A 60,948-nucleotide genomic window follows, 5' to 3' on the forward strand; every position below is an offset into this window, starting at 1 on the left:
CAAATTTTGTTTCTACTGAACCAAATAGTGTGTGTTTATGTTTATTTCTTCCACACCTTTTGGTATTTTTCGAGATTGATAATTACCTCGATTTTTTTTCCATTTTCCTTAGTTTTCTTTGCAGCTATTATTTTTTTTTTCTAAATGATCAACAAATCTTTCTGTCTTGAACTTCTCTTAGAAGTTGTATTTAATGGACTGAGCTTCTAATTTTCTCATTGTTTTTCTCTTATTTTCCCTCTTTCCGGCTTTTTTGTTCTACTCTCTGGGAGATTTCCTCAACCTTAGCATCCATTTCTTCTATGGAAAGATTCTGGGCTCACCTTTCAGTCATCAGTATTCCTCTCTGCAGACACTGGTCAAAACTTCCTCCTCCTGTTAAGTCAGTTAGTACTTCCCCTTCTGTCTCTGTCTGCCAAAAGTTTGCTGAAATCTCTGCACTGCTAATGTCTCCCTCCTGTTCTATCCACATTATGGGCTGCTACATTTTTTATTTCTTACTGTCATATAAGCAGGATTCAAGGAGAAAAAAATAAATACATGTCATGTATTCCAGGCCAATCAATACACCATGTTTAACTAGATGTCTTTATTACTTTAAATTTTAAAAAACAGGTACATAAAGGGGTATAAACAGCTAGTTCAGATAAAGGGTATAGAAAACATGGCTTTTAAACATATGAAAAGATGCTCTACTCACTCATATTAAAGGAAATGAAAATTGAAATAACGTTGAAATTTTTTTCACTTATCAGGAAGAAAAAAACTTTTATAAGGCACTGTTGATGAGAGTCTGGTCTTGATTCTGTCCTTAGTAAGCTGTATAAAACTGTATAGATTAGTAGTAGTAGTGTAGATTTAGTAGAAGTGTAGGGCGATCAATTCATCCTTGTTTGCACAGAACTTTCCCTATTTTCGAATCAGTCAGAAGTCCCATCTCCCAAGAAAACCTTAGCTGGGCAAACCAGGATGGCTGGTCATCCTAGTATGGGAGGGTAACACTTTGATATATTAACCAGTATTTTTCCATTTTCCACCCAACTTAGACATTGAAGCATTTATTTCTCAAGGAAGAGTTGTTTCAGGAGAAAGATAGGGAAAGGACTTTCTGAGTTCCAAAATCCTGAAGAGGGGACTCAGGACATGGAGGAAGTCTTGACAAGTCAGAGCAGGGCTTCCAACCTCCAATTCTGGAGATTTGCTCATTTGAGTGAGAAGAGATATGGTGAGAATGCAACAGCGGGGAAAGAGGCCAGTGGGGCTGGGACAAGGGGTCCTGATATGGAGAGATCATGTGAACCACAGCAGAGACCCCTTCCCCCAGAGCAAACTCCAGCCTAGAAATGATCTGATCTAATTCCCATGAGCGCCATTGTGTCGCTTCATTATAAGTAACAGTAAACAACCCTGGCTGATGATAGCAGAAACAATTTATTAAATGAGAAGTTCAAAAATCATCAGGAAATTTCTAGAAGTGTCCAGGAATGACAAGGCCAGGTCATGTGAGACCACATACTACTGAGCTAGTCTGGTGAGGACATCGGATGCCCAGTTTTCACCACAGACATCTGGCCTTGAGCACTGTCTCAGCATCATTCTCACCCACCCTCCCCATGAGGATTCCCTGCAGTCCCAGCTTCTTTGTAACCCAAGCTTTGATTGGTCAAGTCTGACTCATATGTCCATCTCATACCTGCAGTGGAAGCTATAAAGGCAAACATCTGGCTTTTTGGCTTCTATGGTGGGAGAAGACCCTGCCTTCATTTACAAAGTGAGAATTCCTTGAACGTAAGAAAAAGGGGTTCTGTTGTTAGGCAAGAAAAAAATCCTATTATAACCAGACATCCCTTTGCCAAGGAGCTCCGTCCATCCTCCTTCTCCTCATTGTCACTCAGTGAGGACACCTCTCCTCAGCAGCAACCATGTCACCCAGTGGCCACCCAGCTGGAATGAAGCCCACTGTGTCGTGAAATTTTGCTCAGTCCCCATCTGATTTATCCTGTGAAGGCATCCATTTTAATGGCCAGGAGCATCACGAGTCCCCCGTGACAGAGGAGAGCACTGGATACCTGGGGGTTTGGGGCAGAAGGGGAGTGAGGAAAGGAATCTGCCGGCACCTACCATGGGTGGGACAGAGCGGAGCCAGCTTGCAGTCTCCTCCCAAACCAGGAGAAAGACAAAACGCAGCCCAGAAACCCATGGATAATTTTATTTTGATCTCACCCAGGGAAGATAACTTCCGATGGACTCCCTACAGGGTTGACAAACGGCAGATGGCTGGCTCCCCATGCAAGAGTAAAATCGCCAAATTTCCTTTCTTCTCTGACATCCTAGAGCAGCGCTATCCAACAGATCTTTCCACAGTGATGGAAATACTCTATATTTGATGGTGTCCAATACAGTAGCCATCAGCCATGTATGGCTATTGAGTACTTGAGATGTGGCTGGTACTACCAAGGAATTGAATTTTATTTATTCAATTTGAATTCATTTAAGTTTACATGGCCACGAGTGGCTAGTGGCTACCATGTTGGACAGCACAGCTCTGGGATGTGAAAATGACAAGCATGACTGTGGGGTCCAGATGATTTTGGGTTTGCATCCCAGCTCCGTCCCTCACCAGATAGCTGAGTGACCCAGTGCAAGTCACATTATCTCTCTGGGACTCAGTTTCCTCATCAGCGAAATGGGGCTATTAATGCTACTGCTCAGGTTTATGGTGAGGATTAATGGAGATACAGAGTGGGACAGTGGTTGGCACTTAGTAGGTGCTCCAATAATGGTGAATCTCTTTCCCTCTTTTATTGGGTGAGGACCATGGTGTCCTCCAGGAAAACAATAGTTGCAGTGTAAAGAGTCATACTGTTTAGGAGAGTTTGGTCTTGGAAATTTAATACCTATTGGGGAAGAGCCTTGGAAAGGGGTCGTGTAAAAAGACAGCAAAGGTAAGTGAAACGAGTCAGACAGAAAAAGACAAATACCATATAACCTCACTTATATGTGGATTCTAAAACAAACAAACAAACAGCAAAACAAAACAAGATCCAAGCTCTGGATATAGAGAAAGGATTGGTGGCTGCCTGAGGCAGGGGGTGGGGAGGTGGATGAAATGGGTGAAGGGAGTTGAAAGGTACAAATTTCTAATTATACAATGAATAAGTCATGGTGATGTAATGTAGAGCATGGCGACTATAGTTACTAGTTCTGTGTTGCATATTAGAAAGTGGCCAGGAGAGTGGATCTTGAAAGTACTCATCACAAGAAAAACAATTTTGTAACTATACATGGTGGCAGATGCTAACTGGACTTATTGTGGTGATCATTTTGTAATATATATAAATAGAGAATCATTACATTGCACATCTGAAATTCATATAATGTTATGTCAAGTATACCTCAGTGGAAAAAACAAAAAGAGAGACTGCAAAGGGAATGATTTATTACAGTGCAAGGAGGTGGCATCCCAGAGCCCGTGTCAGGAAGAAACGAGATACTGGGTTTGGACTGAGGCCAAGCACCTGAGACACACTTGATGGTCCTTGCTTGGCTGAGTGCCCAGGTTCAGTATGGATGAGATGCTGGGATCCGAGAGAGGCTCTAAGGGCTGAGAACCAAGCTAGTGCCTTCTAAATTCACATCTTGATGTTTTCTGAAGAAAGACAGACAGACGCTGGCTGCTAATTGCTTCCTCCTCAGGTACTGAACTGGCTGGACAACCTCAGTGAACCTAGTTCACTCTTCTGGACCTCATTTCCCTACTTGCCTCCTGCAGGGCTGCTATGAGAATTCCCCCAGAGGATGGGTGGGAATCTGCTTTCCCAACTGTAAAGCACAGTAAATGGTGGGGGATGAAGAACCAACAATGATGATTAAAATCTCAGAGCCAGAAGGAGGTCGTAGAAGCCTGATGACAGAACCAATACTAGAATCGACGTCCCAGGATGGAGTTTTGTCTTGTATCTGTCCTCTGTGTTTAGCACAGTGGCTGGCACATGGCAGCACACAACACATGTATTTAAAAACATATATTATCACCATTCACCTTTCAAATTGGCAGATTTTTTTTTTTTTTTTGCGGTACGCGGGCCTCTCGCTGTTGTGGCGTCTCCCGTTGCGGAGCACAGGCTCCGGACGCGCAGGCTCAGCGGCCATGGCTCACGGGCCCAGCAGCTCTGCGGCATGCGGGATCTTCCCGGACCGGGGTACGAACCCGTGTCCGCTGCATCGGCAGGCGGACTCTCAACCACTGCGCCACCAGGGAAGCCCCAAACTGGCAGATTTTTAAAGCATAATACTAAGTGTTGGCAAGAAAGGAAAGAAGAGCACTTTATCCCACTGCTGATGGGATGAAATTGGCACAAATTGTAAGGAAAATTAACATGATGACTAAGAGCCATTTGAGTCAGCCCATACCACCTCTAGAAATCAATTCCGAGAAAATAATGAGAGATGCTCCTAAAGAAGTTCATCCCAGCTTCACTTACAACTGGGGACTATTATATCCAACATTAGGGGAATGGATAGATAAACTAAGATATGTCAATAAGAGGGAATATTATGTTGCCATTGAAAATGTTTTTTGAAGAGCATCGAATGATATGTGGGAATGCTCCAGAAAATATAATGAGGGGAAAAGTAGAATATCTATATGCATTAGGAAAACTTCTAATGCTCCATGGTGGTCATCAAGGCAATCAACAGAATGAAAAAGAAAACTTACAGAAAATATTTGCAAGCCATATATCTGATAAGGGGTTAATGTCCAGAACATATAAAGAACTCCTACAACTCAACAATAAAAGACAAATAACCCAATTAAAAATTGGGCAGGGACTTCCCTGGTGGCACAGTGGTTAAGAATCCGCCTGCCAATTCAGGGGACACGGGTTCAATCCCTGGTCTGGGAAGATCCCACTGCCACGGAGCAACTAAGCCCGTGCACTCTACTACTGAGCCTTCGCTCTGGAGCCCATGTGCCGCAACTACTGAGCCACGCGCCGCAACTACTGAAGTCCGTGTGCCTACAACCTGTGCTCTGCAACAAGAGAAGCCACTGCAATGAGAAGCCCGTGCACCGAAACAAAGAGTAGCCCCTGCTCACCACACCTAGAGAAAGCCTGCACACAGCAATGAACACCCAACACAGTAAAAAATAGATAATAAAAAAAATAATAAAAAATTGTTTTAATTGGGCAAAGGACTTGAATAGACATTTCCTCAAAGAAGGTATACGAATGACCAACAGACACATGAAAAGATGCTCAATGTCACTAATCATTAGTGAAATGCAAATCAAGACCACAAAGAATATAACAAGTGTTGGTCAAGATGTGGAGAAATTAGAATCCTTATGCATTGTTGGTGGAAATGTAAAATTGTACAGCCTTTCTGGAAAACAGTATTGGATTCCTCAAAAAATTAAAAATAGAATTAACATATGATCCAGCAATTTCACTTCTGGATACTTACCCAAAAGAACTGAAAGCAGGGTCGCAAAGAGGTATTTGTACACCCACGTACATAGCAGCATTATTCACGATAGCCAAAAGGTGGAAGCACCCCAGGTGTCCATGGATGAATGAATGGATAAACAAAATACAGTATAAACATACAATAGAGGGGCTTCCCTGGTGGTGCAGTGGTTGAGAGTCCTCCTGCCAATACAGGAGACACGGGGTTGAGCTCTGGTCCAGGAAGATCCCACGTGCCGCGGAGCGACTAAGCCCATCCGCCGCAACTAATGAGCCCACGTGCCACAACCACTGATGCCCACGCCTAGAGCCCGTGCTCTGCAACAAGAGAAGCCACCACAATAAGAAGCCCACATAACGCAAGGAAGAGTAGCCCCCACTCACCACAACTAGAGAAAGCCCACACGCGGCAACAAAGACCCAACACAGCCAAAAATAGTAAATAAATAAATTAATTTAAAAAAAACATACAATGGATTATTATTTAGCCTTAAAAAAGGAAGGAAATTCTGATACATGCTACAACACGGATGAACCTTGAGAACATTATGCTAAGTGAAGTAAGCCAGTGCAAAAAGATAAGTACTGTATGATTCCACTTACACAAAGTAGTCAAAAATCATAGAACGGTGGTTGTCAGGGGCTGGTGAGAGGGGAGAATGGGGAGTTGTTTAATGGGCACAGAGTTTCAGTTTCGCAAGATGAAGAGTTCTGGAGACTGGTTGCATGATAACATGAATGTACTTAACACTACTGAACTGTATATTTAAAAGGGTTAAGATGGTAAATTTTATGTTATGTATATTTTAACCACAATGTTTTTAAAAAAGAAAAAAATAGTGGCCTTTGGCTCTTTCCATCCTACTCCACCCTTCCACGCAAGTTGTTTTCTTGTCCTTGCACTTGTCACCTTGTTGCAAGATGTCTGCTCCAGGCATCACACGCTTACGCCAGCATCTTGCGTGAGAAGAAGCAGGGGCAGAGGCTTCATCCCAGTGAGACTCTGTCTTTCCATCCAGGCGGGGTGAGGCAGCAAACTCACCACTCATGTTTCCTGGCCAGGAGTGGGCCAAGCACACACTTCCAGCTGTGTCCAATAAAACTTTCTGCAGTGATGGAAATGTTCTATGTCTGTGCTGTCCAATACTGTAGCCACAGTCACGTGTGGCTTTTGAGGACTTGAAACGTGGCTAGTGCAGCTGAGGAACTACATGTTAGATTTTATTTTAAAAATTAAATAAATTAATTTGAATTTTAAAAGCCACATGTGGGCAATAGTAACCAAATTAGACAGTGCAGCAATACAAGCTAGAAGGGGGATAAGATGAGCATGAGTGGCCCAGAGCAGTCATGATTCCTCTCCCTGGACAGGCTGAACCTTCTCTGAGATTAAGGCAACTCCATCACTACCTAAAAACAAAACTGGGGCTTCCCTGGTGGCGCAGTGGTTGGGAGTCTGCCTGCCAATGCAGGGGACGTGGGTTCGAGCCCTGGTCCGGGAAGATCCCACATGCCACGGAACAGTTGAGTCGCTGCGCCACAGCTGCTGAGCCTGTGCTCTGGAGCCAGCACTCCGCAACAGGGGAGGCCACCGCAATGAGAGGCCAGTGCACTGCAGCAGGGAGTGGCCCCTGCTCGCCTCAACTAGAGAAAGCCTGGGTGCAGCAGCGGAGACCCAGTGCAGCCAAAAATAAATTAAAAAAAAAAAACCAGAGCCTTTAAAAAAAATAAAACAAAACTGAAGTTCTGTGAACAAGGGAGAAGGGTGTGTGTATTGAGCAGAAGACCAACAGTATCTGCTACAGGTATGCAACTCTGTCTGATCACACATTTGGTTTAGAAATACGTGTGTGTGTGTGTGTGTGTGTGTGTGTGTGTGTGTGTGTGTGTGTGTGTGTAGGCATAGAAAAAGCTGGAGGGATACCCATCAAATATTTACAATGGTCATTACCTTTGGGTATTGGCATTATAGTTGATTCTTATTTTCTTTTTAACACCTTTTCATATTTTCTAAATTTTATGTAGCAAGCAGGAATTATATTTATTGTGAAAACTAAGTAGCTGCCATTACACACTTATTAGAATGGCCAAAATCCAGAACACTGACAACACCAAGTGCTGGTGAAGACAGGAAGCAGTGGGAGCTCTCACTCATTGCTGGTGGGAATGCAAAATGAATGGTGCAGCCACTTTGGAAGACAGTTTGGCAATTTTTTACAAAACTAAACATACTCTTACCATATGATCCAGCAATCATGCTCCTTGGTATTTATCCAAAGGAGCCGAAAAATTATATCCACACAAACACCTGCACACGGATGTTTAAAGCAGCTTTATTAATAATTGCCCAAACTTGGAAGCCACCAAAATGTCCTTCAGTAGGTGAATGAATAAATAAACTGTGGAATATCCAAACAGTGGAATATTATTCAGTGCTAAAAAGAAATGCTCGGGACTTCCCTGGTGGTCCAATGGTTAAGAATCCGCCTACCAATGCAGGGGATGCAAGTTCGATCCCTGGTCAGAGAACTAAGATCCCACATGCCATGGAGCAACTAAGCCCGTGCACTCTGGAGCCTGCATGCCACAACTAGAGAGCCCGCACGCTGCAGCTACTAAGCCTGTGCACTGCAACAAACGATCCTGCCTGCTTCAACTAAGACCCCATGCAGCCAAATAAGTAAATATATATATATATTTTTTTTTAATAAATAAATTTATTTATTTATTTTTGGCTGCATTGGGTCTTCGCTTCTGTGCGCGGGCTTTCTCTAGTTGCGGCGAGCAGGGGCTACTCTTTGTTGCAATGCGCGGGCTTCTCATTGCGGTGGCTTCTCTTGTTGCGGAGCATGGGTTCTAGGTGCGTGGGTTTCAGTAGTTGTGTTGCATGGGCTCAGTAGTTGTGGCTCATGGGCTCTAGAGCGCAGGCTCAGTAGTTGTGGTGCACGGGCTTAGTTGCTCCGCGGCATGTGAGATCTTCCCGGACCAGGGCTCAAACTCATGTCCCCTGCATTGGCAGGCAGATTCTTAACCACTGCACCACCAGGGAAGTCCCTAAATAAATATTTTTTTAAAAAGGAAAATGAAGTGCGCTATCAAGCCATGAAAAGACATGGAGGAAACTTAAATGTGTATTACTAGGTGAAAGAAGCCAATCTGAAAAGGCTACATAATGTATGATTCTAACTATGTGACATTCTGGAAAAGGCAAAAGTATGGAGACAGTAAAAAGATCAATGGCTGCCAGAGGTTAGTGGGGAGGGATGAATACGTAGAGCACAGAGTATTTTTAAAGAAGTGAACATACTCTATTATGACACTATAATGGCAGATATATGTCATTATACATTGTCCAAAACCATAGAATGTACAAGAGAGAACCCTACTGTAAACTATGGGCTTTGGGCAATAATGATGTGTCCATGTAGTTCATCAGTTGTAACAAATGTACCACTCTGGTGAGGGATGTTGATGGGGACAGGAGACAACTTTGCTGTGAACCTAAAAGCCTGCTCTAAAAAAAAAAGTCTTAAAAAATAAACAAACTAAGTAGCTGTTGTGGTCTTAAAGGATATCATTGGCAACCCACCATCCTGGCCCTGGTGATTACAGTTCCTCGGGTGGCCACCACTAGTATGGTCGTGAAGGTCTATCACTTCCCTTTCCCTCCCCTGAGCAGCAAGGCTATCTCTGGTGCCCTGGGAACAACCAGATTCAGGCTCTGCACAAAGATAGCATCCGACACAGGGGTGGGCAACCCATTAGAAAATCATTTACTGAAATGATTGCGGGCAGGGCATCACTTTAGGAGCAACAAGACACCTGAGAATGGCTAAGATGTAGCATCTGCACTGAGCTAGGATTCTGGAAGCAGGCGGAATCTTGGCTATACCAATTCTGTGTGACCTTGGATAACTTGCTTTCCCTCTCTGAGCCTCAGTTTCTTCATCTACAAATTGGGTGTGACTCCTGCTGTATGACCTTATAGAATTCCTGTGGGAGAGTTGATAATGAAGTGCTGTAGTGAAATGCTTCATTACTTAATGGCGCTATGGGAGAAGCAGGGTGATTATTCTAAAGGGCAACTGAAGACTCCATATGAGGATTGCGGAGTGGGGGTAAGGGGGAATCACCAGGTTTGGAGCCAGGCAGATCTGGGTTTGGATCTCAGCTCTGCCATTGATGGTCATGAGGCCTTGAACAAGACACTTGATTGCTCACAGCCAGTGAGTATCGAGCCCAAGGAGCATGGTGTGATATCAAAGTTCAGGAACCTGAGAGTCAGTCAGACCTGAATGCAAGACCCAACTCTGCCATTTATCAGCTACATGTGATCTTCTGGCTTTTCCCGAGGAGAGTCAGAAGTAAAAAAATTCAAAGGCACATTCTTGACCGGTAAGGAAAGTGGGATCAGGGGATGGAAAGAGAGGGAGCACATAGGTTAAGGAGGGAGACAGATAATCCACAGGTACAAGGTGGTGGCCTAAGGTGAGGAGACCAAGGGGAAGGACACGGGAGAGCTGAAAGGACATTTATGGAGCATTTACAATGAGTCAAGTACATCAATCCTTACAGTCCCCTATTATGAAGGTACGATTATCATCCCCACCTTACAGGTAGGAAAACTGGCCAAGGTTACATTTTTGTCCCATGAACGCAGAGCCCACACTCTTTCCTCTGCCTACAGCCAGGTGGCCCCAGCTCATCCTGCACTTCTCTCAAGTTCTCTGCAAATATTGGGGATGTCTCTACAGCAGCAAGACTGAAAAATAGCCTATTTTCCTCCTCCCCCGCAACTCCCAGATTTGTGGAGAGGAGACACAAGCTCATGCTGATTTGAGATGAGGCCTGGGAAAGCACATTCAGCACATCACTGACTAGCAAACAGTGATGATTTTCGGTTATCCCTGTTCCTACATCTGCAGATCTGCCCTGCCCGTAACTCTCCGATGGCTCCCCTTCCCCCAGGCACATAGCTCCGAGGCTCCTCCCACCAACACGGACAACCTCATTGTTGGCCGTATTTCCCATGTTTCTCTGACTAGGTTGCATAAACCCACCGGCCTCTCTGTACCTTTCTTCCAGAGGTTCTTCTCCCCTGGAATGCCCTCTCCCCTGGACCCCTCTTCCCATGCACACATGACAGATCTCTCTTCATATCTGTTCATCATCCCCGATCCCGCCCCAAAATAGGATCCTGCAAACTTCCTCTTTCGGCTGGGTTTTGTCTCAACCTTGCACGAAGGAAATTGCTGTATGTGCTGGCACCTAAGAGGAAAATGTGAACTGCGCATCTAACAATTAAAACCAAAGTCCCCCTTGAAAACCTTGGAAGTTACCTCAACCACCCTTATCAAAAATTACCTTCATAGGGACTTCCCTGGTGGTGCAGTGGTTAAGAATCCTCCTGCCAATGCAAGGGACACGGGTTCGAGCCCTGGTCCGGGAAGTTCCCACATGCTGCGGAGCAACTAAGCCTGTGCGCCACAGCTACTGAGCCTGCGCTCTAGAGCCTGTGAGCCACAACTACTGAGCCTGCATGCTATAACTACTGAAGCCCGTGAGCCTAGAGCCTGTGCTCTGCAACAAGAGAGGCCACAGCAGTGAGAAGCCCATGCACTGCAACGAAGAGTAGCCCCTGCTCGCCGCAACCAGAGAAAGCCTGCGTGCAGCAACGAAGACCTAATGCAGCCAAATAAATTAAATAAATAAATAAATTTATAAAACAAACAAACAAACATAAAATTACCTTCATAGGCAGAGCTGCGAACAGTGCACGGAAGCCTGAGAGAGGCCCTCATAATAGTTTAGTTATTTATTGCATTTATTTAGCACTGCATATTTATTTATAAATATTTGTTTATTATTTATAAATTCTTTATTTATTTATAGCTCTGCATTTATTGGGTGTTTCCTTATGCCAGGCACTGTGGTAAATACTTTACAGTTTATCTTTCTCTTCACACATCTACGTCTTTAAGAGGTGGGAACTATTATTATCTCCATTTTACAGATGAGAACTGAGGCTTCAAACCATTACCCAGTAAGCGGCAGAGCCAGAGTCAGTCTGTTGTAATCCAGTTTCAAAGCCCATGACTTTGGTGTCTCTGGGCCCACAAACTGGTGAACTGTGGGAGCATCTGCCTGTAGTTGCGTTTTATCTGGCCTGCTCCATGTTTTAAAAAATAGAGAATTAACTGCCGACATTTAAAGACTAGGAGATTTCTCATATCAGTTGGGATCTTCAGCTTCTCTTGAAATATCCAGGGAATTCCCTGGCGGTCCAGTGGTTAGGACTCCATGTTCTCACTGCCGTGGCTCAGGTTCAATCCCCGGTCGGGGAACTAAGATCCCACAAGATATGCAGGGCGGCAAAAAAAAAAAAAATAAGAAGAAAGAAATATACAAAGACTGGGCTCCCCTGGTGGCACAGTGGTTGAAAGTCCACCTGCTGATGCAGGGGACACGGGTTCGTGCCCCGGTCCGGGAAGATCCTACATGCCGCTGAGCGGCTGGGCCCGTGAGCCATGGTCGCTGAGCCTGCGCATCCGGAGCCTGTGCTCTGCAATGGGAGAGGCCACAACAGTGAGCGGCCCGCGTACTGGAAAAAAAAAAAAAGAAATATACAAAGACTTGGCCACACTTGGCCTGGGTTCCCACATGGCAATAATTGGCTGGGAGGAGTAGCAACTGTCCCCCTTAATCAGGATGTGTGCATTCCACTTTGCCATATACTCGCCAGTCACCTGCAGACCTACCTCATTTATTTTCATTGCCTGCCTGGCCCTTGGAAGCATGTGAGTTTGTACTCCTGGGTCCACACTCTCTGATAGCTGTAATTTCCTTGCAATGTAATGAGCTTCCCATCACTGGAGATGTGCAAACTGAAGCTAGCTGGCTGTTCGGTATGGGTGTTGGAAAGGGATTTCAAGAGGTAGTTGGAGAACTAGATCAGATAATGTATATAATCTCCTCCAGCCTTGCAATGCCAAATATTTACTTAAGACTTTGCAGCATATATTGTTAAGAACTAACTTCCCCCTTGGTCTCAACTTACTGTTTCAAACTTCCCTTCCCTTCACCTTGGTTTCTTGATCTATTTATATATTTTAATCATATGATTACGCTATATCAATTCTAGTAAGCTTCCTCAAATCCTTTTTGGAACAAGGCATGGGGAACAAACAAATCCAGACATAAATATTTACATAAAGGGCTTGGTTCCAGATACTGAAAAGAAAAAAAAGGAAAAAGAAAGAATTAAAAGTTGTAACAGCAAGTTATCTCAGTTTCACTGAGATGTTTGGGCTCAAGGAGATAAGGACCTAGGAGTCTGGGATGCAGCAGCTATGAGCATGTGCCTAGGAGGTCCCAACCCACTATCTCAGGAAAGGCATCCTCAATGTTTTATTCTCCATTCTCTATTTAAAATAGATTTTAAAAATTTTTATTTATTTATTTTATTTTTGGCTGCATTGGGTCTTCGTTGCTGTGTGTGGGCTTTCTCTAGTTGTGGTGAGCGTGGGCTACTTTTTGCTGCGGCACGTGGGCTTCTCACTGCGGTGGCTTCTCTTGTTGCGAAGCATGCGCTCTAGACACACAGGCTTCAGTAGTTGTGGCACTTGGGCTCAGTAGTTGTGGCTCGTGAGCTCTAGAGCGCAGGATCAGTAGTTGTGGCGCACGGGCTTAGTTGTTCCGCAGCATGTGGGATCTTCCCGGACCAGGGCTCGAACCCGTGTCCCCTGCATTGGCAGGCAGATTCTTAACCACTGTACCACCAGGGAAGCTCTAAAACAGATTTTAAAATCATATAACTAATTGTGGCAGTTTAAAAAAATTACTTCAGTTTCCTTAACGTTCCTCCCATCAAGAGGGAGAATCTATGTCCTCTTTCCTTGAATCTGAGTAGGCTTGTGGATGATTTAAACAATACAGTGTGGCAAAGTGATGCTCAGTGACTTCTGAGACTGGGTCATAAAAAGACATGCAGCTTTGCCTGGTTCTCTTGGAATATCCTCTTCCAAGAGATATTTGGGACACAGCTTCCATGCTATGAGAAAGACCAAACCACAGCGAGGGCCCATTTGTAGGTGTTCCAGTCAGTGGCCCTACCTTAAGCCAACATCCCAGCCATCCAAGCCCAGGCACCACAAATGTAGTCACTCCCAGCTGTTTTCGTCCCCCAACTTAGGCCCTTAGACTCCTTGGAGCAGAGACAAACCAATTCTGCTATGCCCTGTCCACATTCCCAACCCATAGAATCTGTGAGCAGAATAAAAGGATTATTATTTTACAACACTAAATTTGGGGTGCTTTGCTACATAGCAACAGAAAATTGGAACAGCAAACCCAACAAATGATTCAAACTATAAAGTAAACTGTAGTGTAAAAATGGTAAGTTCCCTTTCACAACATTTCATTCCATCTCCCTTCCCAGAGGTAACACTTTTAACAGTGTCAAATGTATCCTTCCAGACCTTTTTCTATACATTTACATATATATATATATATATATATATATATAAAATAGGAATATGTACATTTTGTTTCTTTATTAAGTTCAATTATATGAAAAGGCAACTTGCTTTTTTTCTATTAATAATATATCTCAGTGATCTCTTTAAATTTACAAAAGAATTTGAATTGGTGATCTATTCACATACTGTGGTAGGCAGCGTGTAAGATGGTTCTCAATGACACCCACTGTATTCAAATCCTTGTGTAGTCCCTTCCTGCCCTGAACCAACGATGGCTTGTATGGTTAGAATAGGGTTAGAATAGGATATGGCAGAAATGTTGGTGTGCCACTTCTGAGGTTAATTTTTAAAAGGCACTGAAGCTTCCATCTTGATCTCTTGGATCTGGGGAAAACAGCTGTCACATCAGGAGCAGCCCTATGGAAATGCCTACGTGGGGAATAATTGAGACTTCCTGCCAATAGTCACTGGGGAACTGAGGCCTCCTGCCAATAGCCATGTGAGTGCACCACCTTGGAAGGAGACCCTTCAGCCCTAGTCAAGACTTCAGCTGACTACAGCCCAGGTTGACATCTTGACTATAACTTCATGAGAGACCCTGAGCCAGAACCACTCAGCTAAGCTGATTCCAGATTCCTGACGCTCAGAAACTGGGTGAAGTAATAAATGTTTGTTGTTTTTCAGCTGCTGAGTTTTAGGGTCATTTTTTCACACCAACAGATAACTAGTACAAGAGGTTTGAAATTTTTAAAAATAAGAAAGAGAATATAGCAAAAGCTCTTTGTCACTCCTACCTCTAAACACCTGGTCCCCTATCCTCTCCCAAATCCCCCAGCTAGCTTATAGAAAGCCCTTGGGAAGCATTAGATTTATTATCTGGGATACAGAAGCAGATATCTTCCTGGCTCCTCTTATAGATCATTTGACCCAAGAAAGGCTGCAGCAATATGGCATTCCCTTTCAGCAGCTGTAAAATCACGCCCTTCTTTCTCCACAGGAACTGGGCCTTTTCAGCCTTGATGCCACCTTTCCCTGCCAAGGCCTCAGTCTCCCACGAGCGTCCCCACATCCTATCTCAGGTCTGGGGGTGGGGGATTCCCCTCCTTGCACACCAGTGGAAAACATTACCTGGCCTTGTTCTTCAACCCATAGAAATCAGAAATCAACCACTCACTTCCCAACATGTAGTCTTAGCCTAGTCCCTGGCCTTCTTGCTGAGGGGACCCACCCTTCATCTTGCCCCAGCCTGGCATCCTCATCCCAGACAGCCCAGTCTGCTCCCAAGATATCGCCCATGCTCATCCCTCTGCCCTGAATGCTCTGCCCCCAACCCACCCTTCTGAAAACAGCCACGTAGCTTTGAGACTCAACCCAGGGGCCATCTCTGTGAAGCTTCCCCAAACATCCTCACACGCCTCCTTGCTTCCAACCTGGCCCCCATCCCCACCCCCATCAGTCCATGGTCCACTTGACAGCCAGGAGGATGGGTGCAAAACCTGAGGTAGTGCTTACTTCCAGTGAGTTGGAGAAACAGTCTCCACCCTGCCTCTGCTGCTGAATGCAGCTCCAAACCCTGGACAGAAGATACTGAGCAGCTCTTGAGGGCTCAGAAAAGTCAGCAGTAGCAGGCAGATTGGGGAAGACCAGCAATCAAAGTACCACCAAACTGGCAGTGAGTTTACACTTTTGTTTCCCCTCTGTATTCCTTGGGCTCTCTCAATGCAGTTCCAAACCTAGAAGTGGACATCAGCATGACAGAGAGAGTGTCAGGAGAAACCCTCTAGTTCTAGCTCCAGAAACAGGAAAGAGGTCTCCTAACACTCAGAAAGACTGGCGGGGGGGGGGGGGGGGGGGGGCGGGATTCCTATTTCCTTTCTTTTCTCCGTTTTCTTGTGTCCTAGTCCCCAGGCCATCCATGGCGGCGGAGATGGTGGCAGGCGCCTCCAGGAGCCTGAAACTATGAGGAAAGCGAAACTTCCTCTCTAACTGGAGGAGCTGTGTCCTGAGATGTTGGGATGAACCCCTACTGATTTTCAGTTGTTGGAAATGCACATCAGGGCCACGTAAATAAAGCCTCAGGGAGCCAGAGAGTCCCAGGGAGACAGCACTGAGGGAGGAGTTTGGGAAAGTGGCCCTGTAACGTTATCAATGGGCTTCTGGGCTCACCTGCTAGCTGCATATCAGTGGATCTAAACTAAACAGCGTACCACAGACTTTGAGAACTGAATCATGAGAGGCCGCTTCCTGAGCTCCAGACTGGCCCATGAGCGGCACGCAAACAGAGCAGATACACATAGCACCGCTGAGGGTTTGAAAACAGGATTGACACTGGAACTAAACCCACAGAAGGCAGGTGGAGCCGAACCCACTGTGCCAATTGCCTTCTAAGACAAACATATCGATATCTCCATGGGATTTTAGTGAGACCCATTGCTCGTAACATCATATTCAAAATGTCCAGGACAATTTACCTGCAATACAAAAAAGCAGGAAAGTCTCAACTCACATGGGAAAAGCCAATGAAAAGATGCCAACACCAAGATGTTGGAATGATCTGAAAAAGACCTTAAAGCAGCTGTTACAAAAATACTCCAAGGAGAGAATGGGGAGTATTTAATGGGTATGGTTTTAGTTTGGAAGGAAGAAAAAGTTCTGGAGACGGGTAAGTGGTGATGGTTGCACGACAACGTGAGTATACTTAACGCCCCTGAACTATACTTAAACGTGGTTAAAGTGGTAAATCTTATGTATGCTTTACCACAATCTTAAAAAAATACTCCATGTAGTAAGGATGAAGATTCTGGGCTTTCTCTAGCTTTTTCATAATAGACAATCTCCAATGGATATTTTAAAACTGAAACGTACAAAAACTGAAATTAAAGACTCAATGGATGGGCTAAACAGCAGAATGGAGATGGCACAGGAAAAAAAAAATCTGTGGACTTGAAGGCAGAGCAATTGAAATTACCCAATCTGAACAACAGAAAAAAAATAAACAGGGTCCATGAGACCTGTGGTACAATATCAAAAGGTCATCAGAGTAGCAGAAGGATGGGAGAAAGAGTACAGTGCATGAGTGTTTATAGCAGCTCTATTCATAATCCACACTTCCCAATTGGAAATAACCTCTTCAATGGATAAATCAATAAACAAACTGTGGTATAGCCATACAGAGCAATGCAGCTCAGCAATACAAAGAAATGAGCTATTAATACTTGCAGCAACCTAGATGAGTCTCAGCGGCATTATTCTGAGTGAAAGAAGCCAGTTTCAGAGGTTGATGTACTACTGTACGGTTCCTTTTATGACATTCTCAAAGACAAAACTACAGTGATACATCAGCGGTTACCACAGGTTAAGGGTGGGAAGAGCGTGTCACTACAAAGGGAAACAGGAGGGTTTTTTGAAAGGTGATGGAACTGTTCTGCATCCTGTTTGTGGTGGTGGTTACGCAAATCTACACGTGTTAAAATTCGTAGAACTATACACCAAAAAGAAGTACATTTTACCGTATGCTAATTAAAATAAAACAAAATAAAACTTGTGGTAGTCAGTCTCAAGCTGGCTCACAGAGATCCTCACTGCCTTGTATTTATGCCCTTGTGTAGTCCCCTCTCACATTGAATAGGGCTGGTGGGTGGGACAAATAAAAATGGCAGAAGTGACAGTGTATGACTTCTGAAGCTGGGTCATAAAAGACACTGCAGCTTCTGTCTTGGTCTCTTGAGTCACTCACTCTGAGGGAAGGCAGCAACAATGCTGTGAGGACACCCAAACAAGCCTGTGGAAAGGAGCTGAGGCGTCCCATCAACAGCCAACCCCAACTCGCCAGCAACACAAGTGGGTCACCTTGGAGATGGAGCCTCCAGCCACAGTCAAGCCTTCAGGTGAGTGCAGTCCTGGCCAATACTCACTGCAACCTCATGAGAGACCAGAACGGCTCAGCCAAGTTGCTCCCAAATTGCTGACCCACACAGAAGCTGTGAGAGAGAATATATGATTATTGATTATTGTTGCTTTAAGAGACTACATTTTGGGGGCTTTCCTGGTGGCGCAGTGGTTAAGAATCCGCCTGCCAATGCACGGGACATGGGTTCGAACCCTGGTCCCAAAAGATCCCACATGTCGCAGAGCAACTAAGCCCGTGCGCCACAACTACTGAGCCTGCACTGTAGAGCCCGCGAGCCACAACTACTGAAGCCCGTGTGTCACAACTACTGAAGCCCATGCACCTAGAGCCCATGCTCCGCAACAAGAGAAGCCACCACAATGAGAAGCCAGTGTACCGCAACAAAGAGTAGCCCCCACTCTCAGCAACTAGAGAAAACCTGCGTGCAGCAGTGAAGACCCAATGCAGCCAAAAATTAAATAAATTAATAAGTAAATAAATTTATTTAAAAAAAAGAGAGACTACGTTTTGGATTACTTGTTATATAGCAACAGGTAACTACAATCCCAAGATATAGTTCAGATCATGTCGCTCCCCTGCTCAAGATCTCCCAGTGGCTTCTCACCTCACTCACATAAAAACCAGAAGTGAGGTCCACTCTGATCTGGCCCGTGCCCCCCTCATACCTCACCCTCTTCCCCTCCTCCCTGTCCCTCAAACATGCCAGGCTTACCCCCACTCCAGGCCTTCTGCATTTGCTGTTCCTTCTGCCTGGAATGCTCTTCCCAGGTATCCACACACTCACTCACCTCCTGAGGGTTTCCGCTCAAATGCCACCTGGACACAGAGGCCTTCTCTGACCACCTCAGCCACTCTCCTTCCCTTTATCCTATTTCATTCTCCTTCATGGTCTTCATCATCTCCTCACACTTTATGTATTTTTTCCTTAGCTGTTTCTCCCCACTAGAAAGCAAGCTCCATGACAGGAGGGACTCAATTCATAATGGTTCAATGGTTTAACTTGTATTCCCATTTTACAGATGAAGACACTGAGTCCCAGTGATTACACACTAGATTAATGTTAGGGTAGGCTGTGCACCCAAGTCTTGGGACACCAAACCTAGTGCCTTTTCTATAGAATTACCCAATCCAAAGTCCTCATTTTCTAGTTGAAGTGGAAACAAGAGTTCAGAGAGGGCTGGGGACTTTCCTGCCACAAAGAAACAGTTCTCTGTACCCTCCCCTTGTATACAACTGGCCTACTCCTCAGAAGCTTAATCCCCCAGAGGCAGGAGCGGTTCTTTCCCGCCAGCCCATCTCCCAAGTGGGCTGAGTGCTCAGCTCCTGTTCGCTTACTGGCAATGGCTGGGAAAAGATGGTCTCACTGTGAGCTAACACAGCACTGAAATGCCAAGGAGACACGTAAAGGAAGTTTACAGCAGGTGGCGCCTGGCAGGGCTCCTGTAGCCCCAGTAAAGCTTAACCCCTGTATCTGGGGCCCTCGTAATAGTTGCAAAACATTTTCATGCACTTTGGAATCTCTCTGGCAGCCCCATGCCAGCTGTTCCTGGGTGAAGAAACTGAGCCTCAGAAAGATGCTTTTGCAATTTCATGAAATAACAACACTGTTATCATCAAGCATCTATGATGTGCCAGGTACTATGGCAATAGTCGTTCCTTAAATTCTCACAATGACCCTACAAAGTAGGATGAAGTTATACCACATACGGGTTTAACAAATTAGGGCACAAAGAGAGTAAATTTTGTCTTTATACTTTAGGACCTGACTTTAAAGTAAGATAGACTCAACTGAAGACATTATTTCCATTTGACAGATGCAAAAACTGAGGCTCAGATAGGCTAATAACTTGATTGAGTCATACATCAGTTAGTGGCTGAGTTGGGATTCAAACCCAAATCTCCTCGACTGTGTAGAGCCAGCACAATGCAGCACCAGGACAGAAATTAAAGTGTCTAGACCCAAGATAAGTGGCTTCTCCCTAAGCCACATGAAAAACCAGTGAAACCAGACAGTGTAGGGAACAGGCATTATGCCAGGGAGGGTGAATTGGCACAAGCTCTTTGGAGGGCAGTGTGGCCATGCCCATCAAAGTGACAAACGTACACACCCTTTTGACTCACCAATGCCACTGTCAGAAACCTATCCTACTGATGTATTTGCACATATGGGATATGGCACCTGTTCCATGTTTTTCATTGTGGCTTTGTTCCTGATGGTCGAAAACATCAAACTTAAATGTCTCACAAAGGTTAAATACCCCTCCCCCGACAGCCCCATGGGTCTCATTCTGAGGGTCTGCAGGGCCTGGCATAAAGATAAGGCTGAGTGAGGGTCTCCTAAACTTCATCTTCATCATTCACACCATATCATTTACTTAATATTTTCTCTAAATCAAATCACTTTTTGTAACCTAAATAAATTACTTAAAAGGAAACTTTAAATCACGTCTGTAATTGAAAACATACAAAATATCCAAAAAATAAATTTAGCAAAAGTGTTACTAAATTCTAGATAGCTAACTCTGACTCCAGGTCTGCTCTCTCTCTTACCAGGATGGATTGGCAGGTGGCAGAGGACTTAATGACCTGCTGGCACCAAACTGAGACTTTCTCTTCGGCATTGCTAGCAGGACTGAGAAAACGCTGAAAAGACAATTCTCTCCTTCTGCTAGTGCCCTGGGCCTCCTAAACCATCTTGTACACTGTTAAGAGGGGAAATAGCCCCCACGCTGCAGAGAATGGATGCGTCACCAGTTTTGTTTTGTTTTAACAAATTTATTTATTTTTGGCTGCGTTGGGTCTTCGTGTGCACAGGCTTTCTCTAGCTGCGGCGAGCGGGGGCTACTCTTTGTTGCGGTGCGTGGGCTTATTGCGGTGGCTTCTCTTGTTGAGCAGCACGGGTTCTAGGCGTGCTGGCTTCAGTAGTTGTGGCACGTGGGCTCAGTAGTTGTGGCTCGTGGGCTCTAGAGCACAGGCTCAGTAGTTGTGGGGCACGGGCTTAGTTGCTCCGCGGCATGTGGGATCTTCCCGGACCAGGGCTCGAACCCACGTTCCCTGCATTGGCAGGCGGATTCTTAACCACTGCACCACCAGGGAAGTCCCAACCAGTTTTTTTTAGACGTGGATCTTCAAAGAGGGATGGGGTGTCCTCCCAGGCTTCCTTCTGCCCCTTGGGTGGGCATCAGTCCCCACTTCTGCTGAGTCACTGCTTGTGGGGAAGGAGGTAGTTTCTGGGAAATGCCTTTTGTTCTTCCCTCCCGCTCTTTACCTGATTGGGCTTGGCATTCTGGGCTGATGATCCATAAAGGATTAGCTGTAAAAACAAACCAAACCTTTTCGTTCTTAAAGATGTTATTTCAGGGGCTTCCCTGGTGGCGCAGTGGTTGAGAGTCCACCTGCCGATGCAGGGGACACGGGTTCATGCTCCGGTCTGGGAGGATCCCACATGCCGCGGAGCGGCTGGGCCCGTGAGCCATGGCCGCTGAGCCTGCGCGTCCGGAGCCTGTGCTCCACAGCGGGAGAGGCCACAACAGTGAGAGGCCCGCGTACCGCAAAAAAAAAAAAAAAAAAGATGTTATTTCAAGGGAAAGTTCCCAATCCTGAAATAAACCAGGTTTCAAGTAAGAATTTGAATTACTCCTGACAACATAATCCAGAGAGCAGGATTTGCCTTCAGGCTATGGGTTTTTTCTGTCAACCTCACTAAGGATAAAGAGAAAATTGAAGCAAGTGATCTTTATTTTCAGGCCAGGGAAAGATTATTATTATTGCTATTATTACCATTAAGCTTCCTTGAAGTGAACAGAATGTGGACATGAGAGCTCAGCTTTCTTCCGTCCTCTATCCCGTCTCACCTTCCTTGCCCCCTTCCTGTCCACTCCCTTCCATACTTTTGGAGGATCTATAAGGACAGCATTTTCCCAGCTTTGGTTCCTTTGAACACCAGTTTCTCCATTTCTGCCTCATCCACAACCCACCTCTACTGGTAGTTACTTAATTTTTAAAAAATGTAATTCCCATCATTTTCCTTATGTAAGTTTGGCCCCATCCTAAAACAATGAGATCCATTAACTGAATGGCTTGACTATCTAGCTGTATATTTCCCTCAGTGCACAAAAAAGAGAAAAAAGTCAATGTTACAACACAAACTGAGCACTACTGGGCACCTTGCACAGCCACGCCGCTGACCACGCTTGGTGGAAACTTCGAGGAGTGCCAGAGAGGCACCTCAGTGAAGGCCCTCCATAAGTGCTTGCTGGCTGACCACAGTGCGCCATCCCCACAACCTTGTTATCAGTGGTGCTCAAACTTTAGCTGCTGGAGAGCTTGTTAAAAGATTCCTGGGCTGCATCCGCAGAGATTCTGATTCAGCAGGTCTGGGGTGGGGCCTAGGAGCCTGCATTTCTAGCAAGTTGCCCCAGATGATGTCGATGTTGCTGGTCCAAGGACCACAATTTAAGTAGGTCTTGGGCTACTGGGCATCACAATCACTTGTAGGTGCTTAAGATGCAGATTCGCGGGCACTGCACACCAGACATTGATTCCTCAGACCTGGGTGGGTGCCCGGAATCTGATATATCAACCAGCACTCCAAGGAGCCTCCAGAGACCACCATTATTAACACCTGGAACTCACAGGTGAGGTGGAAAGGTGAGTGACCCGCATCAAGGTCACTCTGCAAATCAGGGACAGCTCCTCCTCCCCGTTGCTTCGGCCCTAAACCTCAGAGCATTCTGGACTTCCCTCTTCTCTCCTAACCCCACTTCAGTGTGTCAGCAAACCCTATAGGCTCTTCCTTTGAAACATTCAGATTTTCTTGAAAAGTCTCCAGCACATGGACTTGGGAATGAGACAGTAAATGAAACAAGGCTGGTGAAACGTTGAGGATTGTTGAAACTGAGAGTTCATTTTATTACTCACAATTTTTATGTATATTTGAATTTTTTCCAAAAAAAAGTTTTTATTTTTAAGTCTATCTAACAAATCCACTTCTGGGAATTTATCTTAATGAAAATTTTAGATATAGAAAAAGACTTACAAATAAAAATATTTTCCAAATAGTAGCAGTGAAAAATTGGGAACATACTAAGTTCTCATAATAGGACAACAATAAGCTATGGGACACCCCTCAATGGAATTTTATATCATTAAAAACATTTATTCAGGCCATGTACCAACATGGAAAACATGATATACTATTAAGTGAAAACCAGGACATTAAATTGTAAATACTGCATGATTAAAACTATGCAAAGACTTATATCTTTAAAAAAGACTGAGATTTTTAAATGATTTTATACATGCAGAATCTGACCACTTCCCACCACCTCCAAGACAATAACCTTTGCCTAAGCCCCATTGTCTCTCTCGCCTGCATCCTTGTGACAGCCCCACATTGGTCGCCCTGCTGCTACCCTTCCTCCTTCCCATCTCTTCTCCACGTGGCAGCCAGAGAGGCCCTTCAAAAATGTAAATCAGGGTTTCCCTGGTGGCGAAGTGGTTAACAATCCGCCTGACAATGCAGGGAACACAGGTTCGAGCCCTGCTTGGGGAAGATCCCACATGCCGCGTAGCAACTAAGCCCATGTGCCACGACTACTGAGCCTGCGCACCACAACTACTGAGCCCTGGCACCACAACTACTGAAGCCCGTGTGCCTAGAGCCTGTGCTTCGCAACGAGAAGCCCGCGCACTGCAATGAAGAGCAGCTCCCGCTCGCCGCAACTAGAGAAAGCCCGCGTGCAGCAACGAAGACCCAATGCAGCCAAAAGAAAAAAAAATAACCAAAACTTCAAAAAAAAAAAAAAGTAAATCAGACCATGACCCTCCTCTGTTCAGACGCAACAGGGCTTCCCATCTCTCTCCAAATAAAAGCCAAGTCTTGACCTTACACTGCCCTCCAGGCTGTAGGATGGGTCACGTCACCTGCTCTCATCTACTCTGTTCCCTGCCTCGCTTCTGCCACTCCAGCCACACTGACCTTCTTGCTAGTTTTCAAACGCTCATTCCAGCTTCAGGACCTTTGCACATGCCGTTTCCTCTGCCGGGAAAGCGCTGCCTCCAGATCTCTGGATGAGTGCGCCCCTCCACCCTCCACAGTAGCTCTTCAGAGAGGCCTTCCTGAGCTCATCTAAACCAGGACTACTCCCCATCTGCACCCACCACGCCCTTTATTTTTCTTTAAAGCACTTAATTAACACCTCCCACAGTACATTTGCTTATTATGTCTTCTACTTTATTAGAATGCAAATTCCTTGAGTACAAAGACTTTATGTCTGATCCTCTGCTGAATCCCTAGGACCTAGCACAGAGCGTGGCACACAGTGGGTCAATAAACACCTGCTGAATGAAAGCATGTTGAATTAAGCAACCACCCAAGAGAACTGTAAGCTTCATGTGGGCTTTCTGTTTCTTGGGTGATCCCCCCTCCCTGAAAGCTCCTGGCAGTGGCAGACCCACGGCTGCAGCCCAATGGGGATAAAGGTGGCTGACCATTTCTCCATCCGAAGCCTCCACAGCATACAGCATAAAGTGTATCCTGTGAACTGGAGGAGCAGAGCGTGCTGGCTAACAGCACTGACTTTTGGAGGTCAAATCCGGGCTGACCACTACTGGCTGTGTGGTCATGGGGAAACTGAGAATTTTCTGAGCATTAATTCTGCCCTGTGGGACTTCCCTGGGGGCTCAGTGGTTAAGAATCCGCCTGCCAATGCAGGGGACACGGGTTCTATCCCTGGTCCGGGAAGATCCCACATGCCGCAAAGCAACTAAGCCCATGCGCCACAACTATTGAAGCCCACGCACCTAGAGCCTGTGCTCTTCAACAAGAGAAGCCACCGAAATTAGCAGCCTGCACACCGCAACGAAGAGTAGCCCCCGCTCGCCGCAACTAGAGAAAACCCACACGCAGCAATGAAGACCCAACGCAGCCAAAAATAATTAAAAAAAAAATTCTGCCCTGCCCAGAAGTTCCTACTTCCCAGGGCTGAGGTGGGGGCTAAACCAGAGAATGTCCACAAAGCACTTAGCAAGCACAGTGCCTGGTGCCAAGGAGGCATGCAACGAGAGGCAGTCAAATTATCAACAGCCATGTATTTGCCTTTGTCTGTTTCACGTTTACAACGGGCTCTTATACATGCTTTATGTGATTGGGGCTGTTCAACAACCCCGTCAGTTTTATCACCACTTTATAGGTGAGGAAACTGGGTCAAAGGAATAAAGTACTCGCCTACAAAACACACTGAATCTGACTGCAACTCCAGCACCCTCACCTCTAGAGACACGAGGATTTGGCCGGCCCATTAGAGCCCCAGACTCTAAGGCGTGTGCCTAGTGTGGGGCAGCAAATGACATCAGGCAGAAAGCCACAAGCCCCCAGCCGCCGGATGGAGGCAGGGGTTCCCATGTCCCACAGTGAGGCTCGTGAACAAGTCTGAACAGATAAACCATCTCTCAGAGTCCAGCCAGGATTTAAAACATTTCCCCCGGAGGGAAAATGCAAATGTCCTTTCTGTATAGTTTCTCCTGCTAAGAGTTGGGCGGCAGCTCTAAGCAGCGAATGCCACCTTTGGTGTTTGGTGCTTGTTGCCCTGCAGCCTCTGATTCAGTCTGCCATGGAAACAAAGCATCTCTTCCCAAAGGTTACCCAAGGGGCACCGCTGCATGGAGCTCTGGGCCTGGCTCTCATCAATCTCCTCTACCTTACCAGGATTGGCTGTGGCCTTCTGAGGAAGGCCAGATGGCGGGGAAGTGATCGGCAGGTGTTAGACGTGAATTTTAGAACCACAAGGCCAAAAAATCAGACTCTCAGGAGTCATGGATTTTTACAACGACAGCATCTGAGAGACAAAGAAACTTATGACTGTTAACACCTTAAGCCTCATGGGCTTGGCTGAGATTATACTGGATGACATGGGCAAAAAAACCTGGGAATCCAATGGCTCCTGGGAACTGAGCATCTTTGATCTGGTCAGAGGCTTAGTGAACACTCCCTTGTGAGAATATAGTCTGAGGGCTCCAGCTGCAGGAGGAAGGCTGGGAGGACAGGCCTTGGACAGCAGCTTAATGGCAAAATTCTACAACCAGGCCCCTTGGGACATGAGATCAGAAGAGGAGACTTCAGAAGGATCCTGCCAGGCCAGCAAGTCCTGGCCCTGGTGAGGTGTTATGAAACCCTGACGGTGCCAGGTTTGTGGCAGGCCACCAACTACCAAGAGACTTTGAGAGCAATACCATGATGGTCTGGCTTGACGGCAGGTGCTCCTTGCCGGGAATGCGCTGTGGGAGCAGCACTTAGCCGTCTTCGGGGTACTGACAGCACTGTGATTGATAACTTCTATTTGCATAGTGTGTACAATGGAGAAGAGTGTTTGTGCCCCAAACCCTGGCAATGGCCTAGGAAAGGGGGGCTGACAAATGGCTCTGGCCAGGCAGTGGGGATGAGTCTGAGGGCCACTTTGGGGGTCATCTGGAAAAGCGGTCAATACACCCACCCACCCCTGGCCTTATCCACATTCTGTTAAGGTCACTTCAGGTACCTATGTTAATGAACTTCACTGATTTTTTAAAATGAGGGAGTTCTAGGGGAGTCATGACCTTGTATCAAAACTATAAAAATCTCTCTCTCTATATATAAAAAAATCTCTCCTAATACAGTTCAGCATCTCAGGCTGCTCAGAGCAGGGCAGACCAAAAGACAGATGTTGGACTGCTTTGCTGGTGTGAGAAATTCCCAGGAGAAGTAGCAGGGAGCACATGAGAAAGGGAGATGGTCTGGCTACTAGAAGCTTGGAAGTCCCGTGCCCTGGGAGATGGACTGTTTTCCTACTCCTCCAGGAAGTCCCTGGTACTTTTTTCTGTTCTCTGATCCTTGGGGATCAATCCTGGGAGCACCTCTGGCTGCCAGGCCTGGCTGGAGGGAACAACTCAGACAGGCGGTATGCTCCAGGTAGGATCAGAACTCATCCCGCAGCTGAGGGGGACTGTCCATGCCGAAGAAGGAGGACTGCCTCCCCTGGAGGTCCCGCTCCCGCTTCACGAAGGCAGTGAAGGAGGAGACACAGTTGCCAATAAAGTGGTCAGCTTGGCCGAGGATGTACAGGTCGATCTGGGCCACCTCAGGCTTCAGACTCACCACGTTCACCTGCAGGAGGAAGGGCAGGGTGTTTTAGCCAGGGTGCAGGCCTAAGTGGCCAGCTCAGCCAAGGCCTGCAGCCACCTGCCACCTTCCTCCCCTGTGCTGAAGTCACAGACAGACAAGGAAGCGTACAGAGGATTAAAATGCAGGGTCGGGGCACCTGAGGGAAGTGCTGCCCAGCAGCTGCCTTAGCCCCTCAGCTGCAGACACACCACTCATTCACACTCTGCCTTTGCTTGTTGGTTCTCTCTGTCGGGAATGCCTTTTCCCACCCATCACGGTCCTGACCATACTCTCAAGGTTCAGCTCAAGGTCACCTGAGGGGCTTGGCTTCTCCCACCAAACCATGATCTGACCAAAGCGCACCCCACCCACTTGGTTCTGCTGCCTGGATGCCTCCAAGACTTAAGTCCTGTCCAATCTATCCCCGAGATATTCCCCAAAGGTGAACCCTTCTCTTGATGGATTACTACTCCCTGGCCAGTCACCATAATCTTTTCTCCTCCAGGTCTATTCACCAAATGAAAGTAGCCAAAGGAAACTTTTTCAGATTCCCCTACCCGCCTACTCCTCCCTCTACCCCAAGCTGAGCACCCTTAACTGATGTCCTACTGCTCTTCAGATGAAGATGACAAATCTTGAATGTGGCCTATAAGGCCTGTTCAGCTGCCTCTCCACCTTGGGCTCCAGCCACTACACCAGTCTCCCTTCCACCTCAGGACCTTTGCACATGCTCTTCTGTCTGGAGTGCTTGTCTCTTTGCTCGGTTAACTCCTACTTAACTCTCACCCTGCAGCTCAAGTCACACCTCCTCGGGGAAGCCCTCCCTGGCTCCCCCATCTAGTCCAGGCTCCTCTGCTCTACACGCTCACAGAACCACGTTCTTTTACTTTGTAGTACACATCTCAGTTTGTAGCTTTCACTCCTTAGTGATTCTCTGGTTAACGTCTGTTTCCTGCACCTGACTGGGGCTGGGGCTGCGTCAGTTTGCTTGTCGCTGCTGGCTGGGGTCTGCCTCAGTATGCATCTGTTGACTGGACAAGTGAGTGAATGAGCCTCCACACCCAAGCCTGGCCCTCTCTTGTGGCGTATCTTATAATTCTTTGCAAATCTCTTTTCCTGAGTTTAGACTGTGAGCCCTGGAAGGCAGCACCACATCTTATTTATCAGTATCACCGGCTCAGCACTGGCCCAGCTTAACAGATGAGCAAGGCTTAGTTCAAGAGGAAGGGTGGGCTGAGCCCATGGAGAAGTGGGCAGAGTGGTGGAGAAGGGCAAAAACAGTGGCACAGGAACAGGAAATAGAAAATGGCAAGAAGCTCAAGGTATAACAAACATACCAACTCTAGAAACTCACAAAAAAACTCCCTGGGACTCTCCAAATGGGGGTGTGGGCAGAGTTGGGGCTGAAAGTGCTTTGCTGTCACACAGAGATTTCTGATGTAACAAAAATCATCATCTTGCTATTTGGATGGCAGCATAAAAATAATAGCAGCTTAACCATGGCCAAAATCCCCTGAACAATTCCACCCACGCCCTGAAACTTACCCGCTCTGTGTCATGCCCACTAAAATGAGCCCCGAGACCTCCTGGGTAAATTCTATTCCTTTATGGGACTTTGGTTTTCTCAGTTATAAAACGCAGGGCTTGGGTTAGAGGCACTCCAAGGTCTCCCGGCTCTGATATTCTTCTATAAAGCGGGTGGGTGGGGACCAGAATGCTCTGACTCGGCACTTCCTCTACAAGCCGGTAAACGAGAGAAAGGGAGCCCCTCGACATAAGCCAAGGGCACCCACTGCTAGAAAGCGGATGTCTGTCTTTTAAGGTCTGCACAAGCATTTAGGGCCTTCATTCACTCAAAAGTCTTATTGAATGTTCACTATTAACTCCGTCATTTTATCGATACCTACTTAACTTATTATCTATTCTTCACTCATACAGTAACAAGCCTGTTCTATTATTTACTCATATACTGAACACCTACTATTCACTACCTCTTTAATCATTTACTAAGCACAAAAGAGCCTTCCTTGTATTCATCAACCACCTACTTCTACTATCAATGACAGCTAACCTTATTCAGCACTTATTTTTTACTGGACCTGTTTTAATTTCTTTTTATTTGATCTTCATAATTACACTATGAGATGTAGGCACGACTCTCAGTCCCATTTTATTGACGAGGAAACAGAAGCACAGAGAGGTAAAGTAACTTGTGTAAGGCTGCACAGTGAGTAGAGCCCAAGTCCTCTGGCTCCAGAGTCCATGCTCTTAATCCCTCTGCTGCACTGGACCCCTTCCAAGGGCCCACTCTTTATGGCCTTATTCACCAAACATTTACCAAGTGTCTACCACGTGTCAGGCACTGTCCTAGACACTGAAATGGCAAGGGGGGGTCTCAACCCTGGAGGAGGTCAAAGCAACAGGCTACACCCTGAGGAGTAGAACAGTGAGTCCACCTTGGATCCTGCCTTCAAGGAGTCACAACTGGGAAGAAATAAGACCTGTTTCTACTCTAGTCTCACAGTCTAGAAGGTGTCTCAGGAGATGTGATAAAGTGCTGTGACAGCTCCCAGTAGGGATCCATTAGCGACAGGAGTGGAGGGAAATCTGCAGAGCACCTGCGGAGGTGTCTGAGCTGGGGTTTAAAGAAGGGTAGGAACTGGAAGGGAACCTGATGTTCAAGTGAAAGCCTGGTGGTGGGAGGACGTGAAGCATGAGGTGGGAGCGGGCAGACCACCCTGGTGCTTCCTCTGATTCCCTTCCTGCTGCCCTCCCACCAGGCCCACGCCCCATGTGTACCTTCCCTTTGAAGAGCTGCTGGATCTCGGGTACATAACTCTCAGAGTCAGTGGCAATGTAGACCGACTGGGCGTTCAGCGCTGTCACCCAGAGCTTCAGGGTGCGCCTGATTTCCTTCAGGTCGGGGAGGCACATGGTCATGGTGAGCGGGGCGGCGGTGTGGCGGCTGTAGCCCACGCACTGCGGGGAGGCCATGAAGTGGGCGCCGGCGGTCCCGTCCTTCAGCATGGCGCACGCATTCTTCTGTGGGGCGGGTGGGGACAGAGCTAAAGACGGCCACCGCCCGCAACCCCAGAAGCAAGAGCCGGGAAGGGGAAAAAGGCAGGCACTACAGGAGGAGCGCAACTATTTTTTTTTTTTAAAGCATTGAGGGAAGAGGGAAATGCTTCAAAACAGTTAACGGTGGTTATTTCTGGGTAGTGGGATATTGGCTTTTCACAATTTTTTTTTCTTCGTATAACTGCACTATCTGGGACTTCCAGCAGAATTCTGAACTGTGGTGGTGACGATGGGCAGCCTTGTCTGATTTCTGACTTCAGTGGGAACACTTCTGATAGCTCCCAAGAAGTACGTGTTTGCTGTGGGTTTCGGAGAGATAGCCTTTATCAAGGTAAGGTGGGTCCCTTGTATTCCTGGTTGGTTAAGAGCTGTTTTTCTTCTTTTTTAAATCATAAATGACTGTTGACTTTTTATCAAGTGCTTTCTTGGCCTCCATTGAGATGATTATATGATTTTTCTTCTTTGGGTGTTAATACAGTGAATTTCCCTGCATTCCTGGGATGAATTTTACTTGTGTGTTGTTGTATGTTCTTTAATGTGCTACTGGATTTTAGTTGGTAATATATCTATGTTCTTTATGAGAATGGGCTGTACTTTCCAGAGTTGACCTTATCTGAGTTTGGTATTAGCATTATGCTAGCTTTATAAAAAAAGAAAGCATCTTATATCTTCTTATGTTCTAGGGAAGCATAAATGGGAACTATCTGAAACCACTCACAAAATACTCTGGGCCTGGCTCCTTTACTTTGTGGAAGGGGGCAGGAAGGGGGGCAGGAAGGGAATCTAGTGGGTAAATGTGTGATTGCTTCCTCAATTGACACTGAATGAATTGTGATCTACTTTCTATACTTTTCAGTATTTTTCAAGTTTTCAACGATGAGTATTTCTCACACACATACATATATATCTTCGTCTGTAAACTAAGAAGATTGTCTACATTACTCCAGTTATTTTCACAGGGAGGATAACCTGATGAGCTTTCTGCACATTTCAGCAGCTGCTAAACTTGGAGGATGACATCTTCATTTCTTGGGAGCCCCACCCAACCTCCAGAGCTTGTTTTTCAACAAGGAGTCTACTGGCTAAACACTGAACTGGGACAGAGGACTGTGGGCTATGGGGCTCTTTCTGGCTTGCTGTCTGACCCAGAGCCTAGCTTGATACCTCAGTTTATCCATCTGTGAAATGAGGATAAAAATGGCAACTGTTAAAATGAAAACTGTCAAGCAAGTGCTCTGGAGCTACATTTCTGACGTGTCTGCAGTGGGATCGTGGGGCACAGTCCCGTGAACTTGGCCAAGTGAGACCTCTCTACCCTGGCTAGGACGTGGTGCAGTGGGTTCAGTGTCCAACCCCCATAGGCATGGGCCCTGCTCAGAGGTGTGTCCATCCCAGCCATGAGAGGAAGGGGGAAGTTACCCAGTCGGAGCCAATGCGCAGGTGGATGCCCACATAGGGTCGGATGAGGTGGGCACGGATCTGGGCCTCCCCTGTCCTCACCATCTCATCTGACCACACCATGTACTTTTGGAGCGGCCTATGCTCCTCCAAGACAGGGAACTGGGCCGGGGCCCCTGGCAGGGCAAGCACTGGATGTTCCTCTGGAGAAAATCTAGGCATGAGACAGAAGGAGAAGAAGTCAGACAGACAGCGCACAGCGAGTCCAGCCGCCACCCCCATGGGAGAAAAGACGGCGTTGCACCATGCCCCAGAGACCCTGCGGAGGGCCCCTGCAACATGCAAGAAGCACAAGAGGTTGTGAAACCCCAACGGGCTGATAAGAGACCTTGGCAGCGGCAAGAGGCACAGTATGCGATACTGTCCCGCCACATGGAATTTACAACTCTCTTTGATTGTTTAACAATTAAAAATTTACAGCAGAGCACTCCAACCTTTTGTATGTCATGCTGGCTTCCAATCTGTGGTGCGGTAATTCACTCCAGGTTGGGGTGTCTAGACTGAGTCTTTGCCATTTTACCCACACAGTGGGATCGGGAAGTGCAGCTGCTGACAGGTCACACTCCCAGGGAATGTGTACGCTGGATGAGACCATTCACTCAACATTTAACACATTATCTATGGATTGCCTACTATGTGCTGGGGGCCAGGGGAGAATGAGACAGGCATGGTCCCTGCACTCATGGAAAACACTAGAGGTCTGTAGATGCCCCCCACATACCCTGCCGAAGGCTCTCCCTCCCCCTTGTTCACAATGCACCTTGTAATTATTTTACCCCTGAGTCCAGAAAAGTCTGCTGGACTCAGGCTTCTGAAGTCAGTATCTCCGCGTGCCTAGAACAGTACATGGAAGAGCTCAGTAAAGATCTGTTGACTGAATAGAGTGAGGAGCAAACCTGTGTTCCCTCATTAGCTAAGCCCAGACTATATTCCAGCAACGTGAAATGCCCCGCTCTTCCATAAGCTTGCAATGCACTTTCAAAGTACAGATCTCTGCAGACTTCTCCCCTCTACCTGGTATGCCTTCCCTCTGCCAGCCAAAATCCTTTTCCTAAAATTATGAAATAGGTACAGGCACTCGGGAAAAGTTTGGCAGCTTCTTATAAAACTAAACGTGCAATGACGACATGACCCAGCAACTGTATGTACTCTTGGCACTTAACCCAGAGAAATGGAAACCTATATTCACACATGAACCGGTATGCGAATGTTCACAGCAGCTTTTTTCATAATAGTCAAAAACTGGAAACAACTCAGACATCGCTTAACAAGTGACTGGTTAAACAAACTGCAGTACATCTACACCACAGAGCACTATTGCAGTAAGAAGGAACCAGCTACTGATACAGGGAACAACTGGGATGGATCTCAAGGGAATTATGCTGAGTGAAAAAAGTCTGCCTCAAAAGGTCACATACTGTATGATTTCGTTTATATAACATTTGTGAAATGACAAAGTTGAGAAAAAAGAAATGGAGATGGGATTAGTGGTTGCCAGGGGCTAGCGTGTGTGTGTGTGTGTGTGTGTGTGTGTTTAGGGAGGTGGGTGTGGTTATAAACTGGCCACACAAGGACCTTTGTGATGTTAGAACTGTTTGATATCTTAACTGTGGTGATGGATACACGAACATACACACGTGATAAAATTGAACAGAACTAAGTATACACACACACAGAAGTGAGTACAAGTAACACTGGGGAAATTTGAATAAGATGGATGGACTGTACCAATGTCAATATCCTGGTTGTGATACTGTGCTATAGCTTCGCAAAATGTTAACATTGGGGGAAACTGGGTAAAGGGTACATGGGATCTCTCTGTATTAATTCTTACAAGTGCTTGTGAACCTACAGTTATCTCAATAAAAATTTCAATCAAAATTTATTAAAAATTTTAGAGCATACAGGATAATACTGAAAGTAATTTAACAGTCCACAGAGCTGTGACCCAAATTAGCAAATATTAACACTTTACTTTGTTTCAGATTTTAAAAAATATACACCTGAATAAAAGCTCTATCCTATGATCTCTTTTCCACTTCCTCCTCTTTCCAGAAGATACTGTGGTTTCATGCATGATTACACCTTACTATTTATATTAAAGGGTATTATTCTGTGTGCTCTTTACACAGTGCAATGGTAAAAGCATGGATGGTCGAGCCAGATGACCGTGCTCTAATGTTGACTATGCCACTTACTAACTAGGGCAGGTGACTTAACCATTCTGTGCCTCCGTTTCCTTATCTGTATAATAGAGCTGATAATAGTTCCCACTTCATAGGGCTGTTGAGATCAAATGGATTAATATAAGCACAGCATTTAGAACAGTGCTTGGCACGTAGAAAGCTCTCAGAAAATTCTCTCACCATCACCACCATCATCACCATATTGCATGTAACCTATTTCAACTTTTAAAAAATTCAACTCAGGGACTTCCCTGGTAGCGCAGTGGTTAAGAATCCGCTGACAGAGGTTCGATCCCTGGTCTGGGAAGATTCCACATGCCACAGAGCAACTAAGCCCGTGCACCACAACTACTGAGCCTACACTCTAGAGCCCGCGAGCCACAACTACTGAGCCTGTGTGCCACAACTACTGAAGATTGCATGCCTAGACCCCATGCTCCGCAACAAAGAGAAGCCACTGCAGTGAGAAGCCTGCGCACCACGACGAAGAGTAGCCCCCACCTGCCACAACTAGAGAAAGCCTGTGCGCAGCAACGAAGATCCAATGCAGCCAAAAATAAAAAATAAAATAAATTTATTTTTAAAAAGTCAACTCTGTTTTAGAGATTTGGCCATGTTGATGGTGTGGGTCACGTGATCGTGTTAGTGTCTCTTGAAGGTTTCCATTTGCATGAATAAACTGCAGTTTACCTATCTAGTCCCCCCCTGCTGGTCAGTGAGGCTGTTTCCGATCTTTCCCCATACAACAGTGCTGCAATGGACATGCCACTCTTTCTTCACACCCAACCAAACACCTCGCTCCACAAACACCTTCCAAAGTTCCAAGACCAGTTGCCGCTCCCAAGCCTCAGCTCCTAGGAGAGGGCTCTGTACCACTTCTCCTTTGCTGCCTTCTGCACACTGATGTGCTCAATAACCACCTTCCCTGTCCACTGCCATGAGGGTAGGCCCCAAGCACTCTTGTTCACCATGATTCCCACACACACTGGTGCAAGGCCTGTGCCAACTAAGCCACAGCAAGTGTTCATGGACAGTTTGGCTCTATCTAATCCTCGTCTTGTCAGACTTTACATGTACATACATGTGACAGGCAATGTTCCAATTGCTTTGTGGACATTAACTCACTCGATCCTCTTAAGAGCCCCGTGAGGTAAGTACTACCGTTAGTCTCACTTCACAGATGAGGAAATTGAGACATAGAAAGGTTAAGTAGCATGCTCCTGGTCACACAGCTAGGAACTGGTGGAGCAGGGATTTGAATCCAGGCAACCTCCTCCAGAACCTTTGCTCTTAACTACTATACCTCACTCCCAGCTCCCCCACCCAGTCAATAAGCACCTCAAAAGCCGAGTCTGTGGCTTATTCTTCTGATTCCCAGCCTAGACACAGGCCTCAACACATAGTAGGTACAATAAATATGTCAGTGAATGAATGAGAATTCAGGGATCTCACCAGAAAGACCAGGTCAGGATGTCAGGGGTTAGAGGAAGAAGTGAATAGTAACTGAGTACCTACTATGGGCTAGGACCTCAGCTAAGTGACTTTCATAGGCCACCTTAAAGGGTTTCAAATGGAAAGCAAAGCTGTGATCTCCCAGGGGGCTGGAACATTAGGATAAAATCAGGATCTGTTCCCTCCCTGACCTCTTAGAAAGTACCTGCTGTTGACCGTTGGTGAATTCCAAATCTGGAATATGCAGCCCCTCCACATGGATCTGGATCAGCACATATAGCTGTCCCAATGCAACGTCAGCTCTGACGTGACAAGCAGGAAGAGGCCAAGACTGACGTGCTCATTTGCTCCCAATGAGGGAGGAGAGTGTTGTTTGGAAAGAAAGTGGGGAATAAGGGTCTTGTTTGGGAAGAAAGCTTGACCAGGTCCATCTGTTCACATCCCTGATGGTTGACCCTAAGTCAGGCCCTTAGCCTGGTCACTGTTCAGCTGAAGAAGGCACCCTTTCCTGCTGCTGGGTGCAGTGAACCTCTGGGGTTCTTCACCACCACACTGACACTACTGAGATCCCCCTACCAAGCTGGGGTTTCTCCATGCACAGCACCCACATGTGAGCCCAGGATACACCAGTGGATGGATACTATGCTGAGTGCAGAGGGTGCAGGGACATGAAAGAGGCAGAGTCTAGTTCTCAATGTCCCTGACATGAAGAACTACCTTTCCCTGCAGCTCTTTGCATGCCTGGCTTCTTCTCATCCTGCAGGTCTCCGCCCTGCCAATTACATGTCACCTGTTTATGTCCACCCAAGGAGGCTGCAGCCTGGGAGAACGATAAGCCACGTGCTCAAACACCTGTTGCCTTCATACCAAGAGAATGGTTCATAGCCTTCCAACAGTAAATGTGCAATAAATAATAAATGTCTGTTCAATTAAATCTCCATCAGGGTATTCACAGACTCAGAACCAGCAGAGCTGGAAAGATCCTCAGCGGGAAATCACTTAGTGGGGAGAAATAACTCTTATCCTCTTTTCCTAGAAGCCAGTTTTCAGCTGGACACACAGAAGCCCCAAAAAAGACATTTCTCAGTACTTCCTGTAGCTACGTATGGCCACATGTCTAAGTACTGGCCAATGAGCTGGTGTAAGCAAGCTATAAGGAAGGCTCCTTAAAAAGGTGAGGATGTGCCCTTCTTCTGCCCCTTTTGTCCTTCCAGCTACCTGGGGCTTCATGAGTCATCTTGGCCCATGAGGTGACACTAAGGATAAAAGCCAGTACTGGGGGAATTCCTTGGTGGTCCAGTGGTTAGGATTCCACGCTTCCACTGCAGGGGGCAGGGGTTCGATCCCTGGTTGGGGAACTAAGATCCCGCATGCCGTGCAGTGTAGCCAAAAAAAAAAAAAAAAGCCAGTACTGGGATGGCTGAGCAGAGATGGGAGCCTAATTCCTAGACACAAGGGAGCTGCCATGCAGCCCTGGGTTGCACAGCCCAGTCCTTTTACTTAAGAAAACAATGAACTTTTATCTTGCTAGTCTGTTGTTATTTGGGGTTTTCTGTTACATGTAGCTAAGTTAAACCTGGTGCACCCGGACCTGTGGCCACCAGCACTTCTAGCTGATATACAAGAGGGTTACTGGTTGAACGCAGTGGGGGAGGGGAACCAAGCAGTTCCCACTTGGCCCCCGTTGCTGCCCCCACAGCACACAGCGCTTCTCCAGAACTCTAAAACTCAAAGAACAGTTTGAAAGTGACCGATCTTGCTCAATCCCTTCATTTTGTAGATAGAGCACTGTGGCCAGAGAAGGGAGGCAATCTGCAGTTACACAGTGAGCCAGGGAAGCGGCTGACCCTTTCTAATGCCATTCTCCCTACACCCACGCCCCTGCCCCCAAAGGACAATTTTCTACAGCAAGAAAGTGTCCATTATTTAAGAAAATGTTTAAAATACTTAAACTCTCAAAACTCACCCCTGCAAACACTCACAGGATTCTTATCAGACTGCTTCACCAGCGCCTACAAAGCCCTGCACAGTCTGACCCCTGCCCACTTCTCCAATCTCCTGTTCTATACGACAGGTTAATTCAAGTCTCCTCCCATTGGGTGGGCTCTATGTCCCCTCCCAATAGCGCTTGGCAGAGGTAACAGTGTCCTGGATGCCAGGCCCAGGCTTTAGGGGGCCAGCAGCTTCCACCTTCTGTCTCTTGGAGCACGCACTCCCTGGATGCACCCTCTCAGAATCCAGCTGCCACGTTGCCCGAAATCCAAGCCACACGGAGAGGTCAAGAGTATACATGCCAGCCGACTGCCTCAGGTGAGCTCCCAGACGACAGCCAGCACCACCAGCCAGCCATGAGTGAGCCCTCTTGGACATGCAGCCCAGTTGAGCCTTCAGATGACTCCAGTCCCAGCCGACAGGTGACTGTAGCCATGTGAGACCACAAGCAAGAAGTGCCCATCGACAGATGAATGGACATCCCACACACATACTCTACCCAATACACCCCATTGGCATGGAGTGGAATACACATATACACACCAGTTAACCATTTTTTGAAATCTCATGTTTTTACATGTTTAGAACGGATCTTGCCAATGATATTTATTTACTAACCTGATAAATATCAATTACTCCTCAGAAAAGATAGTTACTCAATTACAAACTATATGTAATAATTTCATTTTAAGTTAATATGTGTAGGTATACATTGTATATGTACATAAAAATACACCCATTTTGGAGGGTGGAAGTATACATATCAAAATTCTAATACTTTTTTGGAGGGGTGATGGGAGTATGAGTAAGTTTAATTTTCTTATAAAAAAAAAAAAAACACCAAATGTGGTGGGTATTCCAAAGAGTATTCATCTTAAGAAATTAGATGTTTAACATGGATTGGAACTTTGTACAGTTGGGATTCCATAAAGAAAATGGAAAAACAAAAACCAAACCAAAGACCTACCAGCCACTCTGGCCTTTCTGCCCCTTGACCACACCAAGCTTGTCCTGCCTCAGAGTTTGCAGTGTCCCCACCATGAAGAATTACCTTTCCCTCCAGCTCTTGGCATGGCTGGCTCCTCATCCTTCAGATCTGTTATGGACTAAATGTTTGTGCCCCCGCCCCCGCCCCGCCCCCAATTCATATGTTGAAGCCCCAACTCCCAATGTGATAGTATTAGGAAGTGGGCCTTTTGGGGGCAGTTACATTTAGACGGTCATGAGGGTAGAGCCCTCGTGATGAGATTAGTGCCCTTATAAGAGACCAGAGAGCTTGCTCTCTCTCCAACATGTGAGGATACAGTAAGAGGCAGCAACTGCAAGTCAAGGAGTCCTTACTAGAACCTGACCACGCTGGTACCGTGATCTCGGACATCCCAGCCTCCAAAAGCATGAGAAATAAATGTCTGTTGTTTAAGCCCCCTAGTCTGTGGTATTTTGTTATAGCAGTCCAAGCTGACAAAGACAAGGTCTTTGCCTGCCAATCACACATCACCTGCTTATGTCCCTCACAGCACTATGTCTTCTGGGACTATCTTATGTAAAAATGTATTCACTGTCTCCCCTGTTAGAATCAGCTCCATCAGGGCAGGGGCCTTATCTGCTTTCTTCTTGCCTGTCTCCCCAGCATCCACACCAGTGCTTGACACTCAGGCGGTGCTTCTTACATGTGTGTGGAAGGAAGGCAGCTGCCCAGGTGGTCCTAGCTCTCTCCAACTGCCTCCAGGGACCTCATCTTCCCCACTAGTCTTCCTTTCCCAAAAATTTGCTTGTGAGGCACAAGCTTCCCCAAGCCCTTACCCAATTCCTACAACTCAATGATCTGAAGCAAGACCGTGCGGCCATGAACAAGTGTTTCAGCAACATTGTCCGAATGATGCATCCATGCAACCCTGTCCCTTCTCTTCCAACCAGGACTGTGTGCTTTTTGGAATTTGCTCTTAGAGCTGCTTTTAGAGCTGGTGTCATGGTTTTTTTTTTCCCCCTGGCATTTTAGAGGCAAATCTCCATCCTCTGATGACAGGTCTGCCGTCTGGCAATAGCTCTGGGTCATTCAGAGTTGAATGGGGAGAACCAAGCAGGTGATCAAATGGGAATCAACAATTCCCCATCTGGGATCAACAATGAGGGGGATTAGACTCTGCCAGGACTGAGTATCCTCAGTAGCTCATGAACTAGCTCTGAAGGCAAGTCCCACATAGGAACTGGCAGCTATTAAAGGCACAGCTCTTTTCTCCACAGTGATGAAGAATGGGTGCTCTGGAGTCAGGCTGCCTGGATTCAAACCCCAGCTCTGCCACTTCAAGCTGCACGACCTTAGGGAAGTGACTTCACTTCTCTCTGTCTCAATTTCCTTACCTGTAAAGCAGAGATGACAGTAACACTTGTCCCCCAGACTCATGGAAGCATTAAATGAGCTATTACCTTAGAAGACTTAGGTAGTGAAGATTTAGAACAGCAACTGGCACAAGTAAGCACTAAATAAATATTAGTTCTTATTACCTATGAAAGCCTTACACACAGACCCCTGCTGCCCAGTCAACAGCTGCATTACCTTGGGCAAGTTATTTAGCCTTACTGAGCTCAGTTTCATCACCTGTCAAATGGAAATTGATCATAGTACCCATTTCATGAAATTTCTCAAAGACTTAAATAAAATAAAGGATGTGAATAATAGTAACAGGTAACAGTGACTGGCCCTCTACTACGTGCCATGTGATTTACACACTTGGAGGCAGATACCATAGTGCTCCTTCCATTAAACCAAGGAGGAACCTCAGGCCAGACAGCTGGAGTGGCTCACTCAGGGGCATCTGAGAAAGAGGCAGGGCTGGGTCAGCGCTCAGGGCTGTCTTATCCTGAGCTTGTGCTTGTTCCTCTGCATCAGTCCATCTTTGGCTAACTAAATGCCAAGTGCTGGGACCTCACAAGAATTCATAAGCCCCTCACGGTTTCTAACCCAGGTCTGACATCTAAGCCCACGCTCTTTCTTGCCACACTATAGCATCAGGGGCAAATGTACTATGTTAGTGTCATCATTATATCTAGACTGTAGCCCGCTGAAGGCTGAGACCGGGTCTTCCTCATTTTTATGCATCACCTCTGGCCTTTGAGCACTACGTCTCATACGTGACGGCTGCTCTATAAATATTTCACAGCCTGTGCCTATGCCCTGCTAACCTAGTTTTTGTTCTTTAATAGGGCTTACTGGAGCACAATTAATAAAGCACATCCAATTACTATCAGGATGACATCATTTCTCCGTCTGCACCTGAAGCTGTTTTTCTCTAGAAGCAGCTTCCAATTTTCACCTTGTGAAGAGGAAGGTAACAGGGGAGTGATTCTCACGCCTAGAGGAGGAAATCGAGACTCATGTGACTGCACAATATTCTTTTTATGACATCCTTTATTGGCTGATAAACTCTTGCTCAACCTTGTGGCAGGTCAACGTCCCACCGTGTCAGGCGTTGAGATGGGAACAGATCACATAGGATCCCAAGTTCAACAGACAGAACAGCCGCACCTTTGGTCTCATACATCAGGGTGTGGTAGAGGGGAAGAGGGCCAGGAAGGTGCTGAATGCCCGTGGGCCCCCCACCTCTCCCCTAATCCCAGCAATGCTGCCCCCTCCACATACCTCTGGATCCACTGATCTTTGTAGGAGGCGCTGAAGGAAATGCCTGCAAAAAGCTCAGACCTGTTGAAACTCACATGAAACTGATCCCAAAATGGGCCAAAGGGGTTTCCTTCCTAGAGAAAGAGAGTGGGAAAAGGCTTACTGAGCAGGAGGGAAGGCCAGTTGGGGATGGGGCCAAGGGACTGTGGATGGGGGAACCCTGGGTGATTTGACTCAGGCTGAAATACTCTCACAGGATGGGCCAGTAGGAATATCACGTCGTAATTTCTGGGCTGGGTGCTGAGGAGGGCAGCTCGGCCTCCAGTCTGGTTTTCAGCAGGCAACGTTCACCACAATATCTGAAGGAGTCTTTCCTGCTCGTGTGCCATATGCCGCTGACCCTGCAGCACTGGTGGGGGTCTGGGGAGCAAGTCAACCTTGGATTTAGGACCATGGACTACGAGCTCCAAGAGACCTTCAAGACCCGGCTAATCCAATGCCCTTATTTTCAAGATGGAAACCAGGACCCAGACAAGACACTTGCTCAAGCTCACAGAGCAAGTGAGGGCAATGCTGGGGCTGTAAGCAAGGTCTCCCTTCTCAAATTTCACAGCTCCTCCAACCACCCTCCTCAGACTGTAGCATAAGCACTGAAACACATGTTGGGGACTGTCTTATTCCAAAAGTGCCAGAAATTTACAAACTTCTACTGATAAATATAACAGCTTTTCATTTATGTGCTGAGAGGCAAGAAAGTATACAAGTTAGGAGGGTGGATAATGGAGCCATATTACCACAACTTATTTGCTATTATGATTTTGGGCAAAATATTAAACCTCTCTTTGTTGCATTCGGTGTCCTCTCCATAAAATGGGGTATTAATAGTACTTTGCTCATGGAACAGTTTAAGGATTAAGTGGGATAATATGTGGAAAGCTCTTAACATGGTACTGGTGTGTAGTATGTGCTATGTGAGTATTAGTGATTATTACTGATGTGGCACTTTACAGTTTACAAGCACTCTTACACCTGGCCCTCACTGATACTTTATGAGCAAGACACAGCAGGAACTGGTGTCTTTACTTTGTAGGCAGAAGTAAAGGCTCAGAGGAAGCAACGTCCTCTGCCCAAAGTGACACTGCTGACAAATGCCAGAAATGGGACTTAAATCTCCATCTTTCTATTCTAGGCCCTTCTGGTGCCTTCTCCCACACACTGCTATCGCACAGTGTCTCAGGGGCCTAGAGGACCTGGAACAGGCAGAAAGGGTCCCCCAGACCCACAGGACCCACCTTCATGGGGCATGTCTTCTTATCAGGGCTTCGCTGGGCTGCCACCTCAAAGCAGTATGCCACCCGCTTCTCAGGGGGCCAGTGAGTAGGTGCCAGCTTCTCCATGAAGTCCTCCAGGCTGATGACCCGATGGTAGGCCTGGAGGGGCTCCAGCTTGAAGTACTTCTGGTAGGACACATGGAGCTACAGGAAAAGTGGGGAAAAGGAGGGGGCGAGGGCCCCTCCTCAGTATCCTAGTGGCTGTTTCAAAGACATTCATTAAAACCATATACTCTAAGACCCAGACAGCTTGGACTACATGTCAATGAACAACTTTTGATAAAAGATACCACAGTTAGAACGGAGGCTGGGAGAAGACATCTGCAAACTAAAGAACAAACAGTAATACACCTCATATTCAAAAATGCCTGCTGATTTATAAGAAAAAAGACAAATGATGCAAGAGAAAACATGGGCAAAGGATAGGAGTGAGTAACTCACAGCAAAGGGAACCCAAATAGCCAACACACTCAAAAGATGTGCAAGCTCACGAGAATTAGGAGAAAGAAAATTACAATGACAACAAGACACCACTTCTTACCTGTGAGACCAGCAAAAATTTAAAAGCTTAACTCTAATTACTGGAAAAGATACGGCTGATAGTAGAAGTATACATTTTGGAACAACTACTTTGGAGTGTAACCCCTTACAAGCATCTAATAGGATTTTAAAGGTGCCCTCTACCTCTAGGTATTTGCCTTAGAGAATCCTGCCCTTCGTACCAAGAGATGGATAAAAGGATGCTCAGTGCCACAATGGAAGTAGTACAGGAAAAAACTTGGAAGGAGTCATACCAAGACACTAAATCCATGATAGTGGTTGCCTCTGGGGGGAGGGACTAGAAGTTACCTCGAGCCAAGACACACAATCTTTTAACGACTTTATCTATAAACTTTTATTTCTTTTATTAACAAAAAGAAAACATGAAGCAAAGATGAGAAAATATTAATGATTATCATTTCTAGTGGTAGATACATGGACGGTGATTATAGTAATCTCTGTATTTTTCTAGACTTAAGAAAATTTCTTAGAACACCATGAAGTAAAATTTAGACTTTATCCTATAGGTCAGAGTTCCCAAGCATGTTCCACTAGTTCAGGTGGGTAAAGGGTTCTGCAATAAAAAGGCTCCAGAAATAAACAGGCCTGGGAAATGCTATGTTAAGCAGGTTTCTTTATGACAGAACTTCTCAGGGCCTTTAATATGCTAACATGCATTTTGAATCTCCAAATTTGGGGGGAATGAGGAATTGAGAACACAATTTCCCAAACTGACTTAACCACTGCACCATTCCTGCACGAGCCATTGATGTTCCAATGAACAGACTTCGAGAACCTTAGTTATTAGCAACAAGGTCTTGCTGAAGGATTTTAAGCAGAAATAATGTGAGATCTGCTTCCTTGAAAGATCACTCTGGCAGCAGAAGAAAGAATGTACTGATGGTAAGATAAGAGGAAGGAGAGGAATTAGGAGGCTACTGCAATGGTCCTTTTACTTGTTCAAGTATTCATTCAACATGTATTTTTGTTTTGTTTTGTGTGCTTTGTTTTGTTTCAACATGTATTTTTGAGCATCTCCAAAAGTCCGAGAGATGGGGAAGCATGGACAGGTTAAAAAATGTAAAGGGAGGTGAAGTACAGAGTAAAGGGAAGCATTTAGGATGACTTCTAGGTTCCTGGCCCAGGTGAATGGAGGTGACATAAACTAAGGCTGGAAATATAGGTGGTTACACAAGTTTGAGGGGAAAGTTCTGGCTTTGTGAACTTCAGATTATCTGTGGGTCATCCAAATAGACCCAAAGGCGGAGGAGTTAGAAACACAAGGCCTGTGGTCAGAGGAGAGTCTGGGCCATAGGTAAATTTGGGAGGTACGTGGAGAAAAGTGAAAGCCCAAGAGTCAACAGAAACTTATAGCAAAGCAAATAATGGTAATAAAAGCAACTAATATTTACTGAGTGCTGGGTTAGTGCCAGGTGCTGTACTCATGACGTTTCATGGACTTATTCATCTAATTGTAAGAGGTAGGAATACAACCATCTCCAGTTTATTTATGAAGAAACCCAGGTGGACAGAATCTAGGTAACTCATCTTAAGTCACACAGCTAATAAGCAAACAGAAAGAGGAGACCCACCAACATTTAAACAGTGGGTGGGGAGAGAGGAGCCCCTGATGCAGCACAAAGAGGAAAATGTGGATAGGTTGGGCTGAAGCAGGAACAGGCTGTGTCTTGGAAGCCAGGGGAGTAGGAAGTTCAAGAAGGAGAGAGGCACATGGGGCCAGGTGCCACCAGGAGGTCAGTTAAGATAAAGACTGAGAAATGACTCCTGGATTTGGCAATTCTGACGTCCTTAGTGGCCTCTGTGAGAACAGTCTCAGTGGGGAAGGGGAGCCCAACTGGGGTAGGTTGAGTAACCCATAGAAAGCAAGAAGTGGAAACTCTGAAAGACTTCTAGCTGAGAAGGCAAGGTGAGAGAAGGCAAGCAAACCAGAGGGAGACCAACGGGCCAGGTCTAAACTATAACAGTGAGTACAAAAAGTCAGAGCATCAACAGCTCCCGGTTACTAAGGACTCCCTGCATCCTAAGCACTTTCAATTGATGGCTTCAGCTGATTCTAAGAGGGAGGCATTCCACAATCACTAACTCACTGAGGGAGGTAGCAACAACTATTACCAGCCTGTTTTAAAGATGAGGAAACTGAGGCACAAAGAGGTCACGTACCCTGCCCAGGCGATACGGCTAGTAAGTGGCCAAGCCAGGCTATGATCTCAGGTACTCTGGCTTTTAAACTTTCTAAATACAGGCATGTGCAGGAAAAAGTAAAACCTACGTTTTAGGCTGTAAGAATAAAGTACAGTGTTTTGTACATACTAAACATAATTTTTTGAAGTTTATTAAAAACTTTCAAAGTCAATTCACTAAATATTAATTTAGTTCCTACTGCCAGGCCCCTGGAGTTACATTGTGAACAATGACAGATACAGGACTGGTGGAAGACATAAAGAACATGCAAGAAATTACATGATGCTGGGCTTCCCATACTAAGGGACCCCTTGATGAGGTGAGAGGCAGTGCCGGAGCCAGACTGCTCCGGTTTGTGGCCCTGGACATGTTATTAACCAACTTGTGCCTCTGTTTCTCCTTCAGAACTGATAATAGCAACCATCACCTCTGACCAATGGGTGGGACCAAACAAGGCTGGAAATGGAGTCTGGAGGTTCAGGTCACAGGCTCAGGAGTCAGAGAGACATGGGCTTGAATTCCAGTCTACTACTCACAAGCTGTGTGAGCGTGGGTAGTTACCTAACCTCTCTAAACCCATTTCCTCATAGGGATGTGATGAGAAGGAAAAGAGCTAATCCTGATGCAGTGCTCAGAAACAGTGCCTGGCAGACAACAGGTGCTGGATAAATGTTAGCCAGTTAGCCAGGGAAGACAGTTCTGGCGGGGGGCGGGGTGGGGGGAGGTAGGGCAAACTCAGAGGGGTGGGAGGTAAAGCCTACAGAAAGACTTGGGGTCAAGCAGAGGTGAGCCGGATTAGGGAAAGGTGGACAAGGGTCAACAGCAGGAGGTACTCACATTGGTGAAAGGAGGCTTGTGATGCTGGTACTCAATCCAAGGAGGTACAGCCAGGGTGCGGTTCAACAGCTTTGCAAATGCCAGGGAGCCCAAGAAATGATCAGCCTGGTTCCCAAAGCGCCCTGGATGGTATATTGCAGGTGAAGTGAGGACTACGGCATCGAGGGCTTGGGGCATGCAAGGCTCAGAAAGGATGCAGAGCCAGGAGTGTGGAGGGCCAGGACACCAAGGAGAGCCAGGGGAGCTGGCAGCATGGGATCACGTCTGGACTCCTGGGTCTGACAGTCAAGGCCCTTCAGGCCCTGCCTCTTCTGCCTCAGCCACTCCAGGTTCTTTGCTGTTTCCCAAACATGCTCTACACTTCCCATCCCCACCCCATGCCTTTGCTCTTGCTGTTCCATCAGCCAGGAGTGACCTTCTACTTCTATTTCCTCCCATCTGCATGTGAAGGGGTAACTCCAATGCCTCACTCACTGGGATCCTTTCACTACCCCTCTGCCACATTCAGTTCCCCTCCTCTGCCTCCCACCTTGGATATGAGTTACTTGCGGTTCTTCACTCTTCCTAGAATGTCCTTTCCCATTTCCCGGCCTTTGGCTGTTTCCTCAGCCTGTGAATGCCCCAGGTGCAAGGTCCCTGTCTGACTCTTTCTGTTATCCCCAGCATGGCATCCATTCATTCATTCCACAAAGACTGTTGAGAGGCCACAACGTGTCAGGCTCTCTGCTAGGTGCTGGGACACAGGAGTGAGCAAGAAGGACAAGGTCTCTGCCTTCAAGGCATTCACAGGCCAGGTAGGGGGACAGTAAACATATAAACAAATATACAGTGATAAATTTTGATAAGTTCAAAAATGAAGTGAAAAAAGTTTGGTGATGGAGAACAATGAGGAGGAGATTATTTGGGTTGAGGTCAGTGAAGTCTTTTCTGGTGACATTTAAGCTGTGGCCTGAGGATGGGAAGGAGTTGGTCTGGCACAAGGCAAGGGGAGGGTGTTCCCCGGCAGAGGGACTAGCACAGGCTGCAGGACCTGAGTATGTGTAAGGAACAGAAAAGGGTAACTGTGCCTGCAGCTGGAGGGTCTGGGGAGAAGGGTGTGGTGGAGATGATGCGCAGAGGGCAACATCATCATGGTTAGGAGTGTGAAGGATTTTAAGAAGAAATAACTTTAACAGTGACGATCCACCACTCCCATTTAAATTGCACTCCTAAGCCAGCTTTTAGATTCTCCCTTACCCTGCTCTATTTTATTTTCCCATAGCACTCATCCATAAATATTATGCAGTTACTTATTTTTTATATTTATCTTTTATGGTCTGTCTTTCCCAACTAAAATGAAGGCTCTACAAGGGCCTGGAGCTTTCTGTCTTATCACCACCGTATCCCTGGAGCAGAGAACAGGGCTGGGCACACAGTAGGTGCCCTATAAATACGTGTTGAATGAATGAAAGAATCGCCCAGAGCCAGCGTTGGGTCAGTGCCATCAAGTCCTGCCCCACTAACTCCATTTACTGGACTCAGGGCTGGCTTAGGCCTTGCGCAAGACACATCGTAACCTCTCCTGGCCTCAGTTTTCTCATCTGCCAAACGGAAGGTTGGACACAGAGGTCCCTTCGGTGCCCTTGCAACTGGGGCAGAAAGGTGAGGAGCAGGCCCTGCCCCGCGCTGGGGTCCTTTCCTGGACCTGTCAAGGCGTCTCTGGGCGCCTCAGAGAAATTGCTTCTCCTCTCTGGGCCTCAGTTTCCCCATTTGGACAGAAGGCTCGGGAGGCCTTACCCATGCATGGGCAGTAGAGCAGGTAACCCGCCGGGTCCCAGGAGCCCACGGGCAGCCCCGGGAACGGCAGAAGCAGCAGCAGGAGAGACACACGCGGCGGCAGGGGCGACGATGCCCACGCGGCGGCTCCCATATTGGCCCCAGAGCCAGGGCGCTCCGCGGCTCGGAGGCGGGGAGGGAAGGAAGGGCGCGAGCGTCCGCCCCGCTCCCGTCAGCCCCCGCGCGCCGCCCGCGCGCCGCTCCGGCCGCTCTAGCCGGCGGGCAGGCGGGACCATAGAGAGCCCGCGGCACCGCCCCCTCCACGGGCAGAACGCCCGCTCGTGCGGCTCCCAGAATGCACCGCACAATGGCCCGACCGCCGCCACTACCGGGGCCTGAGCGGGCCTGGCGGAGCCCGAGCGCGGCCCGGCCCGCAGCGCGGGGCCCGGAGCGCGGTGAGTGTGGCCGAGGGCCCCGGGGGACGGCGGGGAGCGGGGCGGGAGGCAGTCTCGCTGCACCCGCGCGCCCGGCGCCCGGAGTGGCAGCGCCCCTCATCTCTGGCCCCTCAGCACGGTCGCCCACACCCCCGACCCGAGGCCCCCTCTGCGCCAGCCCGGCCCAGATAGGCCCCAGGGTGACGAAAACTTTCCCCGGACCCGATACCTGGGTCTGGGGGACTTGAAGAAACCCCGCTGGCCCCCTCCCTTCCGAGACCTGGAGCCTCAGCCCTGGGGGGGGGGTCCCCACTCCCGACCCCGCAGGCTCCCTGGAAACCCAGATAACGCGCTGCTGACCTTACCAGGGACCCGGGTCTGGGGGACGCAGATAAGCTGCACCTGCTCTCTCCTCTCAGACACGCCTACCCGGACCCACATAACCCCCTTTCCTGCTCCAAATAGTTCGGTCCTTCTTCTCTGTTTCATTTCCCAGAACCACATAACCCCTTTTGAGGCTTCTCCCAATTATTTGGTTCTGGGGAACCCAAATAATTTCTACCTATAGTTCCCTCCTCGGCGATCGTACTCCCAAACTCTAGACAGTTTCCACCCGGTACCATTTTGAGACTCTTGAAATTCAGGGAATTCGCTTTTATCTTCAGCCCCTTTAACCCTCCATCCCATGTAATCCATCCCCCACCCCCCACCGTCTCTCTTTCTTTGCGGAGGGTGGAGTGGGGGTCTCTTAGGGATCGAGATAACTTGCTCCTCCCTCCCTTCCATTCCTGAGACCTCCAGACTTCTTCCTGAATTTCTGTCCCTGGTCCGGCAGCCGTCTACCCCCAGCCCTCCCAGCCCAGGGGCGTTTAACCTTTCCCCCCATGCAGTATGGTGGTCTAGAAACGAACCAGAAGACAGGCTATCCCCTGCAAATCCTGTCCTGGCCCCATCTCGGTGGGGGAAAGGGACTTGTAAGGTGCAAGATAAGGGGACGTCGGGTGTGGGGAGTTGGTACTTTCACCAGCAAGTGTTCCTGTGACCTGGCCTGTGTGTTTTCCCACCTGTCTGCCTGGGACTCTGAAAGAGTCTCGCCTGGGGTTGCTAGCCCTACCGCCCAAGGTGAGGCCACGGGGTTGGGAGGGGGGTGTCTAATCAGGTTTCCTCTTGGTGAAAATGGGGCTGTTGTGAATTGCAGCCATTTGCTCAAGGCCTCCTTAGGAGTGGGAGGCAGCGGGAATCAGAGGAAATCATGAATCAAAAGGACTCCAAAAAGGGTCCATCTACACCGATAGAAGAACTAGCAGCCCCTGTTAATCCTGTTTGATGTCTCCTGGAATGATGCAAGTCATTGAGACGCTCCAGCCTCCCTGTAATTTAATTCTCCCCCCCACTCTGGAGTGTATGTGTGTTTGTGTGTGTGTTTTGGTGGCGGGGGGCAGCTATACCCATTTCCCCCTTTCCTTCTCACTGTTCTCCAGTCAGTCAGTGTGTCTTTTGGATTTGTTTCTGATGCCCAGGTCAGGACCTGTTTTTTATCTCTAAGTCTATTTATAATTTCCCAGTTGCTATTTTGGGTTCTGCTTAAGGGAAGATTGTGTCCACTGCAAGGAAAGTTCCTGGGTGTGTTTCCTCCTCGGCAGGTGTTGAATTGAGTTCTTCAGATCCCCAAGTAGCTCTTGGGCAGCAGGGATAAAAGCTATTTTAGGGTAGTCACTGAAGTGGAGCTGTTAATCCTCTGTGGGTCTCTCTAGTTAAGAACACTTACAGATTAACCCTTTCCTTGGTGCAGGGGCGCTATTTCTCAACAGTTTTGGGGGGAGGTTTGAGAGAATTCAACTGTGGCAGCAGAAGGTGGGAACATGCAACTCTATACAAAGGCAAAGATAATAGCTGCCTTTTGTTGGGTACTTAGAGCAAGCCAAGCCCTGTGCTGAGTCCTTTGCATACCTGACTAAAATAATCCTTACAACAAGCCTGTGAGGTAAGTATTTTTAGTTTTACAGATGAGGAAACAGGCTAATAATGGAGAAAGAACGCAGTCTCTATAGAGATGATGTAACACCATAAAAACTATAGTTTCATCAGAGGGCAGCAGGCATCGTGGCACACAACAGAGGACAGACAGACGAGGAAGCGATTTGTCTCTTTTAAAGGCTTCCAAAGAGGGCCATACAGAGTTTTTAGCAAGCATTTGTATTTGGGGTATGGGGCCTTAATAACAGAGGAGATTCCTACAGTGAGGGAACTCTGGCCCAGGATATGGTGCTGGAGGAAGATAAAGTAAGGGGGACTGGCTCCGGGGGATGTGCTGAGGGTTAATTGTGAGGGAAAAGGGGAAGGCTGCATTCTGGGGAGATGTTGGGAAGGGAAGGAAACTCACTCTGAGGCCTGAGAAGACTCATCTAGGGAGGAAAAAAAAGTAGTACTATTCAGGCCCCGTGCGGAAAAGAGGGAGACACAGTTTAGACCTCAGAGACAGCACTGTTTGTATTTACACGTTTTATGTCAGACATTTCAAGAGTTTCACTGAATCTTCCATGAGGATTTTATAGGTAAGGTGAACAAATGTCTATTTTAGAAATTGAGGAAACTGAGGTTCAGAGAAACTACGTAACCTGCCCATGGTTTCACAGCCAGTAAGTGGCAGTCTTCTGATAGCAAGTCCAAGGTTCTTTCCACAATACCTCCCTCTTCATATCAGACTCCAGAAGGAATCTTAGGATGAAAATATACCGAGTTACACCAGTAACTGGGAGGGATTGATTGTGTTTGTTTTATGGGAACAGGTTCTGTCAGCTTCTGTAGTTGTTAAGGTTAGAGTATGAGACCAGAAGAGCAGCTTTGAAAGAGAAGCAGAATTTTTTCAGTTTTGCAGAGGAAGATGTCTGAAGGAATAGGCCTTCGGATAATGTGGGAGAGGCCCAGGAATCTTCCTGGATGAAAGGATTTTGCAGACAAGGGACAGAGGGAGAAAAACTAGATTTCCAGAAGGGTTCCTAAGGTAACACTAAAGCCATAGCCCCATTAAGTGCAAATCAAGGCAAGCACATGGCTGCTGCCTTCCTTCTTTGATTCTATCCGTACAACCTTGAGAGCTCTTCTTAGCCACCATCAGCCTCTTTCCTAGAAGCCCATTACTCTTCCAGCAGCAGCATACTAAACTGCTGTGTCTTGTTTGTGCTTGTTCAGGAGAACAGATGAGGTGGACGTGTGGGAGGTGGGGGACATACTGTTCTCTTTCTGAGTTTGCGTGGAATTTCCAAAGCTAGGCTCCTCTCTCACATCAGCCAAAGTGATGTGACTTGCTTCCCTCTGGCTGCCATTCCCAACTTTCCAGAGGCTGAGGTGCATGATTTCACGTATTGACGGGGGGTGGGGCAGAATTTGACTTTGAAGGTGGGGGAAATTCCCTTCAAACTAGATGTTCAAATTCGTGCTCGCTCACTACCCAATTCCAAGCTGCCTAGTAATCACTGGTATTATAAACAGGTAATTCCACCCTTTGGAAGAAGGAGGGGACTTAAACGATGAAAGCCAGACATCAGAGGCCTTTGAGGTTTATCGTGAAGCAGGCAAATATGCCATGATGACTCGAAGGCTCAAGTGGGACTAGTTTTTAGTGCTAACACGTGACTCACGCAACATGCAGCCACCTTTGTGCAGATCTTTCTAGGCAAATCTCCACTCGTGATAGGGAGATGTTTATCATATTACATTGCAGTGTTTCTTCAACAAGAGGAATGGTTCCTGAACAGGACGTAGCTTATGTTAATGATGAGCAAAGCTCTCTCGGGCATAAACCCGCTGATCCCATCATCTCGTTCACGGCCAGCCTGTTGGTTGAATGGTCACTGTAAGCAGCAGGTGCTAATGAGCTGAGCAAGCATTCTTTGGCCCACAGCTAGTTTGTGCAATTGGAGCCCTCCCCAGATTCTCATGGACAATCCCCAGATACCCCTTTTGCTCCCTTCACATGGAAAAGCCTCATGACCAAATTTTGGCATGACCTCTTCAAAGGAAATCCCCCTGTTATAGCAAGTTGCATTGGGGTTGGTAATCTCGTGTGATGAGCGTGTGAGTGTGAATGTGGCTCTGTTGTCCCCCTTTTGAGAATCAGTATGGTAATGCCCTTTCTCTCTTCCTCTGAGTTGAGTCAGGAAAGAAGTTGTGTCACCTTTGCTCCCCCGCCCCACTCCACAACCCAGTAGAAAGCATCAGACTTCAAGATATTGGCTCCCCACTTTGGAACTCAGTTTAAACCAGAACTTCCTGAGCATGTTAGCCAATAAGAATCCACTTGCATTCAATGACTGATTTACTCATCTAAAAGAAAGTTGAAAGTCCTTTTCTAGGTGCTAGGTGTGTGGAGATGAAAGAGATGTGATCTGAACTCTCAAAGAATCAGAGTTTGGTGATGGCGTCTAAGTTCTAATGCAAATGTGTTACTTGCTCATAATGGAGACATGCACGTGTTCTATGAGGGTCTTTGGGACCCTCAGCACCACTCAACACCTTGCGTGTTCAGCGGACTTTGCTAAAGAAGTATGGTTTGGGCCCTGAGACCAAGAGACCCAGAGTGGTGGTTGAGGGCGGGACAGGACCAGTACTGGTTTAGTGGAAATGCTGAGTTTGCTGTTGCCTTCCTCAGACAGAACCTCTTGATGTTGATATGCTGCTAAGAAACACATCTGCTAAGGAACACATCTGGCGCAGGGGCTGACTCTCCAGGGTGTAAATTTCCTAAGTAATGGCTTCTTCTTTCTCCTCTGATGCCTTTTGGGCATTTTATTGCTCCTTAGCACCTCTATGAGGAGAATTGTAGAAAGTGAGGAGGAGGTAGGGTGAAGAGGAGGAGGAGGTGCTGCTATTTCTAAATTTAGTGGAAAGGATGTAAAAGTGAAGCTAGAAGGGAAAGCCTGGAGTTTAGGGCTTTTACTTCCTCTGATTATCCTGTTTTCCTATTAGCCTAGGTGGTACTTGTAATAATAGTTACCACTAAGCACTAGGTGCCCAGCCTTCTGCTGAATGTATTGTATTTATTATCTCATTTAATCCTCAAAAGATCCTTATGATGTAGGAGATTATTAAGCCCATTTTGTAAATGAGGGAACAGCTCAGGGAAGTAAGTAATTGGCTGAAAGTCACATGGCTTCTAAGTGGAAGGGCTGGGATGGAACGGGGATCTCTCTGCCTCCAGAGCCCATGTTTTCATGGTATTGGGCTCCCTAACACCAGGTGTTCTGATGTTTCAGGTGAAGAGATTGTTTTCTGAAGGCTGCGTTGGAGGCTGTGACAGAGCACAGAGCCCTGTGGAGCTGATGGGGAGGCTTTCTCAATAACATGGCCCTTCGCCATTAGCCTTGCCATGACCACATTTTTCACCAGCGTACCCCCCTGGATTCAAGATGCAAAGCAGGAGGAGGAAGTGGGCTGGAAACTAGTTCCCAGGCCTCGGGGCCGGGAGGCGGAGAGTCAAGTGAAGTGCCAATGTGAAATCTCGGGGACACCCTTCTCAAATGGGGAGAAGCTGAGGCCTCAGAGCCTCCCCCATCCAGAGCAGAGACCGTATAGCTGCCCTCAGCTGCACTGTGGCAAGGCGTTTGCCTCCAAGTACAAGCTGTATAGGTAGGTGATACTCCCATACTTCTTCCTGCCCTGAGGTTTCCAGAGGATAAAGCCAGAGAGACTCCACTGAGTGTGGGACTTTATCTGTGGCAGAAGAGTAGAGGTTAATTTGTCCCATAAGTGTACCCTGAACGTCAGCCGTTTGAGGTCACTCACTGAAAAATAATGGTGGTATTTTTTATTCAAACACTAGAATCTGATGGGTACAATATCAGGTAGCCACGAACAAACTAGATAGAATTTTTTTTCAATACAGGTATACCTCATTGTATTGCACTTCACTTTATTGTACTTCTCAGATACTGCGATTTTTACAAATTGAAGGTTTGTGGCAACTCTCAGTCAAGAAAGTTGGACCAGTTTTCCAACAGCATTTGCTCACTTCATGTCTCTATGTCATGTTTTGGTAATTCTCACAAAAAAAGATTATAGTTTGCTGAAGGCTCAGATGATAGCTAGCATTTTTTAGCAATAAAGTATTTTTTAATTAAGTATATACATTGGTTTTTTAGACATAATGCTATTGCACACTTAATAGACCACAGTATAGTGTAAACATAACTTTTATATGCACTAGGAAACCAAAAAATTCATGTGACTCCTATTATTGTGATGTTCACTTTATCGCAGTGGTCTGGAACCAAACCTGCAATATCTCTGAGGTACGCCTGTGCTACTTTCCCCACCTGTGTCGGGTAATGGTCAGAATATTAGCCCCAAATTAGGAATCAGTTTTAGAAGTTAAGAAGGAAAAGGAGACCCTCAGGTCCAATCTGTAAATTTTAAAGTGCAGGCTCAGAGTGGAGAAGTAACTTACCCAAGGTCTATAGCTTCTTAGGTCCTGCAGTGCCTCTTCTACTGAACTAGCATGCCACTCAGATGATTACTTATGTCTCTGTAGAGTCCCTGGTGTCCTCTGGGTTGGAAGATTTCCTGAAACTTCTAAGCCCAAGAACCCCTACTTAAAGTGAAATGGAATGTGAAAGCCCTGGTGTAAAGCAGATAATGACAGAGCAGCTTTGAAGGGAGGGGGGCTCACTGGGACATAATTTTGATTTTATCCTTGCCTTTCCGTCAGAGGACCATGAACATGCCCTTTACCAATAATGTAGACTTCCCTGATGCACAGTCATTCATCTCTTGACTATTATTTATTGATCTCCTGCCACATACCAGGCACAGTGTTCAGTGATACGGACAGAATAGTGAGCCAGACAGATGGGGGTGCTGGCCCTCCTTGAGTTTACTGTCTAGTAGCAGGGACAGACAGTAAATGAGTAAATACAAGGACAAGATGACCACAGAAAGCCTCAGTTCCTTGTCTGGAAAACAGTTGATAGGAAGGAACTAAAACAGGTAACAGGGTAGCGTGTGGCCAGGATTGCCCTCATGACAGTTCTGTTGTCCTCAGGAATGCTTTGATTCTGTGTGCTCCTCTGTCTTAGGTGAATTCCAGTTGGGGCTGTCCTCTTAGACTTTCTTAGTGACAGTCTGAGTGTCAGTGGGAGGCTACAGGAAAGGTCCTGGGCCAGGAGACAGGAGCCTTGACTCCACCCTTAGTCACTGTATTTTAGGTGAATTACTAAACCTCTCTGGGCCTTTGTTTCCTCACCTTCAAAATGAGGGAAATAGACTGTGGATCACTCAGCATCTCCTTCTCATACGTTTTCATGCCAGTTGTGTCACAGGAGGTTAATAGTAACCCTCATAGGTGTGAGCATTCACACATAGCATGAGGGTAATGGGTACGATTGATAAGAATCACTGGGTGCTGTGCTAGAGACAGCAGTGGCATACCTAAGTGAACCTGGGTCTCAAGAAGGTCTGTGTTTAAATGCAGCCTCTGCCACTTACTGACTGGTGGGTGGGGCTGCCCTGTGCTTCAGCCTCTTAGGGAGAACAACGTTAATCACACATCTCACACAGGGCTTGCAAACCATGGGACTCCAAAGTCTTGCTGAGTTGATTCTGAATGTACTGTGGAGCTCTGGATTGCAGTTCCTGGATTCTGAGCTGCTTTCCAGACAGAAAGGAGCAGGAGCAAACCAAGGGACACTGAGGTGCCAGATCACTAAAAAAAAGTTTTTAAATGTTGCTGCTGTGCTCGCTTCGGCAGCACATATGCTAAAATTAAATGTTGCTGCTTTGTGTGGCAAACAATTTAAATGGTACCAATGGACATGCAGTGAAAAATGAATTGTCACACTCAAAGCCACTGTTCTCCTCCCCAAAGGCAGTTTCTTGTATGTCCTTGTTGAGACATTCAAACGTGTATTCCCTTCCTTCTTTATTTTCACAGGGGATTGTATTACACACACTATACTGAACTTCCTTTTTTGACTTAGCTCCCTATATCTTCGGATATTGTTCCAGATCAGGAAGTTTAGATACATTTCATTTTCCCTTTATTGTGTCATTTAAATTTTTATAAATACGCTTTTTTTTGCAAAGGAAATGCATTCAAAATTCAAAAGGTATATAATGAAAATTCTCCATCACACCCGTAAAAGCTGCCCATTTCTTCTTCCCATAGGTAGCCAGTGTTGTCAGTTTCTTGTGTAGCCTTCCAGAAATATTTTAAGCTCATACAAGCAAACATACATATATCTTCCCTCTTTTCATATGTATAGTACCATTCCATAGGCACTATTCTGTCTCATGGGTTTTTTTGACTTAAGTGTATCTAGGAGCTTGTTACCTGTGGTACGTATAAAGCTGCCATTATTTTAAAAAGTTGAGTTGGGAATTCTCTGGTGGTCCAGTGGTTAGGACTCTGTGCTTTCACTGCTGAGGACCCAGGTTCGATCCCTGATCGGGGAACGAAGATCCCACAAGCCTCATGGCCAGAAAAAAAAAAAAAGTTGAGTCATTTTATGGACATAGAATAACTTAATCAATTCCCTATTGATTGTTCCTGATTTTTTGCCACTAAAATCAGTGCTGCAAAGAATAGCAGTACATGATTTTGCAGGTGGTCAGGGATATCTATAGAATACAGTTGGCATGGTATTCCATTCCATTGCATGGCTGTACCATAGTTTTTGTGTCTGGTTGCCTGTTAGTGGACAACTCAGTTGTCTAGCCAGCCCTTGTGATCTCATTTCTTTCTCCTCTGTCCTCCATCCCTATCTCCAGGCACATGGCCACTCACTCAGCCCAGAAACCCCACCAGTGCATGTACTGTGATAAGATGTTTCACCGCAAGGATCATCTGCGGAACCACCTGCAGACCCATGACCCCAACAAAGAGGCCCTCCACTGTTCTGAGTGTGGTAAGAATTACAATACAAAGCTGGGCTACCGGCGCCACCTGGCCATGCATGCCGCCAGCAGTGGTGACCTCAGCTGCAAGGTGTGCCTGCAGACCTTCGAGAGTACCCAGGCCCTGCTAGAGCACCTGAAGGCCCACTCACGCCGGGTAGCAGGTGGCACCAAGGAGAAGAAGCACCCCTGTGACCACTGTGACCGGCGGTTCTATACTCGTAAGGATGTGCGGCGGCACCTGGTGGTCCACACAGGCCGGAAAGACTTCCTGTGCCAGTACTGTGCCCAGCGATTTGGCCGCAAAGACCACCTGACACGTCATGTCAAGAAGAGTCACTCGCAAGAGCTGCTCAAGATCAAGACAGAGCCAGTGGACATGTTAGGCCTACTCAGCTGCAGCTCCACAGTCAATGTGAAGGAAGAGCTGAGCCCTGTGCTGTGCATGGCCTCTCGGGACGTGATGGGGGCCAAGGCCTTCCCTGGCATGTTGCCCATGGGTATGTATGGTGCCCACATCCCTACCATGCCCAGTGCGGGCGTGCCACACTCCCTGGTGCACAACACGCTGCCCATGGGTATGAGCTACCCTCTGGAGTCCTCACCTATCTCTTCCCCAGCTCAGCTTCCTCCAAAATACCAGCTTGGATCTACCTCATACTTGCCCGACAAATTGCCCAAAGTGGAGGTGGATAGTTTTCTGGCGGAGCTTCCTGGAAGCCTGTCTCTCTCATCCGCTGAACCCCAGCCCGCCTCACCTCAGCCGGCGGCAGCTGCGGCCCTCCTAGATGAAGCACTGCTCACCAAGAGCCCCGCCAACCTCTCTGAGGCCCTCTGCGCTGCTAATGTGGACTTCTCCCACTTACTGGGCTTTCTTCCTCTCAACCTGCCCCCATGTAACCCACCCGGGGCCACAGGAGGCCTGGTCATGGGCTACTCCCAGGCCGAGGCGCAGCCCCTGCTCACCACTTTGCAAGCTCAGCCTCAAGATTCCCCGGGAGCTGGGGGACCGCTGAACTTTGGGCCTCTGCACTCCTTGCCTCCTGTCTTCACCTCTGGCCTGAGCACCACCACCCTGCCTCGTTTCCACCAGGCATTCCAGTAGCCCCAAGGAGGACCTCAGCTCAGTCTTGGCTCTGTCAGGGAGTCTCAGTATCTACCCCATATGCATCCCCCATGAAGGCAGCTGAGCTTTCAGAGCTGAGTTCAAAAAGAAAAATTTCAGTATCTGTATGGAGCACTTGGTTTGGGGGCTTGGGCTCCAGGATCAGTTCCAGGAGGAGCCTTGAGCCCCAACCCCATGAAAAGATTTCATACAATAGGACTTCAGGTATTTTTACTTTTTTTTTTTAATCTGAATCGGGAGCCACACCTAGCCCTCTCCCTCTCCAAAGCATCAGAACCACCTCCTCTTTGGAGAAGGGAGAGGTCTCGGAGACACAGAGGGTTTTACTTTGGATGACCTCGAGAGAAATAGCCCAAGAAGCCCGTCTTCTGGTCCCAGCCTGCAGACCCCACAGCAGTTGGTCAGGCCCTGCTGCAGCGGGTCCATTGCCTGCTTCCAACCAACAGGCAGGAGAGAGGGCCTCTGTTCTTCCCATCACCTCCATCCCTCCTGTCCTAGCACCTCCATTTTCAGTGTTTTCCAGCAACGGTACCGTTTACACAGTCGCCTCAGACACACCATTTCACCTCCCTTGCTGAGCTGTATAGCCTTAGAATGATTGCAGTGAACATTGTTTACACACCGTGAATCCATTCCCACCAGTCCATTCCAGTTGGCACCAGCCGGAACCATTTGGTACCTGGTGTTAACTGGAGCCCTGTTTACAAGGCGGAGTCGGGTCTCACTGACTTCTCTTCACTTGAGGTCATATTTTTCCCCTGTGGGGAAATAAACTGACTTTGGACTGCTTCAGTCTCTGCCATCTTCCATGACTGTGTCTGTTCCTGCCTTCGTCGGCAGAGTCCACAGGAGACAGGCAAGAAGATTGGAGCGGTTTTCTCACAGGTCTGCAATTCTGTTTTTCTCCAAGTACATCATGACCCCCTCATCCTCCTTTTGAACTGGAGAGGGGAAGAAATGAAAGGCATGCCCACTTCCATCACCTCCCGCCCCAATTCTCTAATCCCCACCCTGAATGTCATGAGCTTTTATCATTAGTCTTGGAATGAGGGACTCCGGTTCTAGGCTGGTGTGGATAGCAAAGGACAGGGTGAGACCTCATTTGTCTCTCTCCTGTCTCTTTTCCAGGAAGTTGTGGAATTGTTGGAAGAAGAGTTTTCAGAAAGTTAGGACTGGGCAGATAGTTGAGTCCTAATCTCTGGGTGTACATCATTGCCTCCCATACCAAACTTTTTTCTTCTCTACAGTGTTCCTCCTCTCTCCCACTTTGCAGTCCCGTGGACTCAGGCCCACTGTGCCTAGGCTTCTCTGCTCTCCATCAAAGAACTTCCATCTTCCTTTTGTGGCCCCTCTCACTTTTGCCCCCAGTACTCAGCAAGTTTCTTGCAACAAATGATTAGTTCTTCTCTTCTGACTTGTGGGGCTCCCTGCCACAGATAGCACAGCTCTTGCCCAGCTGAACCCCATCACTGCTTCATCTCAGTTCTGCATGGGCTTCGCTCTTCCCACTCGTGGAAGGGAGGCAGCTCAGGGACCACCAGTGTGGGGCCCTCTTGAGACACTTCCACTCTGATTCAGAAACACACTCCTACCTCTTTACTGTTAACTCCTACAGATGCAGCCAGCAGTTTCTGGGCACTTCTCTCAGCAGGTGCCTCGTACTGGCTTCTCCACTAGGGTTTCAGGACAAACTACCGAGGAACTGCCTCAGCCTCTTCCCAGTCCTCCCCCCCTCCCCCTTCTGTCTAGAAATCACTTTGGTTTATCATCAGGAACTGAGCAGGTCCAAGACCCAGGCTTCTGCTTCAGCCTAGGCCAGTACTCTTCCTTTGAGGTGAAAGCCTTATAATGTAGCTCCCTGGCCCTTGATTGGAAGCAATGTGGAGTGAATAAGCATGTTTTAATTTAGGCAGGCTAGTTTGGGATACCTTTTTTGAAAAACAAAACCAGATATAAAGGTGTCTGGCAAGATTAGAATCAGAGTAGGTGATTTGCTTCTAAAAATTAGTTTCAGTGAGTCCCAGGGACTAATTAAGGTTTACTTTTAAAAGCGTCCCCTTGGTACGCAGCCACCTCCTGCATGCTGTGCATGTTATTGGGACTCGTGTATAGGAAATGGTATGTGAGGATCCAAACAGGACTCTGCTGCCATTCTCCTTGTCGTCTCTGATCTTCATCACTAGACCCAGCAACCCTCACCCCTCCCTGCCACCTTCCCTGCATCTTTCGTTTACAGAGGCAAATGGGCCTCTGGCCACAGAATATAAAGTCTTGGGCTGTTAGAAGAGTCGCCTCCTCTTTGCTCTTTCCTGTCCCTTCCTTGAATACTCTCCCCCATTAGTGATGCTGGGAAACTCATAGGACAGGCAAAGCAACTATTTAAAACCTTGTAACTGGGGCCTTGCCCTTCCTCCCCTCACTTCTTCCTTCCGTCCTGTTCCTCTTTTCTTCTTCCTTCAATGCCCTTCCCACCCACAAGGAATTTTCCTATCACTGTGAACTTTGCTGGTGCAGAGGAACATTTGCCTTCACCTTTTTTGTTTTTTTTTTGGACCATAGACACCCAGCCATTTCTTAAACCTCCCCAAAATTTAAAAAAAGAAAAAAGTCCATATTGGCCTGGTTGTTCAAAGGATAAGAATAGCTTTATCCTACTCAGTACCAAACCCACTTCAGTACCCTTACTGAGGCCATGAGAGCCTAGGGGTTTCTGCCCAGGACAGGAGCCACGGCATGTTGGCAGAGACCAAACGGGGACCAGGAAAAGGGGTGATGTTCCCTTCCCCCACCACCTCCAACCTCTGTCAGCATGAGCTGCCTTGAACAGTGGCAGGCAACTCCCCCTCTGCACAGTAGCTGGTCAGGGTTGAGTGCAGTCCTGGGGGCCAGGGGATAGCATGCCCAGTTGTGTCAGCTCAGAGGATCTGTGCGCATCTTAGAGATGTGAGAGGTAGGGAAAGGAATAACAATGAGGTTTTTTCCCTCACCCTTTTACAATGGCATTTTGTTAATGGAAATCTGGGAAGCAAGTGTGATTACTTCTTTTGCTCGT

The 60,948-nt window shown here is 47.1% G+C and overlaps 2 protein-coding genes across 4 annotated transcripts; one reads left to right on the forward strand and one right to left on the reverse strand.

Moving 5' to 3' along the window:
* Nucleotides 1-24,925: 24,925 nt before the first annotated feature.
* Nucleotides 24,926-47,662, reverse strand: POFUT1 (protein O-fucosyltransferase 1). Of its 2 annotated transcripts, XM_027078619.1 has the most exons (7): nt 47,469-47,662; nt 45,693-45,814; nt 42,075-42,257; nt 40,804-40,916; nt 31,495-31,687; nt 29,797-30,039; nt 24,926-27,000 (listed from the first exon to the last, which is right to left on the reverse strand). In XM_027078619.1, the coding sequence occupies exons 1-7, from the start codon at nt 47,599-47,601 to the stop codon at nt 26,812-26,814; spliced, it is 1,176 nt and encodes a 391-aa protein (XP_026934420.1). In that variant the 5' UTR covers nt 47,602-47,662; the 3' UTR covers nt 24,926-26,811. The 2 variants fall into 2 exon arrangements, with proteins under 2 accessions (XP_026934420.1, XP_026934421.1); XM_027078620.1 differs by lacking the exons at nt 29,797-30,039; nt 31,495-31,687.
* Nucleotides 47,663-47,770: 108 nt separating this feature from the next.
* On the forward strand, nt 47,771-59,829 carry PLAGL2 (PLAG1 like zinc finger 2). 2 transcript variants are annotated; one of them, XM_027078617.1, is made up of 3 exons: nt 47,771-47,902; nt 53,137-53,509; nt 56,645-59,829. In XM_027078617.1, the coding sequence occupies exons 2-3, from the start codon at nt 53,250-53,252 to the stop codon at nt 57,873-57,875; spliced, it is 1,491 nt and encodes a 496-aa protein (XP_026934418.1). In that variant the 5' UTR covers nt 47,771-47,902; nt 53,137-53,249; the 3' UTR covers nt 57,876-59,829. The 2 variants fall into 2 exon arrangements, with proteins under 2 accessions (XP_026934418.1, XP_026934419.1); XM_027078618.1 differs by lacking the exon at nt 53,137-53,509.
* Nucleotides 59,830-60,948: the final 1,119 nt, after the last annotated feature.

The sequence above is a fragment of the Aethalodelphis obliquidens genome, unplaced genomic scaffold, assembly GCF_003676395.1.
Source record: "Aethalodelphis obliquidens isolate GAN/ISIS:26980383/991018 unplaced genomic scaffold, ASM367639v1 scaffold42, whole genome shotgun sequence".
NCBI lineage: Eukaryota > Metazoa > Chordata > Mammalia > Artiodactyla > Delphinidae > Aethalodelphis > Aethalodelphis obliquidens.

What these genes read in the sequence shown, in the direction of transcription:
- POFUT1 (XM_027078619.1), bottom strand. Translation starts at nt 47,601, where the DNA reads ATGGGAGCCGCCGCGTGGGCATCGTCGCCCCTGCCGCCGCGTGTGTCT. An exon ending in GCTCTACTGCCCATGCATGG is followed by an intron (nt 45,815 to 47,468) that starts GTAAGGCCTCCC and finishes TATACCATCCAG; the next exon opens with GGCGCTTTGGGAACCAGGCT. An exon ending in AGCAGCTCTTCAAAGGGAAG is followed by an intron (nt 27,001 to 29,796) that starts GTACACATGGGG and finishes TTCCTCCTGCAG; the next exon opens with GTGAACGTGGTGAGTCTGAA.
- PLAGL2 (XM_027078617.1), top strand. Translation starts at nt 53,250, where the DNA reads ATGACCACATTTTTCACCAGCGTACCCCCCTGGATTCAAGATGCAAAG. An exon ending in TCCAAGTACAAGCTGTATAG is followed by an intron (nt 53,510 to 56,644) that starts GTAGGTGATACT and finishes CCCTATCTCCAG; the next exon opens with GCACATGGCCACTCACTCAG.